Genomic DNA, 72089 nt, shown 5'->3' on the forward strand with positions numbered 1-72089 from the left:
CCTGGAATTTGTTTTTTCTGATCATATTTTAATTTTCTTCTTAGTTACTTGTTAACTAAGAAGTTAACAACTTAGAAACTAAGTTTCTACTTAGTTACTACTTACTGATAGTGTCTGACTTATGACAGTTGGAGTTGTAATTTTTGACTTTTCAGATCATGTGAATGTGATATGCATTCAAGTAGAAACAGAACTAGTATTCATACAACTATTTTCTCTTTCAGTACAGTATTCGACAAATTACATGAGGTATTCAACACTTTATTGTAAGATAAGCTTTGTGTAAAATAACGTTGACCAACAAAAAGCTAATGTAAGTGTTCTGTGCACATTTAGGATGGGATAGGCTGAGCTGTAATATTCAGTGGATTAAATGTATTAAATGTATTTTCATGCATGATATTGAAAAATCTGTATCTCACATGGTGTTTGACCACAGATATCTCTGTTTCTTTTTATTCTTAATATCAATCTTTAGTTTGAATTTATAGGAACTGCACATGTGTCTGCACAGCGTAGTGGTCACCAATGATTTGAGACGTTTTGCTCAAATATCTGGAGTTATAAATCTATTTTCTGTCAACCCATCTGTGTGTGGTTTAAAAAGCAAACTACATGCAAAATGCAGCTAGTTCTTACCTCCCTCTGGTTTTACTTTGAACTGGAAACTCCTGGTTCTCATCACTCATTTCTATAGCTTCTAGGTCACTAGGAATGTGTGCAGAGATTGTTTCAGCAATATGTGTCTATCTTATCCAGGAATCTGCTATTTACCGTCAGCAGATGTACTACTTGCCCCAAACAGGGCATCATCTTGGACTAGCAAAGCTATGGGCTTTTTCTGTTCATTTCCTATGGAGTTCTACATGTTTAACTGGAAACACTGAAGAATTTTTTTCCACTCTTTGGCTTTACTCAAGTCCACCCCCTTTGGCAGCAAGCTGCCAGTTTCATTTGCTATCCTCACATTGGTAAAACTCCAGTTCTGTAATTCACATTGACTGAGCTGGGAATAGAAGGGTGCTGTCACAGGCAAAAGGCTACAGATTTTTTCTGTCCTTACTCAAAGCACTAGTACTTTTGTTTTCTAAAAAGAATATGCATCCTTAATTATTTTATGCTTCACCAATTTTCAGAGTGCTAAAATAGTTTTGATATTTCAGCTTTAAAAGTGTGTTTGTTGTTTATTTTTGCACAGAAGATTTATTAAACTCTTTGTGATGCCATAAACAGAGATGCCTCCTAAAATGCGTTTAAATGAACATAATAGCCAGGCTGAAATGGTATGATGCAATGGACTAACATAAGTAATTTTGGACTTGAGAACTTGAACTCCAAAATGTCCAAATAGACCAGAGATGCTAAAACTGAGTGGCCACCCCACTAGCTGTCTGTAAAGGAAGCAGCTGGTGTAATCTAATAAACACTGATGGTCTTGTCAAGGTTTTTGTTTCATGTTGAATCACTGTGGGAGGCCAGTCATTGTACTTCTGACAGTAATAAACTCCAACATCTTCAGGATCCAGACTGCTGATGGTGAGAGTGAACTCTGTCCCAGACCCACTGCCACTGAACCTGTCTGGGATGCCAGTGGCCCTGCTGGATGCATAATAGATGAGGAGCCTGGGAGCCTGCCCAGGTTTCTGCTGGTACCAGGCTAAGGTGCTGCCAACACTCTGACTGGCCCTGCAGGAGAGGGTGGCTCTTTCTCCTGGAGACAAAGACAGGGTGGCTGGAGACTGCATCATCACAGTTTCTCCGGTGGTATCTGAGATTGGAAAGAAAACAGAAATGCACTCATATAATCAAGATCAAACCCACTGTCTTTGAGTAGAGCCAAAATTGTTGATCTACATTGAATTTTAATATATTTCTATAGGTGTCAGGAGATTTCACTAATGTGCAAAATCACCCGATATTCCCCTCACCTGGGAGCCAGAGCAGCAGGAGGAAGAGAAGCTGCGCTTGGACTTCCATGGTTCCCTCTGGGTCCTAACTGAGCAGTTCCTCCCCAGAGCTCTGACCCAGGCATTGATATGGGCTCTGGAAGGTAGGGCAGCTGGGAGGGACATGCAAAGCAGCTGGGTGGGAGCTGGGCTTCCAGCTGCAGGGACCACCTGCTTCTTCCTCTCTGCATTGAACATCCCGCGCCTCCCTGGTTGTCAGAGATCAGAAAAGTCTGTTGGTTCAGTCTGAGTGTAGAACTTCCCCCTTGTGCTCACAGAATTTAACTCCTGTGTCTTTCTTCTCCTCAATCACCTAAATCCACCCAGATGATGTTTGGCCACAAGGCTGTTAAGAACAATATAAGAGGCTCTTTTTTCATTTCTCTCTTCCTATCCTCAATATGCCCAGTCATCTCCCTAAGGGCATTATTGGATCTATTGAAATGAAGAGTCTGTTAAAACTTAATCTTCCAGATACACTTTTCATTTGCTTGTTAGTAATGATTTGTGAGGGTCTTGAAGCTTTCCATTAACCCAGACACATCCGTCTTGGGTTAAAAGTCAAAAACTTCTGTTCACAGTCCCATGTCCTGGCAGGCCCTGACATAGATGCTCCATGGCTTGCTGATTGCTTGAAATTGATCAAGTAACTTAACTTCCCTCTGTCTCAGTTTCCATATCTGTGTGACTGTGACAATAGTGGTACCTACCTTACAGTGCTGTAGACAGTTTATAGAAATAAGATAAAACCTTTACAATAGTATTCAGGGACATTATGTATGTGACAATTAATTTTGTTTTTATTGATTAAATATTCAGCACTACAGTCATCATCATTATCATAAATATACTTACTTAGCACTGAAAAGAGTCTTCAGTCTAACTCAAGAATGTTTTATCCACAGCCAGATTTAATTCTAAGGCTTTTCCTTCACTAACTCTACACAACTGTTTAAATCCTAATCATTTGGTCTTAATCTGTGCTAAAGTACTCAGACCTTCAATCATTCTCACCCATCCCTGTCTAACTCATTACTTCTCATCATCCATTACCAAAATGTTACCCTATAAAAGGTTACCATGTACTGTTGCTGCCCTTCTTTCTTATGTAATCTTTATTCTACGTTGTTATCTTTTGTCTTATTCTTGCCTCAGGACAATAAGGATAAGCTGCCATCATTACTTGTGGACTTGCTCCAATATAATTTTGTCAGGTTTGTTATCTTGAAAATGAAGACTATGTCTTGCAAAAGAAACATATTCATTGGGTCATTGTGTTATCAAGTAAAATATTTTATCTACTTATGATCCAATAATTAATTTAGATTGATGTGAACAGATTTTTTTTAAATGACAAATAGGAGAAGATAATATAAGAGGAAAATACAATAACAACAGAAAACACAAGCTATTGTAACTCTTGCTTCATGGATTGCTACATATATATTAGATATATGCTGGGTATATGTGTGCAATGGTGATCCAAAAACTGAATGGTAACTGGCTTAAGGAATGCCTGTATTACACTGGGTCTTGTCTGCTTTTCCAATTATGAACAGAAAGCTACAGTGCTATTTGTAAGAGTATGAAACCTAGCTACCTGAGATAGATGTAGAAGAGATTTACTGAGACAAAAGCCTTGGAAGTAGTAAACGTTTGTCCTATGATGTTACAGGTGTTGCTGTGGTTGTTGTTAGGAAATACAGTGGGACTGAAAGTAAGTAGAAGATTTACAAGCTTTGGTCTTCCTCATACTCATAACCCCCTCTACAGATGGACAGATATTGGTACAGGAATCTCTGACACCTCTAAGGAAGTCTTTCTTGCTCTTTCCAGAATCTTTCCTGACAAGTATTGTTTTGAGCCACAGATTAGGTGGAACTGGGTGTAGAAGAAAGGACTAGAGCAAGGGAAGAAGTTTTTCAATCCCAGGTAGTAGTTGTAGGCACAGGGAAATGGAATTTTTCATAGATTTATGCCACACTTGTATCACGTTGGAGAGAGAGGCATCAAACCAGGCTCATTCTTGAAAGAAACATTGCATTATTTTAAAGAGAAGGAACTATGAATTTCTCATTAAATAGATGTTTAAAATTCCAAGCTTCAAAGCTACATTTTTTTTTTTTTTTTTAAATGACAGTATCTTGCCCTGTTGCCCAGGCCGTAGTGCAGTGGTACGATCTTAGTTCACTGTAACTTCCATCTCCCTGGTTCAAGCAATTCTTCGGCCTCAGCTTCCCTGCTTGAGAATCCCAAGCTACTTGCTGGGATAACAGGCATGTGCCACCAAACTGGAGAATAACAGGAGGCAGTAAAGGGCCACAAAAGAATGTACACAAGAGACAACTTTTCTTCTCTTTTACAGAGTAAGTCAAAATGTAAAATAGTATTATAATGTATGGAATCATGTTTAAGACAACTCTCTTGGTTTTCTAATTTGTGCTGAACTCAAGCAGTGTTGTGATAGAAAATGAGTTTCTTTTTCTTTAAGCTGAATTTGAATTTGCTCCAATAACTTAATAGACACCCTAATGGCAAGTCCTCTGTGATGCTTGCCATTGTCCCTATTTCTAACAAGGATTTCTACTGGACACAGAACTTTTTCTAAGTCCAACAAGAGGAAAAGTGACTGGGCCATCATTGTTCTCATCTCAGATTTCCACTTCCTGCATAGAAGGTGTACATATAGGTAGCAAGACGTTCTAAAAGTGGAGTGTAAGCATTTGTTAGTGAACAAAATATGACTAAAGCAGTATTTTTACTTTTTATTTTTAAATTGTTATTTATTATTATCATTATTTGAGATAGACTGTCACTCTGTCACCGAGGCTGGAGTGCCATGGTGCAGTCTTGGCTCACTGCAATCTTCGCCTCCTGGGTTCCAGTGATTCTCGTGCCTCAGCCACCCAAGTAGCTGGGATTACAGGCATGTGCCACTACGTCCAGCTCATTTGTTTGTATTTTTAGTAGAGACAGGGTTTCACCCTATTGGCCAGGCCGGTCTTCCTGACCTCAAGTGATCCGTCCACCTTGGCCTCCAAAAGTGCTGGGATTACAGGCATGAGCCACCGCACTGGGCTTTAAGCAATATTTTTATTAAGTAAAATGTAGAAGAAAAAGTGTAAATAAAGTGACAATAAAAAAACAATTATGGAAAATGATAACTTTAGGGCAGAAAGTAAGAAAAGGCAAACCAAACCAAGATTCCTGTAGGGTGAGCCTCCAATGCACAATCCAAGGAGGAATGTCAAGGCTGAAAACTCTGGAGCATCCAGATATAGGTCTAAAATACCAAATTCTGAAAACACAGAGTACCCCAGTATCAGCCTAAGAGTGTCCCCACACCAAATGCCAGGAAATTCTGGAGTATCCAGGGACTGAACAATGCAGAAAATCCTGGAGCCTCAGTGGGGTGGCCAACAGTGAGCCCCGAAGGTCTGGTTGGGGCCGTAGAACAATGTGACTCTGGCTTCTTAGAGTCAACAGAACAGGAGAATTCTTACATCCAAGTGTCCTGCCTTAAACAATTGCACAAACCTAATTAGCAGTGAGCCAAAGCCAAAACTGCAAACCAAACATATATATCAGAAAGAAAATAGGATAAATGGCTGATGGTTAAATAAAATGGCATTGGGGGAGAAATGACTAAAAGAAAGAGCAATGAGGATGTAGTCAGGTGTGCTATGGGGGACTTCAAATGGACTATCTAGCCAAAGGCCTGATTCCCTGGATCATCCGATATAGGGCGGGTGTGCAGAGGGGACCCTTACAGGTGTGGAGGAGCTGAAATGGTGCCAAGTAGTCTCTAACGTGGGGCCTGTGTGAAGATCTCTCCAGGCTCCCCAGCTTGGGTGGGTTGGGCTCCTGTGGGGGAACTGGAGCACGGAGCAGCTGGCCTGCATGAAGCAGTGGCTCTGTGGCCACTTACCCATCCCCAGGGCTCCACTGCCTGTCAGGAAAGATGATGGCTCTTAAAACAGCCTTTGGCCATTGTTAACAGCTCTGCAATGTTAGCAACTTTGTAGCTTTGATGGCTGTAGCGCTGATCACTGTCTCGCCCTCTCTCACTGGTCTCTGTCTTGCCACATCTCCAATAGCTGTCTTGCCCATTGCTGATCGCTGTGTCCTTCTTCTTATAAAGTGCCATCTCATGCTGTGTCTTGCTGTCTTCCTTCTGCGCTGTTTCTGCTGTCTCACTGCCACATCAAAGGCTGCCTCTCACCATCTCTAGTGGTGAGTGGCTGGCTCAATACTGATGCAAGGCCAGTTCTCAGCTTTGTTCAGGAAGGAATATAAGAGTAAGCTGGTGATAGAAGAAAATAACTTTATTAGGCGGCAGTGGTGTTACACTCTGTGACTACTCCTGCAGAGCAGGGGTATTTCATAGTCAGAGGGCCGAGAGGAGCAGCCAGGGGCAGTTTTACAGTCACATCTATACCTACTTTTAATAATGTGATAATCAAGGGGTGGGTTGTTCAGAAATAGCTAGAAAGTGGATGGTGTGCCCCAGCTTCCAGGTGTTGCCATGGCAGGGGCAGGAATTTCCAGGTGTTGCTATAGCAAGGGGCTGCAACTTCTGGATGTTGCTATGGCAGTGGTAAACTGTCCTGGCATTAGTGAGCATGCCTTACGAAAAGGTCCTTTCAGAACCCTGTTCCTGTTTTGACCAGCGTCACATCTGGTCCAGAGTAAAGTCCTGCCTATGTCTTGCCTCAAAAGTAACAAGAAATCTGTAATAAAAAGTTACCCAGAAAGAAAACTCCAATTTTATATTTGGTGTTTAGTGACAAGCTGCTTATCAAAGTTACACAAAGATTCATGTGAACCAAAAAAATACTCTCAGAATTATTACAGGAGGTCATAGTGTCCTGTAATCCAAAAATTAATATGGATATAACAAAACAAAGAAATTAAAGACTGGTATCTGTTATGAATATTAAAAAAAACTTAAGAAAAAAGAAAAATGGAATCCATCTGTATATCTAAACATTTAGTGAACACACCTGGTAAAAAGTATTACAGATTTTATAAGAACTCTTGATAGTCAATTTTAATTTATGAAAAATGTATATGATAAGATACATTGGGTCTCTTTTCCTAACTTAAAAAATATTTCCTTGCATTTAAATTCTTTGCTAATTTTTAATCACTTTTTATTGCTTAGAATTTTAGCTGATATAAATAAGAAATGTGTATTAAAAGCCTACCATTTTGATTTAACCTGTGAAATACATTTAAATTCTTGGAAAAATCCAAAAATACCTAGAAAAAGGAGCTATTGCCAGAAGATACACAGTTCTTTAGTGTCAGCCTGCGATTATCTCCCAGAAATAACTTTTGGCTCATGTAGCTTCCAGTACACTGCAAGAATAAAAGATGTGAAGACAATGTTACTTAATTGGATTTGCAATTACTCACTATTCACTGTTAACCAATTTTATTGAAAAAAAATGATTCCAATCAAATACACTGATTTTAGGTATACTGTTAAATACGGTTTTATAAATAAATACATTCTTGTAAGCAAAATCAATACAAACAACCTTTCTATAACTCCACAAAGTTTTGTCCTGCTCTTCAGGAAGCAACTTGTTTTCCACCTCACAGAACAGAAAATCCTTGGTTGGCTTATTGTTAGTATAGATTCCACTTTCTTTTTAAGAATTTCACATAAATGGAATATAGCATATGCTCTTTCGTGGCTGGTGACTTTCGTACAGCATAATTGTCTCCCAGTCTCACTCATGTCGCCCTCACTCACTCATTGTCTCCTAGTCTCACTCATGTTATGACAGCTGACCAGGAGGCTGTCTCTGCTGTTTGCGCCTCCATATCCCACTATGCGTTTCATCTTCCCTTTGCCTCATTGGAGATCCAAGTGCAGGGAATGCCTCACATGACTGTGATCCCTAGAACTTCATCCTGATGACTGTTGAAATCTTCTCTGAGTTTTACCAGTGGAAATGGCAATAAATAGAAACATTCTGGAAGGTCCCCTAGGGGCCACATTTTCTGTACTTCCTCTCTAAAATGTGTAACATCATTTCTATTTGCTCTTGCTTTATATGGGCTAGATCTATGACTTCAGCACACACCCTAATGCCCTGTGTTGACAACTTATCCAGTATTGTATTAAGTATAAATGGTCACATGCTTATCATATTGTTTCTTCCAATTTAATGAAACAATTGTTATGTCAACTCTTTGGATTCAGAACCATCAACCAGAAAACCACAGTCCTGAGAAAACAGAAATCAAGTGTTTCAAGCTGTTCAGTTGGTATAGCAATGATGAGTCTACAGCTCATTTTCCAGATGTAAATATTCTGTTTGTGGGAGTAAAAGCACCAATCACAGTTAGTGTTTCAGAGCCTCCACCACATCTGACAGCACAGCAATTCAATAGCACAAGGGTTTGTGTGCCAGCTTTGCTTGACGGATAATGTTTTTTTCCCTGTCTATAGGGAAAGCTGCACCTGTGCACATGACAAGAGCATGAGCTATAGTTTGCTTCACCTTTTTTTAGTTAAATAAGTAGCTTGATCCAAAGCCATATTGTGGAAGAACTTCCTGACTCTGATGAAAACACTTTGAAAATCCTCAAATACTATTTTATGCAGAAACATAACCAAAAAGGAAGGCAAATTCACATATAGTAAAATAACCACCGCTCTCCTCATGTTACAAGAGGTCCACTGGAATCACCTGATACCAGCTGTTAGTTTGAGCCCTGATGTGTGGTACAATGTTAAGGGTTCTGGAGGGATCCGTTTTCTCAGTAAATTAGGTGTTCAGAAAACCCAGTAGCCCTGTACATCTCAGTTAGTTGAAACTCATATTATTGAGTCCCCACGGGGAACTCCGTAACATTGGTTCGTGAGACTCTCTGGGAAAGCTGGGAAAGGTGACTGACTGAAGTCCATGTGTTGAATCATCCTCATTGTTAAAAGCCTCTGCTCGTTAATGGCTTTTCAATTAATACTCACTTGGAAAGCTTTTTTTTTTTGCTCGATTATGGCTCATTTTTGAAATTTCTAGTCATAGTTCTTGCAGAATGACTTTGTCTGAAATCATCCTGTTGCCTTTCTTTTAAGGCCTGATAATCTGTCAAAACCAACAGCCAATATTATTGAATAGCTGTTCTCTTGGCAATGTGATCATCAGATGTAATCCTTGCAGTTTACCCACTGTTAAAGTTTTTGCATTTCCAGGGCTTCCTTGACAATGGCACTGATGTGACTCCATCCGCATCCATTGCTGTGAGAACTCTATTTGGCATATCATCATTGTGGGCATGAACATAATGGAGACTTTCACAGGATGCAATGGTTAATATTTAACATTAGTCAAAATTTTCTCTAGTCCTACCCTTGGAGCTCTACTGGATTGGAAAAATATTTTAGGTAAGGACAACCATTCGGTAAAGTTTTAAAAATAAAGGCTACAATGAAATTTTCTGTAGCAGAGTATGAATTATATGTCATCCAGAATACCATTTTTTTTTGTGGAATATAACGACAATTATTTAAATGTATATAATTCAGATAATATTTTATAAATACGTATATATTACATATATAATAGAATGAATGTACTTAAATATGAATATTCTACATATTTGTAGCCAACATTTTATCAAATAAATATACATTCACTTCTATATATCTTAAATATATACACACATTTTTCCATAAATAAGGTAAACTTTATTTTTTATCGAAATACTAATTAGATTTAATTTTGTCTTTTTCTCTTAATAACGTCATAATTTGATTGTTAAATATTCACATTCATACCACCAATTTAAGAAAAAATACATATGTTTATATAGGTAGAGGTGTAAATACTGTATCAGGAAGCATTTATGCATTAATTATCGGTAACTGGGTAAATACACAACTCAGTGTCTGATAACAGTAAACATTTGTTTTCATGTTCATGGATGCTCATGTTCACAGTCATCTGACTGATCAAGGAAGGGCTCTGCTGAGTGGTTCCTCTGCAGGGCACTGAGCTTGTATTCAGCCTGTAGATAACAATCGTTTAAGGACATCGCTGAACAGCAGTGACTAAACATGACACAAGATTCTTGTGACAGGTCACAGGAGAGATCACCCTCCCAAACCAAACCACACAGTTGAATTTAAGTCCAATAATTTCTAACACAGCTTCACGCATTTTAAATATATTCCTTTATTTCAATGAGTACAAATTTTCAAGAAAATGTTATTCCACTTAATTATAGAGGTGTTTGATCATTCCATAGACAAATAGTTATGTTTTCAAGCTTTAAAATCCTGAAAATATTTGGAAATGTAAGTTTGCATTAATAAGAAAACAAAACTGGATGTTTTCAACATGTGGCTTGAAATATAATGTTTTTCAATGGCCTTTTTTGGGGAAAATAATTTTAACTTAAATAAATATCCCTCTTGTGTCCTATAGAGTTGCCCAATAAGAGGTCCCCCCATGAGATTTGGAAGTCAGAAAAGGAAGACTCAATATTATCCATTGGTACCTAAGACAGGCACAGAGACAAAGGTGAGGGCTGGAGAAACACCTGGAAAGATATTCTAGGAAGCTGAGAACTTCAGCAACCCCAGACTTAAGCTTCCAGACAGGCCTGAGGACCACACGGTTAAATAGCCCATACTTCAGGGGCAGACGCATTCTGTTTTCTGAGGGAGCACCAGAAGAATCCTGTTTCTAATATCAACTTTCCTGAATACTATATCCCTGGCTTTGAAAGGTTGTAATGTGAACATTAATCATAGGAATTGGGTCATTCTGTCATACCCAACAAAGACAAGAAATCAGAGGAGAAAGACACTCAGGGTGAAAAATATTGTTTCTAGAATGCAATTGAAATAGGCTCTATTATCCCACAGAACTAATGTTTATGGTTTTTTGAATAAACATAGAAACTGACTCCCCCTGTCTTAAAACTCAAGATAGTTACATCTGTCTTACCTGAGTTCTTTTTTCAGTAAACCAACCATGAGCTCACCCAGATACTATCAAGGAGCTGAAATTTATGTATCACTGAATTCGGACAGTGAGACATCAGAACCTTCACCCATTGTGATTGCCTAACTGACCTCCTGCTTCCTGTTGACCAAATTCTCTTTCTTACCCCTCCATAATTCCTGTTTTCCCACATTTCTTCCCTGCTATGTAAACCCCTAATTTTAGTAGTTCAGGGAGATACATTTGTGAATAGTGTCCCATCTCCTCGTCTGCAGCACCTGATTAACGCCTGTTCCTTGGCAATGGTGTTGTCTTTGTGATTGGCTTTCTGTGTGCTGAGCAGCAGGATCTTCACTGAATCCCTGGTATTTCAGTAACAAAATTCTCTGCAAGCTTCACTGCTTTGGCTTCTTGTAACCTGAAATCAAATTGATCCACAACTTCTGAGATAACTTGACATAATTCTAGGATTCACTTTGTCCACCACTGCTTAGCAGTCTGAGCTTGCCAGCTCCCAACCCTTCCTAGTGCCAATGAACTTTCTCAAAGAGTCATAGGTAACATTTTCCTTTTTTCATAAAATGCTAAATTTCTCTTTGTTCATCCAACATATTGAAGACCACTGAGTTTTCCTGTATACCCCATTTGGGAAACATTTATATGCAAATAAAACATTAAATTTAGAGATTCATCTCTACATTTTATTTAGACTTCTGTAGTTTACTTTAATTCTCTGTATTAAGACAATTCATGCTGAGAATATCTACAGTGGCTTCTTCTGTGTTGTATAAAGTCCAACTGAAGCCATAAACTAGACTCCTCAGTTGTCATGATCTCTGTCTTCAGTAAATCAGGAGAGGCATTGCTATGTCTGTGTAGTTGGGGCTGAGAAAGAGAAAAGAATTAGGGTGCAGAATTTAATTCATGTCCCCCTCTACCTACACCATCAGAGTGTGGCTGCATCTGAGGAACACTCTCAGCCCATGGAGGCATCAGGAGGAGCAGCTGGGGCAGCCCAGCCTCACACATCTGCTTCCCTGGGGGTTTATGTTCGGGTGTGTAACACTGTGGGAGGGGTACTATAACCCTGTAGACAGTAATAAGCTGCAAAATCTTCAGGCTGCAGGCTGCTGATGGTGAGAGTGAATTCTGTCCCAGATCCACTGCCACTGAACCTTGATGGGACCCCACTTTCCAAACTGGATGCAGCATAGATCAGGCGCTTAGGAGCTTTTCCTGGTTTCTGCTGATACCAACTTAAATAATTGCTAATGCCCTGACTTGCCCTGCAAGTGATGGTGACTCTGTCTCCTACCGATGCAGACAGGGAAGATGGAGACTGGGTCATCTGGATGTCACATCTGGCACCTGAGATTGGAAACATAAAAACAAATGTCCACACAATTAATCATGTTGTTAGACAATTTCCCTGAATAGTGAAGCAGTACTCAGAACCCTTGGCTGTGTAAACTGCTAGTGTTCTCCTTCCTTACCTGGGAGCCAGAGCAGAAGGAGCCCCAGGAGCTGAGCGGGGACCCTCATGTCCATGCTGTGTCCTGAGTGGTTCTGACTCCTACATGAAGTGTGACCAGCCTATTAATAAGTCTTCTGGGCAGGACGATGTGCTCTGGGAACATGCAAATGAGCAGGGGATGGGGCAGGCTGGGCACAGCTGCAGGGCTGGCTCATGTCAGTAACTCAGCAGCGACTCAGTGTCCCCAGGTGTCCCAGGTAAGATCAGGGTAGCAGAAATTTGTCTGCAGAGAATGTGTTTCTACTGGGGACTATTTTGTTATGAGAGACATTGTTTAGATTTTTTTTTGACAATTTGAAATATTCCTCAAAAGTCGATGGAGTAACACATTTCATTGGTGTATGGGGAGTATTTAGGAGGATATTCTTTTTTATAGGAAGCACATAGTAAAATTTTAGATGATACAATTCTAAGGTCTTTAAAGACTCTTCTTTGATTCTGGTTAGGGAAGGGGATATTTGTCATACACTTGTATTTTTTCTGTAAATTTATCATTGTTCCTTTCAAAAAAAAATTGAAAATAAAATGTATTGTCGTGATGCTACATATATTTGTAAGTATTAGGTATTGGTGTTATTCCATTGTTCTTAGCAGTATAAGTTCAAACAATTTACTACAAATACACAAAGATGACACTGAATTTTCTCAGTGCATGCAGCACTCACAGATTCACCATTATCAAGAGTGACAGGTCTCTTTAATACCCAGAGACTAAATGGGCTGCACCTTATTCTTGTTTTGGGCACCTTCATAGTCTACCTTCTTTTCTGCCATTGAGTATTATTTCCCAATGTTCATCTCTCTTAATGAGGGTGGCCACTGAACGGAGTATGTCCCTGCCATGCACCATCAATGACACTTTCCTCTTTTACATTTTATCAGTGACTGGGGACATCATCTTGACCCAGACACCAGCCTCCCTGTTAACATCTTTAGGAAAGAGACAACCTTTTATCATGCAACTGCATGTACATGGAGAAATCAGTTGGATCCAGATGAAACTGGACAGGGATTCACACTCATTATATCTAATATCTCTAATGTGCCCAAAAATGTCCCAGCCAGGCTCAGTAGCAGAGGAAGTGGATCCAACAATGTCAGCATCAGTGGGCTGCAGCCTAGGGTTCTACAAAATTTTACTGATGCCTGACTAGTGGAGCCAAATAACAGTGCTGTAGCCTGTGCACAAACCTTCCTGCTGCTCTGTAAGCAGCCCAAATTTTAAGAGAACTTGGTTATATTGGGAGAAAGGAAGAAAGCCCCATTTGTCCTTTAAATGTTTGCTGAAAATAAACTGACAAAAGGAAGATTAATAAGAGAAAAGGCAAACAAAATTCACTTAAAGTGCAGCAGGATATCATCGCAGGGAGGTGACCTGATAAGTCAATGAAATCCAGGTGTTTCTATTTCTTTTCTAGGGAAGAGGGAATTGGGAAGTGTAGGCAACCTGGAGAGAATAGATGAGAATAGAGGTGCATCCTCAAGAGAACAGGTAATCAGCTGCCTGGTTAAAGTATCAACTTCCAGTCTTTTCTATTTTTGATTCCTGTTTTGTGTTAATCTTCACTGATAAAAATTCTTAGGAAGAATTTTCTTGACAATTGGTATCCTTCTGAAGAATTTGCTTTTAGGCAAATAAGGGATATTTAGGAAAAGTCTTTTTGTGCATTTGCTCCTTTCTAAATGCCTTTGGTTTTTCATAATCATCATACGAATGCAGCATAGTTTGAGATGTTATTTTCCGTATTCCTTTACTTGCAACCCACCTGCCAAGATGCTGTTCCAGAGAGATGCAGCTACAGACTGAAAGGGCAGTTGATCCCTGAACAACGTGGAGGTTGGGGCACTGAGCACTGGTGCAGATGAAAACCTGTGTAAACTTTTGCATGCCTAACTTAAGTACTAATAGATTACTTTTGACTGGAAACCTTAGTGATAAAATAGTTGATTAATTGCTTTTTTAGTTATACTTATTGTATACTCTATTTTTCCAATAAAGTATGCTAAAGAAAAAAAAATGTTAAGACAACCATAAAAATCAGAAAATATATTTACTACTTATAAAGTACTTGCTCACAGGTGACACACACAGAAGAAAATATACGTGAATCTGCAAATTTAAAACCCAAGTTATTCTAGGGTTAACTGTACCATGATGAATGTAGCAGTCCCCATCTGTAATCTAGGGCTTTCCCCTTTGCTGTACCTGTGCTCACTTCTAGTGGCCGTATATATGTCTTAGGTTCTTTATGATCTTGGGCAGAGAGATCTGCCTGCCTGCCTTGCTGGCCGGATGCCTCGAATGTGTATCTCTTAGAAAAGTGCTATGGTTTGTCTATGTCCTCCAGTAACCATCCGTTGTAAAGCTAAATCTCAGTGTAATGGTATTGCCAGGTCGGGTCTATTGGGATGTGTTTAGATCATGAGGGTGGAACCCTCTAGAGAAATACACTAATAACACAATAAACAGAGCTTATTGGGCTGGAATATTTTTCTCTCTTCTGTTCATCTGTAACGTTAAGACAAGGCCTTTCTTTCTTTGAAGGAGTCAATGCTCCAGGCATCATCTTGAAAACAGAGAAAGCAGACCTTTACCTGCCCATGCCTTGATCTTAAATTTCCCATTCCTCAGAAGTGTGAGAAAATCCATTTCTGTTCTTTATGAATTACACGGTGACAAGGAATCTGTTATAGCAGCTTGAAATGAAACAAGAGGGACAGCTCACAATCAGTGAGGACAGGATGAGGTGTATACATACCCCAGCTTCCTCATCTCTCCGGTGGAACAGCCCAGAGGAATTTAGTCCATGTTTCCACATGTGGGTGATCTTCATTTCTCCTGAATCAGGTGAGTTGTTGATTTGTCTTTTACTATTCATCTTCTGTTCCCTTCCTCACTTTCCTCCTTCCTCCCAGTGTAAATTTGCTGCCTAAATAGGAATCGTCATTGCTGGTGGACACGAACTAAGATAGTAACAAAAATTGTTTATCTTTTCTATGAGAAGTATTTCCCATCTTTATTCTTATCACTACTCTCTCTTTGACATGTAGGAATATTCAGGAAGCATTTAATTTTTTTTTAACCAATCTATTTTAGATTGAATTTATGCAGGGATTCTTTTTGTTGCTCTGTTTGTTAAAACAAAAAAATAAGTTGTAAGCCACCAACCAGCTGAACAATCTCCTCTTGTGGCAGAGATAGCTTCAAAGTAAACAGAAAAACTAGGTTAGGCCATGACTGGTAGGTGGGTTTAGATGTGCCTCATTATACTCTCTTCCGTTTGGAGTTCAGACACAACTGACCAGCATTATCATTACAATAGATCTTTAGACTGACAAAACAGATGCTTTGTAGCAATAAGGTAGCATACTCCAACATTACAGAGAATAGGCCCTGAAGAAAATCTAAATATTTTACCCCAAAAATATTTCTTCATCATATTCTGAAGTGGCCCTGCAAAGTTGCCTGTAGTCAGGGAAATTTTCATTCTTGAGAGAATCTCCTCCCCTTACTAAGTCTTTTCCAGAGAGTCTAACATTTTTTTTTTTTTTTTTAAACATCGGATAGGCACCGTTCACCATCTACTTTGTCTGTTACCCACAGGATTCTTCCACATAACAAGAAACATGGCTTCCATGCTCCCTTATCTAAACTCAAGTATTTCTTTATGATAAATTCAGGTCTTTAGGCAGAGCTTAACTCTTTCAACCCATGGCCAGTCAGGAAACCTTTGAATCTATATATGACCTGGAAGCCCCTTCTTCAAGACATCCCACCTTTCCAGGACAAACTAATATATATCTCATATGTACTAATTTATGTCTTTCCTCTTAATCTCTGTCTCTCCAAAGTGTTTAAACCCAACATGTAATCCTATCACCTTGGGCACATATTTGCAGGACATCCTAAGGCTGTGTCACAGGCCATAAGCTTTATCTTTGGAAAAATAAACCTGTAAATTGATTGAGACCTGTCTCTGATACTGTTTTGCTTACACTGGGTCACAAACTTAAAAATCCTCTAAAACTGTCTACACATCAATAAATCTACATTAGAGACAGTGGAGTGATCATACTTTAACAGTTAAAGCTCACAATTTAAAGGAACCTGAATCTCAGATTTGGTCCAGCTCTCTTTTTTCATAAAAATACTTTGCGATTTTTTAAAATTTTACTTTCCAAAAGGACAATTTTGGGGAATACGTTATACTTCTGTATTTCTTTATACTATGTATCTGTTTATGAAAAAACATGTGATATATGTTTATATATAAAGAGAACTCTGATTGCTAGTATAAGGTATAGTTTTAAACATTAATAAATTGAACGTGAACATTGAAAATGAACACCAGGTGCAACACCTGAAGGCTCCTTTCTTACCACAGTCCCTGAGAGTGATAAAGCTCAGGACCCTCTTCCATGTTCCCCTGGGCTGAGAGCAGAGAGCTGCCCATTGCTGAGGATGATGAGTGACCTGATGTAGGGTGTGTGGAATCACAGAGCAGCAGATGCCCAGGAGATGGATAGTGAGTCTGGGCTGTGAATGGAGGGAGGTTTTTTCACCAGAGCTCAGCATAGACAACTCTTCTTCCGGTCATTTCCATGAAAGAAAGCAGCACATATGGTTCAGAGGCTGCATGGTCATGGATGAAGACCCTCCAAGGCTCATTTCCAACTTCCCCTCTGGCTGGGGTGATGTGGGATCTCTCTGCCCAGCTTTCATGGCTCACCAGCTGCTGGGACTCTGTTGACAATGGTCTATGTCTACTCCATGCACAAGCTTCTCAATATTTGACATTTTACTTTCTGGTCTCCAGTAACCATGACCTGCCAACCATGATCCTTCCACAGAGATTCATGGAGTAGGGCCAGAACCATGAGTTCAGCAATGTGCTGGGCCAGGTACACAAGAGAAACAAGACGTGGCCAGCCGAGGTATGAAGTGAGGATGAATTTGCATCATGAATTCAGAGTAGGAGGTGGGAGAAAACATCCTGACATGCTCCAGGCAGTGAGGCCCACAAGATACACTAGAGGTGTCCATAAAGGAGGTGGGAAGAGGATGTGAGGCAAAGAGGGGATGTGAATTCAGAGGTGTCCCCCAGCCTGTTTCCCTCAGAAGATTTCAGACCCTTAGCAGCTCCTGTGCAGAGCCATTGCTAGGGAAGATTTGTGCATGACAGGGGACAGGAGGAGGGAGCACCTACCTCTGAAGGCATCTTGGTTGCTGATGGCCAGAGTGACATCTGTTCAAGCCCACTGCCCTTGACCCAGGAAGGGATCATGTCCAGCGGGGCAGCAGAAGCCTGCAGGAGCTCAGAGCCAGGCCTGATTTTTGCTGGTGCCAGACTAGGATGCTGTTAATACTCCAGCCAGCCCTGCAGGTGACAGTGACCCTCTCACTTGGGACACAGGGTGGGGGATGGAGATGGCATCCACACAATGTGCTGACTATTATCCAAGTGGGGAACAAAGACGCAGATCCCCAGATATTAACACGAAGCAAGCAGTTCATTCAATTTGATGCAATTCTGATCAGAAAACGAAAGAGCAGGCTAACTACTTCATCATCAAAGAAATGTTCATGTTTAACACAAACTGTCTGAGGATGAAGCCTCAGTTCCCCTTCATCACCAGGCACTCAGAACAGAAGGCAGAAGAGAAGAAAAGATGGGTCCCAGAGTCCACAAGGTGCCTCCTGAGGCTGATCCTGCTCAGAGAAGGTGGGGGCAGTAGATTGTCTGCTGGGACTGCCACAGCAATATTCCCTGGGCTGCATGGCTTCAAGGAAGGACATTTACTTCTAACAGTTTGGAAGGCTGGGAAGTCCAAGATAAAGATCCAGAAAGATCTGCTTTCTGCTAAGGACCCTCCCTCTGATTTTCAGATGCCACCTTCGGTCCATGTCCTCACATGGCCTTTCCTCACTGCATGCATGGAGGTTGGGGGTGGAGGAGAGCTCAATGGGGTCTCCTTTTTATAAAGATACTAATCTTATTGAATCAGGGCCCTACCCTTATCATCTCCTTTAACCCTAATTACCGCCTTATATGCTTTATCTTCAAATGCAGCTATACTGGAGGTTAGAGATTCAAGACAAGAATTTCCGAAGCACAATTCGGTCCATAGCAGGTGGGCTTTGGGGACACAGCCAAGGCAGGCATGAAGGCAAGGCTGGGCTTCTAGTCTCAGAGCACAGAGCACAGAGGTGGTTCCCATAACTCAGGACACTGGCAACTCCTCCCAGGTACTCTAGGTAACACAGAGACCACATTCCAGCCTTAGGGGCTATTGATAATGAAACATTATCACTCCTAAGCTCTCCCAGTATTTCTATGATCAGGCTTTTGTCTTAGGGTTATTAGGGGGTTTGTCTACCATCTAGTGTCAGGATTGTGGCTTAGCATCTTATATAGGATTACAGATGCTGAGTCCCAGTGAGTCTTGACTGTGAGTCTTTTCATGGATATTAATGAAGGGGATCCTAGGCCAGATTCATCCATCACTAGGCCACATTCATAAAATAATTTCTCTTGTCAGTAAACTAGTTACATAGTTGAGGACAAATGATATTCAGAAAAGTTATTTGTCAGAAAAATATTATGAGCTAGATTCTATGACTCATGTGAGATGCCAAAGGTTTTGGAAAAGAGATGATGGGCCAGGAGGAATCCTGCAGGACATAAGGGCAGGGGTGGGAATGGGAAGCACAGGGTGCTGTTCTGGAACTGTCATCCCAGTCTCCTTCCTCCCATGCAAGAAACCCTTTCAGGGCAGCTCTGAGGACCACTGCAGCTAAAGAGGTGAAAGGGGGATCTTTCAGACGCCCCATTGTCCGCAGCCATTGAGCCTGCATCAGGATCACCTCTACTTGTATTTCTAGGATACCTGAGGTGTTTATCCAGGTACAGCAGACAGTGTTGGGTGTTGGTAATTACATGGAATATCCATTATGTTTCATGAGAACGTGCCCATTGTCGTGTTGATTATGTAGTGAGGTTGTTTCTTGATCAAAGTGAAGTCTCATGGAATATCCAAAAACGTGACATGAATTCCTCTCGAAGGTGGCCATGATAGCCCCAGCATCTAATTGTGTGACATATATTTAAGTGTCCAAGGAGCAAGCTATTGCCATAGTCCTTTTCCCTGCACAGGGGATCCTTTAATAGTTCAGTCACTCGGTTGCTATTTTCCTGACCAAGTGACTGGGTTGTTGACAATGGCCCATGATTTAGTGGAAATGAGTAAAATATAGTGTAGGGGCAGCCTGTGTGGCTACTGTCATTGCATGTAGTGTGGCCCATTGGGTAGAATGGCCATGTTCAGTGTCAGTCAAAAGACGCCATCCCCTGGCTGGATGGTGGCCACACCCAGGGGACCCACTGGTTTCTGTTTCGTACAATCATCAGTTCCCCATGCCATACCGACACAGGCATGTCTCTGAATCTTTGGCTCATTGTGGCCAAAGGAGAAGCTAAATTGTCCCCTATGGGTCATTTGTTTCCTTCTAGGAAGCTTGTCATTTGTTTATGGCATTCATTCATTTGCACATGGATCCTGTGGGGACTGGGTTAGGGCAAATTCTGACGGCATCATTTCCATTTAATAATTTGGAGCTGTTGGGCCTGTCCAACTTTATTGATTGTGTTTGTAGGCAACAAAGTGAGAATGGGTAGTTAAGTTAGCAGGGTCACGCCTGATGCTCTAGCTCTTAGACACTCAGACCCTATCAGTTTCCTACAGCAAGCAAGGAGTGGCCTTTCAAAAGAGGCACAACTGGTGTCTGCTGTTGACACAGGCTTCAGTCAGCATGTATAGTAATAGTGAACACCTGGATTTCCATCAAGGAAGCAGGCTCTAAAGGTTTTAAAGAAGTGCCTCAGTCATGCCTTGTTGAACAGATTCCAAGGGTACCGTTGCAAAGGGCCTCGTTCAAGGATGGCAATTTTCTTCGTGATTTTGACTAACGTGACCAAAAGAACACGCAGGTAAGTTTTCTACCATTCCCAGTACCCAAAAATACCTACTAACTTGTGGGTCTCCTTCTTATTAGTGGATGCCAGCAGGACCAACAACAATTAATTATACCTGGAATATCTCCTCATAACTATACCTTGGATACCTCCTCAGTTTCCTGTTCAGGTGGCCTTGACATTCATCCTTCAACAGTCCGTCGTTGGTCTGCCAAAGTGGGTCGTTCCATTGTGATACCAGGCTTTGTGACATTTCCATCTTATTGTACCAACTATTAAATTAACTAGGTAGTGTTCCAATCTCTGTTGAATAGGCAGTCTTGCTTTTGCTGAAAATTCTGGGGTTTGGAAAGCTTAGGAGGCAGGCAGGAGTGAATATGCCCCACTGTCATGCCTTGAATACTTAGCTATGAGCAGCAGTGATGTTCTGTGGCACAGCAGCAAAATGTCAGTACCTCTGTTGCACTCTGCAGTGAGAACCATGGTCACCAGCATCCAACATGGCCCAAAGGGAATGGTCCACATGCAGATCAGGACATGAGCACATACTCATCACGGGGTCCTCATTTGTCTGGACACCTTCTGATGTCATCAGTTTAATTTTTTCTGACGGGACCTGGAAATATTTTCAGGTGGATTACAGCATATAAAAATCCCAGAGAAGTCTGAATTCCTTTTTTTCACCTTTCACCTTGAGAGGAAAATAGGGCCAGTAGCCTCTGGTGGAGACCTTGGCCCTATTCCTAACTGTGCCGTTCAGAAAAGACATTTGGTCTGTAATGTGGCTTAACCAAACAATTACACCAACTGGGATGCACAAAACTTTCCTGGCCTTTTTCCATGTCTCTTTTATAGAGAGTGAGCCTCCTTTTCTGTGAAGGCCCTTTTTGTTGATTTTGGTTCCTTCTCAGATGCTTCAGGGACCACTGAGAGTATCTTTCTTGTTTAATTTTGAGTGACTCAGGGTCCATCTGATTACTCATATCCTGTGCTCTCTGGCCCTAGGAATGAGCAGTCATACAACTGTCTAACAACTAGGGAACTGTGTACCCCATTCCTATTTCCACATTCTTTTCTCTCTGTCTCAATTCATAAGCCAGCTGATCCTTATTAATGGGAGGAGGACAAATGTCCCATTTATCCTCTCTCTTCATTAAACATCCATCTGCATGTCCAGCCCTTGCATCCCCAGGCTGATGTCTCTGTCCTGGGCCAGATACAGGAGAGTATTTTTCCTCCAACTTTACCAATAAGCCACAGTTCTCTCAGATCAAAACTACTCACTGCACCAATTTTGCCAAGAAAGTTTGCTGTGCACAGGTCACCAACTTACCCAAATCTAGTGAGACAGAACACTGATGCACAACCAGTTACATAAAATGAATTATTACTTACAGAGAGTCAGCATGAGAGAGCACAAAGCTCCCTGGGCCTGATTGACTCTAGGCCATGCATACCCACAAGGACTGCAGCTGAGGGGCCCTGGAATGCAGCCCACCCTGGGTTTTATGTCTTGGAATCACATGACACACTGAGCTAGTGTTGAAGGAATTACTGTTTCCTGTAGGGACAGAAACAGAGCCCAGGCTATATTGGCCAATCTTGCCCTATCTCAGAATATTACATTTCCAGAACATTCTACAGTTATTCCTGAAAATTACAAACAAGAAAGGGAAGGAGACTGGGTTGATTCGTGACTAAATGGAAACTGTTCTGCAAATACCAAAGTGAAATCATAACTCAGTATTTTTGTGACTGAGTTATTTCACTTAGCATAATGTCCTCTAGTTTCATGCATGTTGTAGCATGTGTCAGAATTTCCCTCAATAATATTCTATTGTATGTATATACCACATTTGGATTACCAGTTCTCTCCTTTGTGAAGATGTGAGTTGCTTCTACCTTTTGGATATTATGGATAATTCGGTTCTGAATAAGGGTAGACTAATATCTTCTCAAGTTAATGTCTTCAATTAATTGGGTATATGTCCAAAAGTGTAATGGCTGAGTTATATAGTATTTCTATTTTTAATTCTTTGAGGAATCACCACATGGTTTCCCATAGAAGGTGGGCCATTTACATCACCATGACAGTGTCCACAGCAGTTCCAAATACCTATATTCTTATCAAGGCTGGTCAGTCTCTGTTGGGAAAAAAAAAATCTCCTAATAAGTGTCAAGTGGGGTTTCTTTTTATTTTTCTATGGATTAATAATATTGAGCATCTTTTTCTATGCTAGTTATCTAATTATCTCTAAATAGTCTTCTTTAGGGAAATATCTATTCATGTACTTTTCTCATTTTTAATCACGTATTTTATTTTTATTGTTGACATGTAGGACCTATGTTTGTACAGTAGATATTATTAACCCCCATCGGATATATGATTTACAAATATTTTCTTCTATTCCATATGTTGCAATTTCACTGGGTTGATTATGTATTTTGATGCACATTTTAAATTTTTATGTAGTCCAATTTATTTTTTTTTTCTTTTGCCTGTATATTGGTGTTAAAAGTGTCAGTGTTTAAATGTCTATAAATACTGACTTACTACACTGAGGAGGTCACACTAGGCCATCTCTCTGATGGTGGAGCTAAGAATTTTACACTCTCCCATTTTGTACCAGGGGACAGTGCATATACGTGAGAACCCAGTGGTTTTGCCGAGCTTATTTGTCTTGCATTTGTGGTGACATGGATTGTTGTTCACGTTGGCTTCCTCTGGCAGGTCCACCTGGAAAGCATTATATTTAGCAAGAAAAAAGGAGGGAGTGAATGATGGCCCTATGGACTGTGTATATTCCCTGTTAGAAATGTCAAATCCATGACGCATAAAGGGATTTACTAGAGATATTAAATTCCCTACAAATTGTTGAAAGGCCGTAAGGAACAGGCTCCAGGCAAAGACACTAGAACAATTCCAAGAACGGCACTTGGAGCGCAGGCTGGGGAGGAGCTCCTGCTGCCTGAAACTCCACATTCAAGCTGTCTCCTGCAGAAAAGAGAGCAGCTCTTCTCACCACTGTCCCCAGAAGGACAGCAGCTCTACTATCAACTGCTGGAGACCTGACCCCTTTCTCTGCAGCCCTGCCTGTATTGATTACATCTTCATTTCAGTCTCATGCAGATTCATCTGTTTTCATGTGTACAGGGATTATTTCTGCCCAAGTGCATCCTGTGGCTTTCTATCATAAATACACATCTTTCTACACTTCAATGTCCAGGTATTACTAGCACCAACTTCAGCATGCTACAATCTAACATAAAGGTTTTCTTTACAAAGAACATCATGGTACCCACATAACATTGTCCTCCCCAAAATGTGGGGAAACTCCAATCTGTTCAGCCCAATGCCATCTAGGAAAAAATGTTCTTGTCTCATGAACCATTAATTTGTTTACTTATTATTTAATTTGTGGTCTAAATTGTAAAGGTGGCTGAAAATAGCACTTTGATTTTTTTTTTTAAAGAAAGGGTGTATAGAAAAGATTAAATTATTTAACACACATATATGAATGACTCATTTCGTTATTGTCAACAGCTTCTTTCATATTTATTTTATTCTCTAGTTTCTGGCAATACTTTTTCTATGGTAGCATCTGGAAAGGCTACTCCTCATGTCCTTGGCTTCCTAAGACCCAGATGTGGTGAAGAATGCCCATTAGCTGTGTTACTACACAGTGGTTTATGATTGAAATGAGGGAGAGAAAGTGCCTGATCTCACTCAAATGTGCTCATTTTCCTGAACTGGGTCACAGCCAGGCAGCACAGTCCTGTGGGCACTTGCCACATTTCTATCACAATATCTTCACTTGCCACATTTCTATCAACATGAGTGTGTCTTCCTTCACTGTGGAAAACACAGGGTGGGTAGGGTCAAGGAATAGCAAAAGGAGTACTTGGAGTTGCCTGAGCTTCCACACTGGTTTCTCCAAATGTTTTCAATCCATTTAATTTATGATAATAAACACCTTTCTGCCTAACCAGACATAACTGCTTTTCTCAGATCCAACTGATTCAGTGATAAAGCTATAGAGAAAAATAAATACATTTTTCGACATTTAAGCTGACCAGGAGGCTATCCCTGGTGTTTACCCCTCCATATTCCACTATGCGTTTCATCTTCCCTTTGCCTCACTGGGGATCCAAGTGCAGATAATGCTTCATATGCCTGTGATCCCTAGAACTTCATCCTGATGACTGTTGAAATCATCTCTGAGTTTTACCAGTGGAAATTACTATAAATACAAATATTCCAGAAGGTCCCCTAGGGTCCATATTTTCTGTACTTCCTCTCTAAAATATGTAAAATCAATTATGTTTGCTCTTGCTTTATATGGACTCAATCTATGGCCCAAGCACACAGTCTAAAACCCTTTGTTGACAATTTGTCCAGTATTGTATTAAGTCTAAATGGTCACATGTTTATTATCTCATTTCTTCCAATATAATGGAATAATTGTTATGTCAACTCTTTGGATTAAGAACCATTAACCAGGCCAGCGCTGTGGCTCACATGTGTAATCTCAGCTCTTTGGGAGGCAGAGGTGGGCGGATCATGAGGTCAAGAGATCGAGACCATCCTGGTCCATATGGGAAAACCATGTCTCTACTAAAAATACAAAAATTAGCTGGGTGTGATGGCATACACCTGTAGTGACAGCTACTTGGTAGGCTAAGGCAGGAGAAAAGCTTGAACCCGGGAGGCAAAGATTGAAATGAGCCGAGATGGTGCTAATGCTCTCCAGGCTGGCAGCAGAGCAAGACTCCATCTAAAAAAAAAAAAGAACCGTCAACCAGAAAACCACAGCCCTGAGAAAATAGAAATCGAGTGTTTCAAGGTGTTCAGTTGGCATAACAATGATGAGTCTACAGCTCATTTTCAAGATAAAAATATTCAGTTTATGGGAGTAAAAGCACCAATCCCCCTGAGTGTTTCAGAGCCTCCACCACTTCTGAAAGCATAGCAATTCAACAGCACAAGGGTTTGTGTGCCAACTTCGCTTGACTAATAAAGAGTTTTTCCCTGTCTATAGAGAAAGCTGCACCTGTGCACATGACAAGAGCATGAGCTACACTTCGCTTCACTTATTTTTTGAGGTAAACAGCTTGCTTGATCCAAATCCATATTATAGATGAATTTCCTAACACTGATAAAAGCACTTGGAAAATCCTCAAGTAATATTTTATACAGAAACATAACCGAAAAGAAAGGCAAATTCATATGTAGGAAAATAACCACTGCCCTCCTCATGTTACATGAGGTCCACTAGAATCACCTGATACCAGCTATTAGTCTGAGCCCTAATGTGTCATACAATGTTAAGGGTTCTTCTTGGCAAATTAGGTATTTATAAGAGCCAGTAGCCCTGTAAGTCTCAGTTAGTTGCAACTCATATTATTGAGTCCCCACTGGAACCTCCACAACATTGGTTCATGATACTCCCTGAGAAAGCTGGGAGAGGTGACTGACTGAAGTCCAAGTGTTGAATCTTCCTCATTATTAAAAGTCCCTGCTCACTAATGGCATTTCAATTAATATTCAGTTGGAAAGCATTTTCTTTGATTATGCCTCATTTTTGAAACATCTAGTCATAGCTCATCCAGAATGGCTTTGTCTGCAATCATCGTGTTGCATTTGTTTTGAGGCCTGATGATCTGTGAAAACCAACAGCCAATATGATTAAGTTGCTGTTCTCTTGGCAATGTGATCATCAGATGTAATCCTTGCAGTTTACCCGCTGTTATGGTTTTTACATTTCCAGGGCTTCCCTGACAATGGCACTGATGTGACTCCATCTAGCATCCATTGTTGTGAGAACTCTATTTGGCATATCATCGTTGTGGGCATGAACATAATGGAGACTTTCATAGGATGCCATGGTTAATATTCAATATTAGTCAAAATTTTTTCTAGTCCTAACCTGGGAACTCTACTTAGTTGGAAAAATACTATAGGTAAGGACAAGCATTTGGTAGAGTTTTAAAATAAAGAATACAAAGAAATTTTCTTAGCAAGAGCATCAACTATATGTGGTGCACAATGCCATTTTTGTATGGAATGTAACAAAGATTATTTAAATGTATATGAATACTATATATACTTGTAGCCAATATTTTATAAAATAAATGTATTTTCACTTCTATGTATATTATATACATATATGCACATTTTTCCATAAAGTAAATTTTAATTTTTTATACTGAAATACTAATTAGTTTTAATTTTGACTTTTATTTTCCCTTAATAACTTCATAATTTCATTACTAAATGTTCACATTTATACCACCAATTTAAGAAAAATATATTTGTGTATATCTAGGTAAAGGTGTAAATACTGTATTAAGAAGCTTTCATGCATTAGTGATTGGTAACTGGTTAAATATACAGCTCAGTGGGTGATAACAGGAAACATTTGTTTTCATGTTCATGGGTGCTCATGTTCACAATCATCTGGCTGATCAAGGAAGGGCTCAGCTGAGTGGTTTCTCTGAAGGGCACTGAGCTTGCCTTCAGTCTATAGATATCAATTTTCTGAGGACAAGGCTAAACAGCAGTGAGTACACATGACACAAGATTCTTGTGGCAGGTCTGAGGAGTCAACAACATCCCAAACCAAACTGCACAGTTGAATTTAAGCCCAATAATTTCTAACATAGTTTCACACATTTTAAATATATTCCTCTACTTCAGTGAGTACAAATTTTCAAGAAAATGTTAACTCCATTTAATTAAAAAGGTGTTTGATCATTCCATGGACAAATAATTGTGCTTTCAACCTTTACAACCTTGAAAATATTTGAAAACGTAAATTTGCATGAAGAGGAAAATAAAGCTGGATGTGTTTTCAACATGTGGCTTTAAATATATTTTTTTAATGGCCTCATTGGGGAAGAAATCATTTTAACTTATGTAAATGTTCCTTTTTGTCTCTCTTTTGTCCTGTAGAGTTGCCCAATAAGAGGTCCTCCCATGAGATGTGGAAGTCAGAAAAGAATGACTCAATATTCTCCATTGGTACTTAAGACAGACACAGGGACAGAGGTGAGGACTGGAGAAACATCTGGAAGGATGCTGTAGGAAGCTGTCAGCATCATAACACCCACCCTTACACTTCCACACAGGATTGAGGACCACATGGTTAGAAAGCCCATAATTAGGGGCACATGCATTCTCTTTTCTGAGGGAGCACCAGAGAATCCTGCTTCTAATATCTTCTTCATGACTACTATATCCTTGGCTTTGAAAGGTCGTAGTGGGAAAGTTAATCATAGGAATTGGATAATTCTTGTCATAGCCAACAGAGCCAAGAAACCAGGAGGAAAGGCACTCAGGGTGCAAAATATTGTTTCTAGAATGCAATTGAAATAGGCCCTATTATCCCATGGAACCAATTTTATGGATTTTTGAATAAACATAGATATTGACCCCTCCCCCAGTCTTAAAACTCCAGATAGTTACATTTGTCTTATCTGAGTTCTTTTTTCAAGAAGCCAACCATCAGGCCTCCAGATACCATAAAGGAGCTGAAACTTACATATCACTGAAACAGGACAGTGAGATCCTTCGCCCATTATGATTGCCTAACTGACCTCCTGCTTCCTATTGACCAAATTATCTTCCTTATCCCTCCCTATTTCCTGTTTTCCCACATTTCTTCCCTGCTCTATAAACCTCTAACTTTAGTTTCTCCCGGACATACATTTGTGAATGGTGTCCCATCTCCTTGGCTGCAGCACCTGATTAAAGCCTGTTCTTGGCAATACTTGTTGTCTTAGTGATTGGCTTTCTGTGTGCTGAGCAGCAGGATCTTCACTAAATCCCTGGCATTTCAATAACAAAGTTTTCTGCAAGCTTCACTGCTCTGGCTTATTGTAACCTGAAATCAAATTTACCCACAACTTCTGAGATAACTTGATATTATTCTAGGATTCGCTTTGTCCACCACTGCTTATTAGCCTGAGCTTGCCAGCTGCCAACCCTTCTTCGTGCCAATGAACTTTCTCAAAGAGCAATAGGTAATATTTTGCCTTTTTCATAAAATGCTAAGATTCTCTTGTTCTTCGAACATACTGAAGACCATTGAGTTTTCCTGTATGTCCCATATAGCAAATATTTCTTTGCAAGCAAAACATTAAATTTAGAGATTCATCTCTCCATTTTATTTAGACTTCAGTAGTTTAGACTCTAATTCTCTGTATTAAGACAATTCCTGCTTAGAATATCTATAGTGGCTTCTTCTGTGTTATTTGAATTCCAAACGAAGCCATAAACTAGACTCCTCAGGTGTCATGATCTCTGTCTCTATTAACTCAGGAGAGGCATTGCTATATCTGTGCAGCTGGGGCTGAGAAAGAGAAAAGAATTTGGGTACAGAGGTGACTTCATGTCTCCCTCTACCGACACCATCAGAGTGTGGCTGCATCTGAGGAACACTCTCAGCCCATGGAGGCATCAGGAGGAGCAGCTGGGGCAGCCCAGCCTCACATATCTGCTTCCCTGGGGGTTTATGATCGGGTGTGTAACACTGTGGGAGGGGCACTGTTATACTGTTGACAGTAATAAGTTGCAAAATCTTCAGGCTGCAGGCTGCTGATGGTGAGAGTGAATTCTGTCCCAGATCCACTGCCGCTGAACCTTGATGGGACCCCACTTTCCAAATTGGATGCGTAATAGATCAGGGGCTTCGGGGCTTTCCCTGGTTTCTGCTGATACCACGCTAAATAACTGCTAATGCCCTGACTTGCCCGACAAGTGATGGTGACTCTGTCTCCTACAGATGCAGACAGGGAGGATGGAGACTGGGTCATCTGGATGTCACATTTGGCACCTGAGGTTGGAAACATAAAAACAAATGTCCAAATAATTAATCATGTAGTAAGAGAACTTCCCTAAAAAGGCAGGCAGTACTGAGCTCACTGGCTTAGGTAAACTTCTAATGTTCCCTTCCTTACCTGGGAGACAGAGCAGCAGGAGTCCTAGGAGCTGAGCGGGGACCCTCATGTCCATGCTGTGTCCTGACCGGGTCTGACTCCTGCATGAAGCGTGCCTAGCCTATTAATAAGTCTTCAGGGCAGGAGGATGTGTTCTGGGAACATGCAAATGAGCAGGGGACAGGGCAGGCTGGGCACAGCTGCAGGGCTGGCTCATCTCAGTAACTCAGCACCAGCTCAGAGTCCCCAGGTGTCCCAGGTAAGACAATGGTAGCACAAATTTGTCTGAAGAGATATGTTTCTACTGGGGACTATTTTGTTATGAGAAACTTTTTTTCAGGTTTTTTTTTTTAATATTTGAAATATTCCTCAGGAGCCGATGGAGTAATATATTTCATTAGTGTGTGGGGATTATTTAGGAAAATATTCTCGTTTTTAGGAAACACATAGTACAACGTTAGATGGTAGGATTCTTAGGTCTTCAAAAGACTCTTGTATGATTCCAGTTAGTGAAGGGGATAAGTGAGCTATACTTGCAAAATTTCTGTGAGTTTAACATTGTTGTTTTCTAAAAACGTTAAAAATAAAATTTATTGACACGATGATACATATATGTATTTGTAAGTATTAGGTTAGTGTTATGCCATTATTCTTACCAGTATAAGATCAAGCAATTTACTTCAGATATACTAAGTTGATACCGTGTTTCCTCAATGCATGCAGTGCTCACAGATCCACCATTTCAAGAGCTACAGGTCTCTATAATACCCGGAGACTAAATGGAGTGCACCTTATTCTTGTTTTGGGCTCCTCCATAGTCTACCCTCTTCTCTGCCATTGAGTATTATTTCTCAAAGTTCTCCTCTTTTAGTGAGGGTGACCACTGCACGGAGGATGTCCCTGCCATGCACCATCAATGCCACTTTCCTCTTTTACATTTTATCTGTGACTGGCGATATCATCCTGATGCAGACACAAGCCTCCCTGTTAACATCTTTAGGAAAGAGACACTCAGTCTTGTATCAAGCAATTGCCTTTTGTGCATGGAGAAATCAGCTGGATCCAGATGAAACCATACACGGGTTTACACTTGTTATATTTCATCTCTCTAATGTACCCAAAAATGTCCCAGCCTGGCTCAATAGCAGGGGAAGTGGATCCAACTACATCAGCTTTAGTGGGCTGTGGCCTAGGGCTGTACAAAATTTTACTGATGCCTGAATAGGGAAGCCAAATCACAGTGCTGTAGCCTGTGCACAAACCTTCCTGCTGCATTGTAAGCTGCCCGAATTTTAAGGGAATTTGCTGATATTGGGAGAAAGGAAAAAAGTTCCATTTGTCCTCTAAATGTTTGCTGAAAATAAATTGACAAAATGAAGAATAATAAGAGAAAAGGCAAACAAAATTCATTTGAAGTGCAGCAGGATATCATAGCAGGGTGATTACCCAGATAATTCAGTGAGATCCAGTTGATTTTATTTTCTTTCTAGGGAAGAGGGAATTGGGAAGTGCAGGCAACCTAGAGAGAATAGATGAGAATAGAAGTGCATCTTCAAAAGAACAGGTAACAGCCTGCCTGGATAAAGTATCAATTCCCAGTCTCTTCTATTTTTGATTCCTGTTTTGTGTTAATCTTCCCTGATATAAAAATTCTCAGGAAGAATTTTCTTGAAAATTGGTTTCCTTCTGGAGAATCTGCTTTTAGGCAGATAAGGGATATTTAGGAAAAGCCTTTTTGTGCATTTGCTGCTTTCTAAATACTGTGGGTTTTACATATCATCATACAAATGCAGCATAGTTTGAGATGTTATTTCCCGGATTCCTTTACTTACAACCCACCTGCCAAGATGCTGTTCCAGAGAGATGCAGCTACAGACTGAAAGAGCTGTTGACCCCTGAACAATGTGGAGGTTGGGGCACTGAGCACTGGTGCAGTTGAAAACCTGTGTAGAACTTTTGCATTTCTAACTTAAGTACTAATAGCTTACTTTTGACTGCCAGCTTTAGTGATAAAATAAATAGTTGATTAACACTGCGTTTAAGTTATTTATATGATATACTCTATTATTCCAATAAAGCATGCTAAAGAAAAAAATGTTACTAACAAAACTATAAAAATGAGAAAATATATTTGCAACTTATTAATTGCTTGCTCACAGGTGACACACACAGAAGAAAATATAAGTGGATCTGCAAATTTCAAACCCAATTTATTCAAGGGTTAACTGGGCCAGGATGAATGTAGCAGTCCCCATCTGTAGTCTAGGGCTTTCCACTTTGCTGTACCTCTGCTCACTTAGAATGGCAGTATACATGTCTTATGTTCTTTACGGTCTTGGGCAGAGAACTCTGCCTGCATGCATTGCTGGCCAAACGGCCTGGAATGTATATCCCTTAGAAAGTGCTATGATTTGACACTGTCCTCCAGAATCCATCTGTTGTAAAGTTAATTCTCAGTATAATGGTATTGCCATGCGGGGCCTATTGGGATGTGTTTAGGTCGTCAGGGTGGAGCCCTCTAGTGGAATACATTAATGCCACTATACACAGGGATTAAAAGGCTGGGATGTCTCTCTCTCTCTCTCTCTCTCTCTCTCTCTCTCTTTCTTCTGTTCCTCTGTCATGATAAACTATGGCCTTCCTTCCTTTGAAGGACCCAAAACTCCTGGACTCATCTTGAAAATGGAGAAAGCAGACCTTAACCTGCCCATGCCTTGATCTTAAATTTCTCATTCTCCAGAAGTGTGAGAAAATAAATTTCTGTTCTTTATGAATTGCACAGTGACAAGGAATCTGTCATAGCAGCTTGAAATAGAACAAGAGAGACACCTGACAATCAGTGAGGACAGGATGAGGGTATACATACCCCAGCTTCCTAGTCTCCCAGGTGGAACAGCCCAGAGGAATTTAGTCCATGTTTCCACATGTGGTTGATCTTCAGTTCTCCTGAGTCAGGTGGGTTGTTGATGTGTCTTTTACCATTCATCTTCTGTTCCCTTCCTCACTTTCCTCCTTTCCTTCCAGTGTAAATTTGCTGCTTAAATGGGAATCATCATTGCTGGTGGACTGAAACTAAGATAGTAAAAAAAAAAAAAAAAAAAAAAAAAATTGTTATTCTTTTGTGAGGGGTATTAATCATCTCAAGTCTTATCATTTCTTTATCTTTGACATGTAAGAATATTCAGGAAACAATTTGTCTTTACCAATCTATTCTAGATTGAATTTATGCAATGATTTTTTTTTTCTGGGTATTAAAACCAAAAGTTAAGTTGTAAGCCACCAACCAGCTGAATGGACTCCTCTCTTGGCAGAGAGAACTTCAAAGAAATCTGAAAAACTCGGTTAGGCCATGACTGGCAGTTGGATTTAGATGTGCCTCATTATGCTCTCCTCCCTTTGGGGTTCAGACAAAACTGACCAGCATTATCACTACAGCTGAGATCTTTGGACTGATAAAACAGATACTTTGTAGCAATAAGATACCATACTCCAATATGACAGATAATAGGCCCTGAAGAAAATCTAAATATTTTACCCCAAAAGTATTTCTTTGACCTATTCGGAAGTGGCCCTGCAAAGCTGCCTGTTGTGGGGAAAATTTGCATTCTATAGAGAATCTCCTCCTGTTACTAAGTCTTTTTTAAAGAGTCTGACATTTTTTAAAGGTCTGATAAGCAACATTCACCATCTACTTTATTTGCTACCCATAGGATTCATCTATGTGACAAGAACCTTTGCTTCCACACCCCATTTTCTAGACTCAAGCATTTCTTTATGATGAATTCAACTCTTGAGACAGAGCTTAACTCTTTCAACCAGTAGCCAGTCAGGAAAGCTTTGAATCCACCTATGACCTGGAAGCCCCTGCTTGAAGCTTTCCGACCTTTCCAGGACAAACTAATGTATATCTGATATGTATTGATTTATGTCTTTGCCTGTAATTTCTGTGTCTCCCTAAAGTGCATAAAACCAATGTGCACTTGGGCACATATTTACAGGACTTCCTAAGTCCTGTAAATCCAACCACCTTGGGCACATATTTACAGGACTTCCTAAGGCTGTGTCACAGGACATAAGTCATATTTTTGGCAAAATAACTCTGTAAATTGATTGAGACCTGGCTCAGATACTGTTTTGTTTATACTGGGTCACAAACTTTGAAAATCCTCTAAAACTACCTACGCATCGATATATTAATCTACATTAGTGACATTGGAGTGAGTGAGCACACTCCAACAGATAAAAATCACAAGTTAGAGGAACCCGAGTCTGAGATTTTGTCCAGCTCTCTTGATTCATAAAAATACTTCATGATTTTTTAAATTTTACTTTAGAGAAGGACAACCCTGGGGAATATGTTTCTTCTTGGTGGAATCAATAATGTCCCACTCCAAAAGATGTCCATGTCCTTGTCTCTGGAACCCAAGTGTTATAGGAGCTATTAAGAAATTATTTTAGGCAACGAGAGAGGAAAGGGGGTCCTTGGGAAGGTTTTGTTTCTTTTAGAGCAGCTCTAGAAAAGCTTCTTGTCTAGCAGGAAAGCCCTGGCTCTTAGAGCCAGGCTTGAAAGCTTTCCCATGCAAATGCCAGCCATTAGAAACTGAATTCACCCAAACATGGCAATTCCCACCATCTTCTTCCTTGTCAACACTTGTGCTTGGAGAAAAACCTAGAAAGATGCTGTAGGAAGTGGAGAGCAGCAGCACCCCACCGTTAAGCTTTCAGACAGGACTGAGAACCACATGGTTAGATAGTCCATACTTCAGGGACAGATGAATTCTATTTTCCGAGGGAGTACTAGAGAATCCTGCTTCTACTATCAACTTTCCTGACTACTATATCCTTGGCTTTGAAAGGTTGTAGTGTAAAAGTTAATCATAGGAATTCAGTAATTCTTGTCATGCCCAACAGAACCAAGAAACCAGGAGGGAAAGGCACTCAGGGTGCAAAATACTGTTGCTAGAACTCAGTTGAAATAGGCCCTATTATCCCATGGATCTAATGTTTATGTTTTTTTGAATAAACATAGAAACTGACTCCCCCAGTCTTAAAACTCAAAATAGTTACATTTGTTAATCTGAGTTCTTTTTTCAGGAAACCAACCATCAGGCCTCTAGATACTATCAAGGACCTGAAAGTTACATATCACTGAATTGGAAGAGTGAGACATCAGACCCTTTGCCCACTATGATTGCCTAACTGACCTCCTGCTTCCTGTTGATCAAATTATTTTCCTTACCCCCTCATTCCTGTTTTCCCACGTTTCTTCCCTGCTATAAAAACCCCTAATTTTAGTAGTTCAGGGAGATACATTTGCAAATGGTGCCCCATCTCCTTGGCTGCAGCACCTGATTAACACCTGTTCCTTGCCAATGCTTGTTGTCTTAGTGATCGGCTTTCTGTGTGGTGAGCAGCAGGATCTTCACTGAATCCCTGGTATTTCAGTAACAAAATTCTCTGCAAGCTTCACTGCTTTGGCTCATTGTAACCTGAAATCAAATTGATCCACAACTTCTGAGATAACTTGACATAATTCTAGGATTCACTTTGTCCACCACTGCTGACCAGCCTGAGCTTGCCAGCTCCCAACCCTTGCTAGTGCCAATGAACTTTCTCAAAGAGTCATAGGTAACATTTTCCCTTTTCCATAAAATGCTTACTTCTCTTTGTTCTTCCAACATATTGAAGACCATTGAGTTTTCCTGTATGTCTCATTTGGCAAATACTTCTTTGCAAGTAAACATTAAATTTAGAGATTCATCTCTCTATTTTATTTTATTTTTTTATTTTATTTATTTTTTGTTGAGACAGAGTCTTGCTTTGTCGCTCATCTCTCTATTTTATTTAGACTTCAGTAGTTTAGACTCTAATTCTCTGTATTAAGACATTTCATGCTTAGAATATCTATAGTGGCTTCTTCTCTGTTATATGAGTTCCAACTGAAGCCATAAACTAGACTCCTCAGGTGTCATGATCTCTGTATTTATCAAATCAGCAGAGGCATTGCTATGTCTGTGCAGCTGGGGCTGAGAAAAGAAAAAGAAATTGGGATGCAGAGGTGACTTCATGTCCCCCTCTACCGACACCATCAGAGTGTGGCTGCATCTGAGGAACCCTCTCAGCCCATGGAGGCATCAGGAGGAGCAGCTGGGGCAGCCCAGCCTCACACATCTGCTTCCCTGGGGGTTTATGTTCGGGTGTGTGACACTGTGGGAGGGTAACTATTACGCTGTTGACAGTAATAAACTGCAAAATCTTCAGGTTGCAGGCTGCTGATGGTGAGAGTGAATTCTGTCCCAGATCCACTGCCGCTGAACCTTGATGGGATCCCACTTTGCAAATTGGATGCATCATAGATCAGGAGCTTAGGGGCTTTCCCTGGTTTCTGCTGATACCAGGCTAAATAACTGCTAATGCCCTGACTTGCCCGACAAGTGATGGTGACTCTGTCTCCTACAGATGCAGACAGGGAGGATGGAGACTGGGTCAACTGAATGTCACATCTGGCACCTGAGATTGGAAACAGAAAAACAAATATCCACACAATTGTAAGAGAAGTTCCCTGAAGAGCCAGGCTGTACTGAGCACACTGGGCCAAGTAAATTCCTAATGTTCCCCTTCCTTACCTGGGAGCCAGAGCAGCAGGAGCCCGAGAAGCTGAGCGAGGACCCTGATGTCCATGCTGCGTCCAGACTGGGTCTAACTCCTGCACGAAGTGTAACCAGCCTATTAAGAAGTCTTCAGGGCAGGAGGATGTGCCCTGCGAACATGCAAATGAGCAGGGAATGGGGCAGATGGGGCACAGCTGCAGGGCTGGCTCATCAGAGTAACTCAGTACCAGCTCAGTGTCCCCAGGTGTTCCAGGTAAGAACAGGGTAGCACAAATTTGTTGGCAGAGAATGTGTTTCTACTGGGGACTATTTTGTTATGAGAGACAATTTTTAGGTTTTTTTTTTTTTGACAGTTTGAAATATTCCTCAGGAGTCGATGGAGTAATGTATTTCATTGGTGTATGGGGATTACTTAGGAGAACATTCTTGTTTGTAGGAAATACATAATAAAATGTTAAACGGTATGATTCTCAGGTCTTCAAAAGACTCTCAAATGATTTTTGTTAGGGAAGGGTGTACTTTGTCCTATACTTGCAACATTTCTGTGAGTTTAACATTGTTCCTTTATAAAAAAATTAAAAATAAAATTTATTGACATGATGCTATGTATATTTGTAAGTATTAGGTAATGGTGTTATGCCATTGTTCTTACCACTATAAGATCAAGCAGTTTACTACAGAAGCACAGAGATGATACCATGTTTTCTCAATGCATGCAGCACTCACAGATCCACCATTATCAAGAGCTGCAGGTCTCTGTAATACCCAGAGACTAAATGGGCTGCAGCTTATTCTTGTTTTGGGCACCTTCATAGTCTACCTTCTTTTCTGCCACTGAGTGTTATTTCCCAAATTTCATCTCTCTTAGTGAGGGTGGTCACTGCACGGAGCATGTCTCTGCCATGCACCATCAATGCCACTTTCTTCTTTTACTTTTTATCAGTGATTGGGACATCACCATGACCCAGACACCAGCAACCCTGTTAACATTTTTAGGAAAGAGACACTGAATCTCTTATCAAGCAATTGCCTATGTACATGGAGAAAGCAGTTTGATCCAAATGAAACTGGAAATGATTTGCAATCATTATATCGCACATCTCTAATATACCCAAAAATGTCCCAACCTGGCTCAGTAGCAGGGGAAGTGGATCTAACTATATGAACATCAGTGGGCTGCAGCCTAGGGCTGTGCAAAATTTTACTGATGCCTGACTTCGTGAGCCAAATCACAGTGCTTCCTCCCTTCCTGCAAATCCCATGCACAAAACTTCCTGCTGCTTTCTAAGCCACCAGAATTTTAAGGGACTTGGTTATATTGCAAGAAAGGAAGGAAGTTTCATTTGTCCTCTAAATAAACTGACAAAAGGAAGAATAATAAGAGAAAAGGCAAACAAAATTAATCTGAAATGCAGCAGGATGTCATAGCAGGGTGATTCCCAGATAATTCCGTGAGATCCAGTTGTTCATATTTCCTTTCTAGGGAAGAGGGAATTGGGAAGTGTTGGCAACCTGGAGAGAATAGATGAGAATAGAATGCATCTTCAAAAGGACAGGTAACAGCCTGCCTGTATAATGTATCAATTCCCAGTCTCTTCTATTTTTGATTCCTGTTTTGTGTTAAACATAAACATATCCTGATACAAAAATTCTCAGGAAGAATTTTCTTGAAAATTGGTTTCCTTCTGAAGAATTTGGTTTTAGGCAGATAAGGGATATTTAGGAAAAGCCTTTTTGTGCATTTGCTGCTTTCTAAATGACGTGGGTTTTACATAATCATCATACCAATGCAGCATAGTTTGAGATGTTATTTTCTGGATTCCTTTACTTGCAACCCACCTGCCAAGATGCTGTTCCAGAGAGATGCAGCTACAGACTGAAAGGGCCGTTGACCCCTGAACAACGTGGAGGTTGGGGCACTGACCACTGGTGCATCAGATGAAAACCTGTGTAGAACTTTTGCATTTCTAACATACGTTAGAAAGGCTAGACTGCTAGGCTTAGTGATAAAATAAATAGTTGATTAAGACTTTTTAAGAGTTATTTATATCATATACTCTATTATTCCAATAAAGCATGCTAAAGAAAAAATGTTATTAAGAAAACTATAAAAATGAGAAAACATATTTACTACTTATTAAGTGCTTGCTCACGGGTGGCTCACATGTGAGAAAATATAAGTGGATCTGCAAATTTCAGACCCAAGTTATTCAAGGGTTAACTGTACCAGGATGAATGTAGGAGTCCCCCTCTGTAGTCTACGGCTTTCCCTTTGCTGTACCTCTGCTCATTTCCAATGGCAATATACATGTCTTATGTTCTTTACAGTCTTGGGCAGAGAATTCTGCCTGCATACATTGCTAACCAAATGGCCTGGAATGGGTATCTCTTAGGCAAGTTCTGTGGTTTCAGAGTGTCCTCCAGAATCCATGTGTTGAAAAATTAATTCTCAGTGTAGAGGTAACGCCAAATGGGGCCTATTGGGATGTGCTTAGGTTGTCAGGGTGGAGCCCTCTAGTGGAATACACTAATGTCACTATAAACAGGCATTGTAGTGCTGGGATCCCTCTCTCTCTGTCTCTGTCTCTCTCTCTCTCTCTCTCTCTCTCTCTCTCTCTCTCTCTCTCTCTCTCTCTCTCTGTCTCTCTCTCTCTCTCCTGCTCGTCTGTCATGTTAAGACATGGCCTTCCTTCCTTTGAAGGACCCAAAACTCCAGGCATCATCTTGAAAGCAAAGAAAACAGACCTTAACCTGCCCATGCCTTGATCTTAAATTTCCCGTTTTCCAGTAGTGTGAGAAAACAAATTTGTGTTCTTTATGAATTACACAGTGACAAGGAACCTGTTATATCAGCTTGAAAGAGAACAAGAGAGACAGCTCACAATCAGTGAGGACATGATGAGGTGCACACATACCCCAGCTTCGTCATCTCTCAGGTGGAACAGCCCAAAGGAATTTAGTCCATGTTTCCACATGTGGTCGATCTTCAGTTATCCTGAGTCAGGTGGGTTGTTGATGTATCTTTTACCATTCATCTTCTGTTCCCTTTCTCACTTTCTTCCTTTCCTCCTAGTGTAAATTTGCTGCCTAAACAGGAATCCTCATTGCTGGTGGACCCAAACTAAGCTAGTAAAAAAAAAAAAATCATTAATCTTTTTTATGAGGGGCATTTCTCATCTGAATTCTAATAATTTCTTTTTCTTTGACATGTAGGAATATTTAGGAAGCACTTAATTTTTCTTTACCAATCTATTTCAGATTGAATTTTTGCAGTGATTTTTTTTTTTTTTCTGTGTGTTAAAATCAAAAATTAAGTTGTAGGCCACAAACCAGCTGAATGGACTCCACTTTTGGCAGAGAGTACCTCAAAGAAATTTGAAAAACTAAGTTAGGCCATGATGACAGATGGGTATAGATGTGCCTCATTGTACTCTCCTGACCAAACAGATGCTTTGTAGCAGTAAGATACCATACTCCAACATGACAGAGAAAAATCTGAATATTTTACCCTAAAAATATTTCTTCATCGTATTCTGAAGTGGCCCTGCAAAGTTGCCTGTAGTAAGGGAAATTTTCATTCTTGAGAGAATCTCCTCCCCTTACTAAGTCTTTTCCTGAGAGTCTGACTTTTTTTTTTTTTTTAATGTCTGATAGGCACCATTCACCATCTACTTTGTCTGCTACCCACAGGATTCTTCCACATGACAAGAACCATGGCTTCCACACCCCCTTATCTAAACTCAAGTATTTCTTTATGATGAATTCAACTCTTTAGGCAGACCTTAACTCTTTCAACCAGTGGCCAGTCAGAAAACCTTTGAATCCGTGTATGATCTGGAGCCCCTGCTTCAAGATATCCTACCTTTCTAGGACAAACTAACCAGCATTGTCATTACAACAGAGATCTTTGGACTGACAAAACAGATACTTTTTAGCAACAAGATACCATACTCCAACATGACAGATAATAGGCCCTGGAGAAAATAAAAATATTTTACCCTAAAAATATTTATTTGACATATTCTGAAATGGCCCTGCAAAGCTGCCTGTTGTGGGGAAAATTTGCATTCTATAGAGAATCTCCTCCGCTTACGAAGTCTTTTCTGAAGAGTCTGACATTTTTTAAAGGTCTGATAAGCAACATTCACCGTCTACTTTATTTGCCACCCATAGGATTCATCTACATGACAAGAACGCCCCGTTTTCTAGACTCAAGCATTTCTTTATGGTGAATTCAACTCTTTAGGCAGAGTTTAACTTTTTCAACCAGGAGCCAGTCAGGAAAGCTTTGACTGCACCTATGACCTGGAAGCCCCTTCTTCATGATATCCTACCTTTCCAGGAAAAACTAATGTATATTTTATGTGTATTGATTTATGTCTTTGCCTGTAATTTCTGTGTCTCCTAAAGTGCATAAAATCAATGTGTAATCCAACCACCCTGTGCACATGTTTGCAGGACCTCCTAAGGCTGTGTCACAGGCCATAAGCCATATATTTGACAAAATAAACCTGCAAATTGATTGAGACCTGTCTCAGATAGTGTTTTGCTTACATTGGGTCACAAAATTTAAAAATGCCTAAACTGCAGCAGCCCGGCATTCGTCCAGGGCCTCCTCCCCCAGGATCTTGCTTCAAGTACTGGAAATCTGGCCACTGGGCCGAGGAATGCCCACAGCCTGGGATTCCTGCTAAGCTGTGTCCCATCTGTGTGGGACCCCACTGGAAATTGGACTGTCCAACTCACCTGGCAGCCACTCCCAGAGCTCCTGGAACTCTGGCCCAAGGCTCTCTGACTCCTTCCCAGATCTTCTCAGCTTAGCAGCTAAAGACTGATGCTGCCTAATCGCCTTGGAAGCCTCCTGGACCATCGCAGACACTCTGGGTAACTCTTACAGTGGAGGGTAAGTCCGTCCCCTTCTTAATCAATGTGGAGGCTACCCACTCCACATTACCTTCTTTTCAAGGACCTATTTCCCTTGCCCCCATAAGTGTTGTGGGTACTGATGGCCAGGCTTCTACACCTCTTAAAACTCCCCAACTCTCGTGTGAACTCAGACAACATTCTTTTATGCACTCCTTTTTAGTTATCCTCACCTGCCCAGTTTCCTTATTAGGTCTAGACATTTTAACAAAACTATCTGCTTCCCTGACTATTCCTGGGCTAGAGCCACACCTTATTGCCACCCTTTTCCTCACTTCTAAGCCACCTTCCCATCTTCCCCTTGTGTCTCCCTGACTTAATCCACAAATATAGGATACCTCTATCCCTCCCTGGTGACTGATCATGCACCCCTTACCATCCCGTTAAAACCTAATCACTGTTACCACTAGAGCCTGTTATCACCCACCTGTGACAACATGGCCTCTTAAAGCCTACAAATTCTCCTTACAACTCCCCTATCCTACCCATCCAGGAACCGGACAAATCTTACAGGTTGGTTCAGGATATTTGCCTTATTAATCAAATCGTCTTTCCCATCCACCCTATAGTGCCAAACACCTATACCCTCCTATCTTCAATACCCCCTTCCACAACTCACTATTCTGTTATTGACCTCAAAGACACCTTCTTTACTATCCCCTTGCATCCCTTCTCTCAGCCTCTTTTTGCCTTTACTTGGACTGACCCTGACACCCACCAATCCCAACAACTCACCCGGACTGTTTTGCCCCAATGCTTCAGGGACAGCCCACACTACTTTGGCCAGGCCCTTTCTCATGGTCTGCTTTCTTTTCACTCATCTGCCTCCCACCTTTTCAATAGTTTGATGTTCTTCTTTGCAGCCCCTCTTACCAATCTTCCCAGCAGGACACTATCCTGCTTCTTCAACATCTCTATTCAAAGCGGTACTGAGTATCCCCCTCCAAGGCCCAAATTTCTTCCCCTGGTGTTACCTATCTCGGTTTAATCCTCCATCAACATACACACACCCTTCTTGCAGACCGTGCTCGGTTAATCTCCCAGACCCCAATCCCCACCACCGAACAAGAACTCCTTTCCTTCTTATGCATTGTTGGATATTTCTGACTCTGGACACCTGGCTTTGCTATCCTAACCAAACCACTTTACAAGCTCACAAAAGGTAACTTAACTCATCCCTTAGGCCCTAAGTCTTTGCCCCATTCTTCTTTTTGCTCTCTCCAAAAGGCCCTGTAGCGAGCTCCCACACTAGCACTCCCCGACTCGTCCCTTCCTTTTTCCTTACACACAGCTGAAATACAAGGCCGTGCTGCTGGAGTCCTCACACAGGAGCCAGGCCCATGGCCTGTTGCCTTTCTATCAAAACAACTTGGCTGAGCGCGGTGGCTCACGCCTGGAATCCCAGCACTTTGGGAGGCCGAGGCGGGTGGATCACGAGGTCAGAAGATTGAGACCATCCTGGCTAACATGGTGAAACCCTGTCTCTACTAAAAATACAAAAAATTAGCCAGGCGTGCTGGCAGGCACCTATAGTCCCAGCTACTCGGGAGGCTGAGGCAGGAGAATGTCGTGAACCCGGGAGGCAGAGCTTGCAGTGAGCAGAGATCGCGCCACTGCACTCCAGGCTGGGCAACAGAGCGAGACTCTGTCTCAAAAAAAAAACAAAACAAACAAACAAAAAAAAACAACTTGACCTCACAACTCTGGTGTGGCCCTGATATTTTCGTGCAGTGGCAGCTGCTGCTGTAATACTTCTGGAAGCCCTCAAACTCACAAGCTATGCTCCACCTACCCTCTACCGTTCTCATAACCTTCAAGCATTAATATCCTCCTTACACCTTTCACACTTAACTATCTGCTCCTCGACTCCACCAGTTCTATTCATTCTTTATTGAAACCCCAACAGTAACTATTGGCCATGGGCATGATTTCAACCCAGCTTCTCACTTAGTACCCAACACAAGTCCTCAACCACATTACTGTATTTCCCTGATACACATAGCATCTTCCTCCTTTCCTCATATTTATATTCTTCCAATTCAAAATTCAGACTACCCAATCAATTGTCACCAGCTAATGTTGGATGTACTGATGTGTCCCACAACTCTATTATCAAAACTGCTGCACTTCCTCCCTCCACCACTTCCCAACAAGTCAAACTGATTGCTATAACTCGTGTGCTCTCTCTCGCTAAGGGAATGCACATTAACATTTATACTGACTCCAAATATGCTTTGCACATCCTCCATAACCATGCTGCCATCTGGGCTGAAAGAGGCATCCTTACCACACAAACCTCTTCCATTACCAATGCCTCCCTAATAAAGGTCCTCCTTAAGGCTGCTCTCCTGCTAGCCAAGCCTTTAGTCATTCATTGTAAAGGACACCAGAAACCTACTTATCTTATTGCAAAAGGAAATGCCTATGCCGACAGGACAGCAAAAGAAATAGCCAATGACTCCACACCCGTTAATATTCCACCTCCCACTCCAGAGGGCCAGCATGTTTCTTCGTCATCTATCAATCCCACATAATCTTCTGAAAACCTGCCTTTCCAGTCTTTTGCAACTCAGGGCAAGTGGTTCTTAAATCATGGAAAATTCATTCTTCCTGCCTCACAAGCTCAGTCCATGCTTTTTTCCCTTCGTGACCACTTCCATGTGGGATACAAGCCTCTGACTCGCCTCCTGCAGCCCCTCATCTCCTTCTCTTCATGGAAATCCATCCTTAAGACCATCACCTCTCAATGCTGTGTCTACTATGCCACCAGCCCCCAAGGCTTTCTTGGGTCTCCTCCTTTTCCTACACATCAGGCTCGTGGATTTACTCCAACACAAGATTGGCAGATTGACTTCACTCCTATGCCCCATTTCTGTAAATTTAAGTATCTCCTGATTTGGATCGACACATTCACCAGATGGGTCGAAGCCTTTCCCACTATCTCTGAAAAGGCTACTGCAGTCATTTCTTCCCTTCTAACAGATATACTTCCTTGATTTGGCCTCCCTACTTCTATTCAATCTGATAATGGTTCGGCTTTTATTAGTCAAATCATCCAAGCTGTCTCTTAGACTCTTGATATTCAGTGGAAACTTCATAACCCCTTGTGTCCTCAATCTTTAAGAAAGGTAGAAAGAACTAATGATCTTTTAAAAACAAACCTCACCAAGCTCAGCTTCCAACTTAAAAAGGACTTGACAGTACTTCTTTCCACTTGCCCTTCTCAGAATTAAGGCCTGCCCTCAAGATGCTACAGGGTACAGTCCATTTGAAATTTTATATGGACTCAATTTCTTGCTTGGCCCCAGCCTTGCTCCAGACACTGGCCCTCTGGGCAACTATCTTGCAGTCCTCCAGCAAGCTAGACAGGAAATTCTCCAGGCTGCTAATCTTCTCTTGCCTCCTCCAGATTTCCAGCCATGTGAAGCCACCCTAGCTGAACGATCAGTTCTTGTTAAGAGTCTGACCCCTCAGGCCGGGCACGGTGGCTCAAGCCTGTAATCCCAGCACTTTGAGAGGCCGAGACGGGCAGATCACGAGGTCAGGAGATCGAGACCATCCTGGCTAACCCGGTGAAACCCCATCTCTACTAAAAAATACAAAAAACCAGCGGGGCGAGGTGGCGGGCGCCTGTAGTCCCAGCTACTCGGGAGGCTGAGGCAGGAGAATGGCCTGAACCCGGGAGGCGGAGCTTGCAGTGAGCTGAGATCCGGCCACTGCACTCCAGCCTAGGCGACAGAGGGAGACTCCGTCTCGAAAAAAAAAAAAAAGAGTCTGACCCCTCAAACTCTATAGCCTCAATGGACTGGACCCTACCTAGTGATCTATAGCACCCCAACTGCTGTCCGTCTGCAGGACCCTCTCCACTGGGTTCACCATTCCAGAATAAAGCTGTGTCTATCAGACAGCAAGCCTGATCTTTCCTTTTTCTCCTGGAAGTCACAAGTACTCTCCCCTACTTCCTTTAAACTCACTCACATTTCTGAAAACATGAATAACTCTTATAAGCCTAATATGTCCCTTCATTCTATTAGGTCTATTCATCCTCACCCTACTTTTTGCAACAGGGCTTTACGCAGTCACTCCCACTACTTGGACTGTGCTCCAAAAACTTGTCATCCCTACTATCTTCTGTCTAGTCATACTTCTAGTCACCATTCTCAACTACTCATAAATGCCCTGCTCTTGTTTACACTGCTGGTTTACACTGTTTCTCCAAACCATCACAGCTGATATCTCCTGCTCCTATCACCAAACTGCCACTCTTGACTCCCTCTTAGAGTGGATAGATGATCTTTGCTGGCAGGGCACACTCCAATACTTTCACCCTGATGAAGTCCTATTCTTTACTTTTATACTCACTGTTATTCTCATTCCCATGCTTATGCCACCCTCTCCCTCTCCCCAGCTATCTCCACCACACTATCAGTCTCACTCACCTTCTCCCAGCCATCTCTAATCCCTCCTTTGCGAACAATTGCTGGCTTTGCATTTCCCTTTCTTCCTGCACTTACACAGCTGTCCCCCCCTTACATACCTACTGGGCAACATCTCCTGCCTCCCAACATCTCCCAACTTCTTTCAACAGCCTTAACCTTTACTCTCCTGAAGAATTTCTTTACTTTCTAGACAGGTTCAGCAAGACCTCCCCAGACATTTCATATCAGCAAGCTGCCACCCTTCTTTACACTTCCTTAAAAAGCCTTTCTCCTTATATCAAGTCTACTCCCCCAATGTTTGGACCCCTCACAACACAAGCTACTATTCCTGTGGCTGCTCCTTTATGCATCTCTCGGCAAATACCCACTGGAATTCCCCTCGGTAACCTGTCATCTTCTCGATGTTCCTTCACTCTTGATCTCCAAAGCCCAGCTACACACATTACTGAAACAATTGGGGCTTTCCAGCTCCATATTACAGATAAGCCTTCTATCAATACTGACAAACTTAAAAACATTAGCAGTTATTATTGCTTAGGAAGACATTTACCCTATATTTCGCTCCATCCTTGACTGGTCTTCCCCTTGGTCTTCAGACTCTCCTCCCAGACCTTCTTCTTGTTTGCTTATACCCAGCTCCGTAAATAACAGTGAAAGGTTGCTCATAGACCCTCAACACTTTCTCTTACACCATGCAAATCGAACCTTCCCCTCTATGCAGTTACCCCATGAGTCCCCATTACAACCTCTGACGGCTGCTGCGCTAGCTGGATCCCTAGGAGTCTGGGTACAAGACACCTCTTTTAGTATTCCTTCTCATCTTTTCACTTTGCAGTTCCAGTATTGCCTTGCACAAGGTCACTTCTTCCTCTGTGGATTCTCTAGTTACATGTGTCTATCTGCTAATTGGACAGGCACATGCACACTAGATTTCCTTAGTCCCAAAATTCAATTTGCAAATGGGAACAAACAACTTCCTGTTCCCCTCATGAAACCGACAAGACAAAAAAGGGTTATTCCAGTAATTCCCTTGCTTGTCGGTTTAGGGCTTTCTGCCTCCACTATTGCTCTTGGAACTGGAATAGTGGGCATTTCACCCTCTGTCACAACCTTCCGTAGCCTCTCTAATGACTTCTCTGCTAGCATCGCAGATAAATCACAAACTTTATCAGTCCTTCAGGCCCAGGTTGACTCTTTAGCTGTGGTTGTCCTCCAAAACTGCCAGGGCCTCAACTTACAGCTGAAAAAGGAGGACTCTGTGTATTTTTAAATGAAGAGTGTTGTTTTTACCTAAATCAATCTGGCCTAGTATATGACAACATAAAAACACTCAGGATAGAGCCCAAAAACTCGCCAACCAAGCAAATAATTATGCTGATCCCCCTTGGGCACTCTCTAATTGGATGTCCTGGGTCCTCCCAATTCTTAGTCCTTTAATACCTGTTTTTCTCCTTCTCTTATTCAGACCTTGTGTCTTCCGTTTAGTTTCTTAATTCATTCAAAACCACATCCAGGCCATCACCAGTCATTCTATATGACAAATGCTCCTACTAACAACCCCACAATATCACTTTTTACCCCAAAATCTTTCTTCAGTTTAATATCTCCCACTCTAAGTTCCCTTGCCACCCCTAATTCCCCTCAAAGCAGTGCTAAGAAACAACGCCCATTATCTCTCCATACCACACCCCCACATTTTTGCCACCCCAACACTTCACCACTTTTTTTTTTGTTTTTCTTATTAATTTAAGAAGACAGGAATGTCAGGTCTCTGAGCCCAAGCTAAGCCATCATATCCCCTGTGACCTGCATGTATATATCCAGATGGCCTGAAGCAACTGAAGAACCACAAAAGAAGTGAAAATAGCCAGTTCCTGCCTTAACTGATGATATTCCACCATCGTGATTTGTTCCTGCCCCACCCTAACTGATCAATTAACCTTGTGATATTCCTTGTCCTGGACAATGAATCTCAGAAGCTACCCCACTGAGCACCTTGTGACCCCAACCCTGCCCACAAGAGAACAACCCCCTTTAACTGTAATTTTCCACTACCCTACCCAAATCTTATAAAACTGCCCCACCCCTATCTCCCTTTGCTGACTCCTTTTTTGTACTCAGTCTGCCTGCACCCAGGTGATTAAAAAGCTTTATTGCTCACACAAAGCCTGTTTGGTGGTCTCTTCACACACATGCATGTGACAGATTACAGCCCTACTGACACCTTACCATTGGCCCAGTGAGACTTCTGACACAGGATACTATATTCATGTTGTGTGAAGTCAATAAGACTGTGGTGATTTAAACATTGGAAACTAATGCAAGGGGAAGAGATGTCTTTCACCTCACTGAGAACATGGTTGTCCTCTGTTCTTGGAAATATTTCCACCTTGTTATCTGGTGTCAAGTATGACATATTTTCTAATATTTAAAGAAAAGATCTGCTACCATAAAATTCTATGTCCAGTAAAAGTATTATTTAGAAATGAAGGACAAATTGAGAAGTCTTCAGTTGTAGAAAAACTAAGACTATTTGCTGCTAGTGGATCCACTTTAAATATATATAAAATGAGCCCTAAGAAGGCAAAACCAAGGATAAAGAGGGGATATTAAATAATGTTAGGGACAAAAGCCTACAAAAATGAGAAGATAGATGGATATAATGCATTGCTACATCATGTGTGATGGTTGTATCAAAATTGTAATACTGTATTGTTCCTAATATATGCAGAGAAATTACTTTTAAAAAACAATTTATTTACAATGGGGGAGGAAAAGTGACATAAAAAAAGTAAAATTCTATATTTATTTTAAATGCTAATATATGGCTCACATAACCTCTCAACATATTTGCAATAATTAAAATCACAGTGAATGTGTTCTCTGACCACGGAGGGATCAAACTAGAAATCAATATTGAAAGTTTAAACCCCCAAATTTTCAAGTATATGGGAACTATACAACATTGTTCTTTCAAAGAACCAACCTTTGGTTTGACTGGTGTTCAGTGTCGTTTTTTCTGTTTGCCATTTTATTGATTTCTGCTCTAATATTTATTATTTATTTTGCTCATGTTCTACTCCAGATTTAAATTGCTCCTTTTTATGTAGTTTCATAAGGTGGAAGCTGAGATTATTGATTTTATGCCTTTTATTTTTTGAAAAACACTCATATGCATATGTTCATATACGTGCATACACATGCACAAATATGTGCCAATGCATATGCATACATGCGGTTTTAATACCATAAATTACCCTGTAAGCACTGCTGAATGCCTATGCGTTTTTTCTTTCCTCTGAGCTCAAATTCCACTCACTCGCAAACCTGGCCACTTAATCTGCATGTTCATTGTTGTCTCAATCTAGAATTGAGCAAAAATAACAAACTACTTTCATTTTATCTCAATTTTCTTGACCGTTGATATATTTAACATCAGTACCTCAGAATCTATCTAATAGATTAAGGCCAAAGCTGCCAGGACACTCCTAATATGACTCTTCTCACACCAAGGAGTATAATTGACATTGATTTAAAAATATGGTATCATCTGCTTATGTCTCCAGTACTCTTCACTGCTGCAAGACTAGTTTATGCCAGGATTCACTTAGCCCAGAGAAGCATCTCTTCTGCTTCTCACATCCCAACTAGAGTCATTACTCTGCTAAAAAAATAAATGTGACCATGGGGATACTTTGCTTAAAAAAATTCCCAGAATTTCCTGCTGTACTTAGAAAGCATTTGCTCCCCAAACAGAAAATGAAGGCCTTCTTAATTTCACACCAGGCATATGTGGTGATCTTTAAGACACTGAGAGAAAATGACTCTGACCTGTCCCTTCACAGACTTTCTCTTTTTCCTCTTGGTTAAGTCACTCTCCTCATAGTGCTTTTCTCTGTCATTCACACATTCATGCTGTGTTCCTTCTAAGAGCCTTGATTGTCATGAACCTCAATGTCCTTCAGAAACTTCTCTTCAGGTCAGTTGTTCTCCTCATCCAGGTCAGTCACCTCCTCAGAAAAAGTAGCCTCTGCCTCCCCGACTAACTGACTCCATTTTCTCATGAATCACTTCCTCTTCCCTTGCCATTTTTTTCCTTTAGGACCCTTAACTTTTTCTAGAATTTTTTTTGTTGATTTATGTTTAATTAAACATGGCCTTGTTTTCAACAGAAAAGATATAGGTAAATGAGAATCAGACAGTGACTTTTTCAGGGATGCAGCCTAGATATATTCCTGGTCCGGCATAGTTGTTCAACTAACACTTTATTGAATGAAAGAATGAATGAAAAGTGAATGACCAAGAAACTCTCCAAGATATAATCAACACTCATGACCTATACACATTGAAAACAACCCACTGAATGTAAAACATGGATTATATTCTGAGTAAGGAGAAGTTTGAACAGCAGTGTGCTGCTCTTCATAGTCAGAAAGAATGAGAGGAAATAGAGGGAAGAAATTGTTTTCCCAGCTGCATTTTGCATTTGCCGGGGAGATAAGGAAGACATCCAAAGTCCATGATAATCAGGTATGAGTATTCTTATCTTTTTTTAAGAAAAAAAAAAAAACAAGCAAATAGGCTTTGCAACCACAAAAAAAATTGCAATAAATGGGACTACACTATCACTTAACTCTATTGCCTCCTGTTCACAAAAACAGGTTGTGTTAGTTGGTTCTTCTTGGAAAACAAACCAGCTCCAAAGAAAATACCATAAAATGAGCATGTACAGTCCTCCCTCAGTATCCATGGGAAATAGTTTCCAGGACACCCTTCAGATATTCCAATTTTTGGAGACTCAAAACCTTTATGCAAAATGCACAATATTTGCATATAACCTACACATATCCTCCTGTACATTTCACACCATCTCTAGCCTCCTTGTAATACCTAATATGATGTCTACACATGATTTGTGTGGATTCATCCAAGTGTTACTCAGCACATGGAAAAGTCAAGTTTTGCTTTTTGGAATTTGGTTAATTATTTTTCTAAATATTTTTGATCCAGGATTAGTTGAATCCATGGGTACAGGTCGCATGGATAGAGGGCTGACTGTACAGCTGCTTATAAGTCTGAAGGTCAGCTCTGTGGTTCTTCCATTCTGGGCTGGCTGCACTGATCTCTGTTGAGTTCACTCATGTGTCTGCAGTTACCCTGTGGTTCAGTTGTGACTGGATGGTCTGATGTGACTGCTTTAACCTATCTGGAAGCTGGTTTGATGTGCAGGTTGGACAACATTTGGTATCACTTTACATGGGTCAGGGAGATGGGTCCTATTCCCCAACCTCTGTTAGATGGGTTCCCAGATCAACTCTGGGGTTCAAGTCTATTCATTGTGGGTTGTTTGGGAGAAATTGTACACAGACCATTGTTAGTGAAGAAGGTGAACTGCTGTTATTTATTGCTGTTAGCAGTTATTGTTATCCTCTGAAATGCCTCTTATATAACCAAGGTCTCCCCAGGGTGGCCCAATAGTGCAGCTCAGCTCAGCCCATCCAGTCACTTCCTTGGATGCCTGCAGGTGTGAGAAAGGCAATGCTCTCAGTCACAAGAAAGGCAGGGGCCTACCCTGGTGCTGAAAACTGCAGACACAGCTTTTGCACTGTTTCGTTGCAAAATACAAAGACTTCATTTTTTTTGTATTTAAGATAGTTATACATTTTTTTCTATAATGTCTGCATGCTTTTTAACTAATTTTAATTTTCACAACTGGATGTATTTATTATTTATGTGCTATGTGCTCTTAGTCACTTATGGCAAGAGTGAGTTAATAGGGACAAGATATAGATTAGTCATGGAACAATAGAGAAGTGTGTGGATTCAGATAGGATAAAGATCAAAGGGGTGACAAATACATTCTTTTGAGAAGTGGATTCTCATAGATCACCACTAGTCAAGGTTCACATTCAAGGTGCAATGGCGTGTCAGCCTCATTGTGCAAATGGTCAGCTCTGCACACTAAACTTGGCTAGCACATTATAGGATCAAAATTACGTATAAAGATATGGGGAAAATAAAACATCATGCAAACAATAATTTGAAGGATTTTTCAATTATTTATACTTGGATATAAAGCAGAACGCTACAATGAATGAAGCTACAACCTAAAAACTTTAAGCCTTTTATAAAGGTTTCTTTTTCTCAGGGTATTTCTCAGCAAATAATGATAAAAAATTTATGGATAAACTACTTGCACAATTCACTGCAATAAATCCCTTCCCTGAACTCATACTTTGGTCAGCCTCATTCTAAACAGATGCAGGTGTTTTGCCCATGTGTCTTGCTCAGGCCAATAGGATAATAGCAGATATGACACAATTGGAATATTGGAAAGGGCTTGCCCATCAAAGTTTTCCTCTCTCTCGCAGTGCTTGGAAACCCTAAGGTCACAATGAGAATAAGCCTGTGCCCATCTAAAGTCAATGTCAGTGGCATGGCTGCTCTTAGGTCTACTATTTGTTCTTAAAATGTGTGTTAAGTTTGTTATGGCCATGTAACAAATTACCACAAATTTATCAGCTTAAGACTATACCCATTTATCATCTCTCAATTTCTGAGTCAGCAGTTTGGATATGGCTTTGTTGGGTCCTGCCCATTGGGTTTCACAAGACTGTGCCGCAGTGTAGACTGGGCTTCATTCTCCCCTGAGACTCCCTGAGAACACATATGCTTCAGAGCTCTTTCAGGTAGTTACAGAGCTCATTCCTTAGCACTTCCATGACTCAGCGTTGCAATTTCTAACTGACTCTTGGCTCAAGGCTGCTCTCAGGTTCCAGAGGCTGTGGACAATTCCCTGCCATGTGATGCTCACAGGCACAGGCAATGCCCACGTGGCTGTTTGCTTGTTCAAGGCCAGCAGGAGGTTTCAGAGAGTGTCTCTTTCCAGTCTGCTATGACAAAGGCTTATAGAATACAATAAAGTAATTGGAAAGACATCTCATAATCTATGACATACCATATGGATTGGAAGCAAGTCTAGGTTCTGCTTGTTTTCTGTGGAGGTAGATTATACAATTGTATGATTCACTGGGGAGAGGGTTCTGCTAGGGTGTTCTGGCATCTTTAGTTTCCTCAAATATCAGGTACTTGTACTGAGTGTGAAATCTGTCCTGCATTTACTGGCATTGACTAGTCCTGTGACTCCTGGGAACATCTTGGGAAGCATACTTTATAAGAGATGTTTTAAGATAACTTAGCTCCTGTTGGTGAAGTATAACATTTGCAAAATATCGTAATCTTTGTGATTTCTAACATGTCTTCAAGGTTCCTTAATTGCAATTTTCATAAGCCAGTTATCTCTAAATATCTTCGAAATTTATATTTCATAGTGGAAAAATGAATTATTAAGGAGTCTACTAAACAAGACTCAAGGAAATGATGTCAATACCCAATTGCTGCTGCCCACTGCTAGACAATGGAAGACAATTTTCATGAACAATAAAACAGATACTGCATGCTAGACACTGCTGTGGGCACCGCTGGCTTTCTGCCTCTAGAAATGTGTGCAGAATGAGGGCAATTGCTATGAGTCTCAAACTATAAATTTTTTCATTATACTTTAAGTTTCAGGGTACACGTGCACAGCATGCAAGTTTGATACATAGGGATTCATGTGCCATGTTGGTTTGCTGCATCCATCAACTCATCATTTACATTAGGTATTTCTCCTAATGATATCCCTCCCACAATTACCCACCCACCGACAGGCCCTGGTGTGTGATGTTGCCCACCCTGTGTCCAAGTGTTGTCATTATTCAATTCCCACCTACGTGTGAGAACATGTGGTGTTTGGTTTTCTGTTCTTGTGAGAGTTTACTGAGAATGATGGTTTCCAGCTTAATCCAAGTCCATGAAAAAGACATGAACTCATGAACTCATGCTTTTTTATGGCTGCATAGTATTCCTTGGTGTATATGTGCCACATTTTCTGAATCCAGTCCATCATTGATGGACATTTGGGTTGGTTCCAAGTCTTGCTATTGGGAATAGTGCCACCATAAACACACGTGTGCAGGTGTCTTGATAGTAGTATGATTTATAATTCTTTGGGTATATACCCAGTAATGGGATTGCTGGGTCAAATGGTATTTCTAGATCTAGATCCTTGAGGAAACACCACACTGTCTTCCACAATGCTTGAACTAATTTACATTCCCACCAAAGTGTAAAAGCGTTCCTATTTTTCCACATCCTCTCCAGCATCTGTTGTTTCCTGACTTTTGAATGATTGCCATTCTAACCGGCATGAGATGGTGTCTTAGTGTGGTTTTGTTTTGCATTTCTGTGACAACCAGTGATGATGAGCAATTTTTCATGTGTCTGTTGGCTGCATAAATGTCATCTTTTGAGAAGTGTCTGTTCACATCCTTTATCCACTTTTTGATGGGCTTGTTTTTTTCTTGTAAATTTAAGTTCTTTGTAGATTCTGGATATTAGCCCTTTGTCAGATGGGTAATTTGCAAAAATTTTCTCCCATTCTTTAGATTGCCTGTTCAATCTGATGGTAGTTTCTTTTGCCATGCAGAAGCTCTTTAGTTTAATTAGATCCCATTTGTCTATGTTGGCTTTTGTTACCATTACTTTGGTGTTTTAGGCATGAAGTTGTTGATCATGCCTATGGCCTGAATGGTATTGCCTAGGTTTTCTTCTAGGGTTTTTATCATTTTAGGTTTAACATTTAAGTCTTTAATCCATCTTGAATTAATTTTTGCATTAAGGTGTAAGGAAGGGATCCAGTTTTGGCTTTCTACATATGGCTAGCCAGTTTTCCCAGCACAATTTATTAAATAGGGAATCCTTTCCCCGTTTCTTGTTTTTGTCAGGTTTGTCAATGGTTGTAGACATGTGGTGTTAATTCTGAGGCCTCTGTTCTGTTCCATTGGTCTATATATCTGTTTTGGTACCAGTACCATGCTGTTTTGGTTACTGTAGCCTTGCAGTATAGTTTGAAGTCATGATATCTCCAGCATTGTTCTTTTTGCTTAGGATTGTCTTGACAATGCAGGCTCTATTATGGTTCCATATGAATTTTAAAGTAGTGTTTTCTAATTCTGTGAAGAAAGTAATTGGTAGCTTGATGGAAATGGCATTGAATTATGAAGTACCTTGAGCAGTATGGCCATTTTCACTATATTGATTCTTCATTTCCATGAGTATGGAATGTTCTTCCATTTGTTTTTTGTCCTCTCTTATTTTGTTGAGCAGTGGTTTGTAGTTCTTCTTGAAGAGGTCCTTCACATTCCTTATAAGTTGGATTCCTAGGTATTTTATTCATTTTGATTTAATCTATGATGTGTATTTAAATTCTCATTCTATAGAAGAAAAATCCAAAGTACCTGAAAAAGAGAAATCTTGCCATGAGATACAGAGTTCTTCAGTTTCAAAGTAGAGATTATCTCTTAGATATTCTGGCTCATACAATTTTCAGTACACTGCAAGACAGAAGATGTGAAAACAACACTACCCAGTTGGCCTTGCACTTGCTTTGCTCACTGTTAACTAAGTTCATTGCAAAAAAAATGATTACAATAACAGAAAAGATTACAACAAAACACATTGTCAATGAACTGTCACAAATGAATACATCTTTAGAATGACCTCCAAAATCCAGACATTTCTATAACTGCAAAACATTTTGACCCACTCTTTTGGAATCAACTTACTTTCCACAACACAGATCAGTGAATTTTGATCTGCTTTTTGTCAGTACAGGTTCCATTTTCTTTGTAAGAGTTGCATGTAAATGAAATACAGGATGCGCTCTTTTGCATCTGGCGACTTTTATGCAGCACAACTGTTTCTCAGATTCATTCAGATGTCCTGTGTTCTAATTAATTGTGTTCCTCTTTATTTTTGAGTATTATTTAACTCTTCAGTAATTTAAAATGGATCCCTTCATCTATTGATTGCCGAGTGTATTGTTTCCACTTTGGGCTAATATGAATAAAGCTGCTATGAATGTTCTTGAACAAGACTTTGCGTGAACATATGTCTTCATTTATTTTGAGCTAATACTTAGGCATGTAGTTGCTGTGTCTTACAGTAAGTGTTTAATACTCTGTCCGACTTTTCCCAAAATGGCTATAATATTTTAAATGTCCACCAATAACATATTACAGCTCCATGCCTTCCAAAATCTGTTTCGATGTTTTTTAAGATTTAACCTAATCGTCATTTAACAGTACCCAGAATGGCAAGTGATTATTAAGCTATGTTTTCTTACAATTTTCTTGTCAATTTTGGGAATTGATGTGTTATAAGATATTGAGAACAGAATCAATACTGTCCTAGTTCCCTTTCAAACACTTTTATCGAGATATAATATTTAGGATGGTAACAAGATATATAAAGGGAGTGTTGGAGTAGTAATAAGTATTTTCAATATTTATTATTATTATACTCCATAAGGCAATATATCTTCAATGAAATGGCATTTAACTAGACTTAGGATAGAAAGATTCTCATCTCAAACCTAGTATTCAATATTAGCAACAGTTCGAGGGAAAAATATTCATATAAACCAGAGAGTGTTTTGCTGGTCAAGTAGCACTGCAACTCTGATGCTCTTCTAATAACAAGCCTTCACAATAATTTCCACTCAGAACATTTGGTTGCCTCCTTGCCTTGTTCTCCTTATGGGACTTCATGCTGAGGGCAGGTAGCATCACAGAGGGAGCAGTGCACTTGGGTGCAGAAATACAGCTTAGGAGATTGTTTGGCCTTAGAGGTGGCTGCAATGGAATACACATTTTCAAGGAAGTTCCCTATTAAATCTCCTGGTAAATTGTTAGTTAAGACCAGGTGCAGTGACTTATCCCTGTTATCCTAGATGTTTGCAAGGTCAAATAGGGAGGATAGCAGAAATCCAGGAGTTCAAGACCAGTCTGGAAAACATAGGGAACCCCCCCTCCCATTTCTAGAAAAAAAAACACTGTTTGCTAAGATGTAGTGTGAACAATGGCATTTCTAAGTGATTATTTATTAACATTTTCTCAGAAAATTAGAAAATAGAATGATGTCCGGTGATCCAATAATATCACAATAAAGATGTCAAGTTTTTTAACTATGTTAAATATAGAGAACATAAACTTGCCCATCTTAGCAGTTTTTAAGTGTACAGGGCAATGGCATTAAGTATAGTCACATTGTTGTGCTAACATCTATAATAGCCATCTCCAGAACTTTTTCCATCTCCTAGAACTGAAGCTCCATAGCCATTAAATGACAACCCCCTCCCCACTTCCCCTGCTTCCAGTCCCTGGGAAACTGCAATCAAATTCTGTCTCTATGACAGTGACTACTGTGAAGCAGGTTCACTGTGCTCTGGTTACCAACTTATCAGAGTCCAGAGAGACAGAACAATCACACACAACACGTTATAAGAATGTGTTTAGTTTTTACAGGTGGCCAGCAAGGGACTGCAGAAGCCTAGGATTTATTGTGGGTCTTTACCCTGAGGCACAGATATGTGGGGCTGATGGAATCTTGACTATGTGTACCCCATTTGGACCAGAGCTAAGGAACCCTGGAAAGAAGATGCTCTGGGTTTTAAACCCTGGTGTCACAAGACACATGGAGCTAAAGTACTGGAGGACTTAAATACAGGAAGACAGTACTAGAGGGAGTTGGAACAGAGGCCAGGCTGTTCTGATCAGTCCCTCCCTATTTCAGATTGTTACATTTCCAGCACATTCTACAATTATTCTTGAGAAGCGTAAGAAAGAGAGTGGGGAAAACCAAGTGAGTCCAGGACCACCGGAGGACCTTATTGAAGTCATCCCCCAACCCAGACAATCCCCTTAGAATGTTTATTCCATTTTATATACCTACCAACCACCCTGAACTGGAGGTGGAGGTGTGTCTTGCCAGACTGATGAAGCACCTTGACTAACACAATCTCAAAGCAACATCATTGAGCCAGAGCCATATGGTGTACACCATAGTGTACATCAAATGTTGAAATGTTGGTGTAATTTGCTCTTGGTAGAATGAAAGGGAACCTCTAGTTAATGACAGAATGAGGTCAAGAATGGGAGATTCACTATTTTGAAAGATTACCCTTAGTGACGTAAAATAAGCTAACAAAGACGTTATGCTTCCAGGCCTTTCCTGCCTCATCCTTGCCAAAATGCAGCCTGACAGGTTAGTGCATCATCTCTCACCCATCCCAGGGTCTCAGGTGTCCCCTACCAATCTACAAGGGTTGGGCCGTGTTGGTGTAGGAACCTGGTTTGGCTCTCCTTGCTCTGTGAACAATCCATTGCCTTTGTCACTTGACCCAGACATTTCAATTCTGATTGTCCACTACAGGAAAGGAGATTATGCCCTGTAAAAACTTGACATATTTCATGATATCACTAATACTAAAGGAAGGATAAGATGTCCCTGGCACCAGAAAAGGGTTCCTAGCTCCCTGATATTTCTTAGTCTTGATATCCATCATTTAGGGATCTTGTAGAATGGAAACACCCAGAGGAAACATAATCCTCATATTAGAGTTAGGGAGCCTGTCTGGGGTGTTGTAAGGGTCTGAATTGCAAACCACCCGAGGGCATATGTTCTAAAGGAAAAAAAGAAAAAGAATGGTTAGGAACACTGAAATGGCTTTCACAGGTTCAGACTAATAAAGTGTCTGCCTGGACTACCTTCACTTCCACCCAGCTCTATGTTTCTCAACATGTACTATTCCCTTTTATCTGGAATATGATCTTTAATGTCCATAATTCTCTAGTCAGATGGGGTACCACCCCATTAACAGACTTTCTAGATGCCCTTTCCAAATGTTGCTGGGTGAGTCCACTGATCTAGCATTCACCAGATTCATTGGCGTGTGGACGCAGGATGCATGGAAAGTTCATCGTGTTCCATGAGAGTGTGCCTACTGTCATGTTGCTTAGGCAGTGAAAGATGCTCCTTGGTCAGTGTGAAGTCTCATGGGGTATCCAAAAATATGATATAAGTTGCTCTCAAGGGTTACCTAGGTAGTCCCAGCATCCAATTGAGCATCATATCTCTTTTTCCTGCAGGTGGAAAACTATGGCCATAGTTCTTTCCTCCACATTGAGGAATCTTTAATAGTCCAGTCTCTCAGTTGCCATTTTCCTGAACAGATGGCGAGGCTGTCAGCATTGGCCCAGGATTTAGTAGAAATGTGGCATGGTATGTTGTTGGGACAGCCTGCATGGCCATTGCCACTGAATGTAGTTTGGCCCACTGGGTAGAAAGTCCATGTTAAGTTTCAGTTTAAAAAGTGGCCATCCACTAGCTGAATGGTGGCCACACCTAGTAGACCTGTCAGTTTGTGTTTTGCTCAGATTCCTGCCATAAGGAAATCTCTGAATCTTGGGCTCTACATGAGCAAATGAAGAGCCAAATTATCACCTACAAGTCATTTGGTCGCTTCTAGCAAGCTCCCCATTTGTTCATGGAGCCACAGATCCTGTGGGGTCCTGACTAAACTTGATCAAGGATGTACCATTTCTATGTGATAACATGATGGCTCTGTTCAGATTGTTCACTTTTACTAATGGTGTTTGTAAGTGTCCAAGTGAGAATGGACAGCTAAGGGAGCAGTGTCACAGTCACATATGGTGCTGAAACCTTAACATGTTCAGTCTCCATCAGTGCCTAAGAGCAAGCAAGGAGTTGCCATTCAATAGAAGCACATTTGGTGACTGCTTCAGGCAAATTATGGACCCTAAAATTGAGAGGCTAGTGCACTCAGTGGCAATTTTCTGTTGCCATACGCTCCACTGAGTATGCAGAGAGGTTGTGGATACCTGGACTTCCATCTGGTTAGCAGGCTCTAAAAATCTTAAAGAAGTGATTGGGCCAGGCCTTGTTGAACAGCTTCCAAGGCTACTGTTGCAAAATGCCTCTTTCAAAGTTGGCAACTTTGTTCATGATTTTGACTAAGGGAACCAAAAGAACACCCAGGTGAGGTTTACACCGTCTCCCATTCGCAAAGGGGCCTACCAGCCATTGAGCCTCCTTTTATTCAGTGGGTGCCACAGCGATCAATGTTTCCAGCTGCTCAGTTGGCATAATAATTAACTATGAGTGCACAGCTCACTTTCAAGATACATATATTCCTTGATGGAAGTAACAGCATCATACATGATTAGTGTGTCAGAACCTTCACCACATCTGATAGGATACCAATTCAATTACCTAGGGTTTGTGTGTCAGTTTTCCTTGATTAAGAATACGTTTTCTCCTTTCTATAGAGATCGCTGCACCTGTGCAGGTGATAAGAAAACTGCACATTTTGCCTTACTTTTTTGTTGTAAATAAGTTGCCTGATTCAATGTCTTATTATGGAAGAAATTCTTAAATGTGATGAAAGCACTTGGAAAATCCTCAAATAATATTTCTTGCAGAAATACAGCTGAGAAGAAAGACAAATGCATGTACAGGAAAACAACCACTGCTCTCCTCATGTTGGGTGAGGCCTGCTAAAAACACCTGACACCAGCTGTTAGTCTGATCCTTGATGTCTGGTACAATCTTGGATTATTCTTCTTGGAAAGGCAGATGTTCAGAAGTGCCAGTATCCCCGTGAGTCCCAGTTAACTGAAATTCATATTGTTGAACCCATGCACAGATAGTCGTGATGTCGGTTCATGAGACTCCCTGGGAAAGCTGGGAAAGGTAACTGATGGAAGTCCATGTTTTGAACTATTTTAATTATTTTGAGTACCTGTTGCTAATGGCCTTTAGATAAGTATTTACTTGGAAAGAATTTATTTTTTTCTAGTGATCCTTTTTCAGAAGGTTCAGTCATATCTCCTCCAGAATGACGTTGTGTCTAGTCCTTCAGATGTGTTTCTTCTAAGGCCTGATGATCTGTCAAAACCAGTAGTCAATACTCTGATATTGTTCGTAATATGCAGACGAGGGAGAGGACAATAGTACTCCCAATATCGCGGGAGGTGTACACCCCCCCCTTGTGAGAGTCTTCGAAATATCCGGGAGTTGGGGGACTATATTATTCCCAATATATATCGTGGGGGGTATACACCCCTCTTGTGGTATTATTTATAATATCCAGGGGGTGAGACGACGATATTACTCCCAATATCGTGAGGGGTGTATACCTCTTAGTTTGATATTGTTCATAATATCCAGGGGTGAAGAGGACGCCATTACCGCCAATATTGCCGGGAGTGTACAACACCCTCACAATATTGTTTGTAATATCCAGGGAGAGAGGATGATATTACTCTCAATATCGTGGGGACTGTACACCCTCCACTTGTGATATTGTTCATAATATCCAGGAGGGGAGAGGACGATATTCCTCCCAATATCACCGGGCTGTACACGCCCTCTTGTGATATTGTTCATTATAGCCATGGGGGAAGGGGAGATGATATTACTTCCAAACTCGTAAGCACGTTGTGTGTACACCCCCCTGTGATATTGTTCGTAATATTCAAGGGGGCGAGGATGATATTACTTTCAATATCGTAAGCACGTTGTGTGTACACCCCCTGTGATATTGTCCATAATATCCAGGGTGGGAGAGGACGATATTACTCTCAATATCGCAGTGGCTTTACACATCCCTGTAATATTGTTCGTAACATCCAGGGCTTAAGAGGATGATATTGCTCCCAGTATCGCGGGAGGCGTACACGCCTCTGTGATATTGTTGATAACATCTAGGGGGAGACAGGAGGAAATTGCTCCCAACATCATGGGGCGTGCACAGCCCCCTGTGACATTGTTCACAATGTCCAGCGGGAAATAGGATGACATTACTCCCAATGTCGCGCGGGATGTTCTCCTCACTGTAATAGTTTTCTTAATATTTAGAGGGGAGAGGATGAGATTAATCATAATACCGTGGGGGGTGTACACCCTTCTGTGATATTGTTCCTAGTATCCAGGATGGTTGGAGATGATATTAGTTTCAATATCGTAAACACCTTTTTGCATACACACCCTTGTGATGATGTTCGTAATATCCAGGGGGAAACGATGATATTACTCCCAACATCACGGGGAGTGTGCACGCCCCTGTGACATTTTTCATAATGTCTGGGTGGGGGGGAGCAGATTATATTACTCCCAATACCACAGAGATGTACACACCCCTGTGATATGGTTCCTAATATCCAGAGGAAGAGGGAATGATATTACTCTCAATATCTCGGGAGGTGTACACCTCCCTGTGATATTGTTCCTTATATCCATGGGGGGATTGGAGATGATATTACTTTCAATATCGTAAACATCCTGTTTGAATATCCCCCTATGATATGGTTCGTAATATCCAGGGGAGTAGAGGATGATATTACTCCCAGTATCGCGGGATATTTACACTCCCCTGTGATATTGTTAATAATATCCAGGGAAAGAGAGGATGATATCACTTCCAAATGGCGGAGTATTTACACCCCCCTGTGATATTGTTAGTAATATCCAGGGAAAGAGAGGATATTACTCCCAACATCGTGAGGTATTTACACCCCCCTGTGATATTGTTAGTAATATCCAGGGAAAGAGACGATGATATTACTCCCAATATCGCAGGGGATTTACACTCCCTTGTGATATTGTATGTAATATCCAGGGGTGAAAGGATGATATTACTTTCAGTATTGCGGCGGGGAATACAGCCCCTGTGATATTGTTTGTAATATTCAGAAGGGGAGAAAATGATATTACCCCTAATATCAAGGGGGAGGCGTGTTGTACACATCCCTGTGATATTGTTTGTAATATCTTGGGAGGGAGAGGATGATATTACTCCCAATATCGCTGGGGCTTTACACACCCCTGTGATTTTGTTCATAATATCCAGGGGTGAGAGGATGATATTATGCCCAATATCACAATCCCGTGTGTACACTCCCTTGTGATACTGTTCGTAATATCTGGAGGGGGGGGAGAAGATGATATTACTCCCAATATCATTCCATGTGTACACCGCTCTGTGATATTTTTTGTAATATCCAGGGACGTAGGGGATGACATTACTCTCAATATTGCAGGTGCTGTAAATCCCCCTGTGATATGGTTCGTAATATCCAGGGGGGTAGAGGATGATATTACTCCCAGTATCATGGGGTATTTACACCTCCCCGTGATATTGTTAGTAATATTCAGGGAAAGAGAGGATGATGTTACTCCCAACATCGTGGGGGATTTACAACCCCCTGTGATATTGTATGTAATATCCAGGGGTGAGAGGATGATATTACTTTCAGTATTGCGGCGGGGGATACACCCCCTGTAATTATGTTTGTAATATTCAGAAGGGGAGAAAATGATATTACCCCTAATACGACGGAGGAGGGTGTGGTACACTCCCCTGTGATATTGTTTGTAATATCCTGGGAGGGAGAGGAGGCTATTACTTCCAATATTGCTGGGGCTTTACACACCCCTGTGATTTTGTTCATAATATCCAGGGGTGAGAGGATGATATTATGCCCAATATCACACGGGAGTATACACTCCCATGTGATATTGTTCGTAATATCCGGGGGAGGGGGGCGGGAAAAGTATGATGTTACTTTCAATATCCCAGTATCGTTCCATGTGTACACTGCCCTGTGATAGTTTTTGTAATATCCAGAGTTGTAGAGGATGACATTACTCTTAATATTGCAGGTGCTGTAAATCCCCCTGTGATATTGTTCATAATATCCAGGAGGGAGAGGATGATATTACTTCCAATATCGCTGTTGGTGTACACTCCCCCTGATATTGTTTGTAAACTCCAGGGACAGAGAGGTTGATATTACTCCCAATATCGCAAGGGGTGTACAGCTTTCTGTGATACAATTTCTAATACCTAGGGGTGATTGGAGATGATATTACTTTCAACATCATAAACTTTTTGTGTATACACGTCCCTGTCCTATTGTTTGTAATGTCCAGCAGGGTAGAGTATGATATTACTCCCAATATTGTGGGGGGTGTACAACCTCTTGTGATCCTTTTTGTAATATCTGGGAGGGAGAGAATAATCTTACTTAATCTTACTTAATCTTACTCCTAGTATCTCAGGCAGTGTACTCCCCACCATGTTATTGTTCATAATACACAGGGCTGTCAGGATGATATTACTCCCAATATCTCGGCATTGTACCCTGCCCCAGCATGATATTGCTTGTAATACCCAGGCAGGGAGAGGATGATGTAAATCCCAATATCACGTGCAGTGTATCCCCTCTGTGATATTATTTGTAACACTCCGTGGTGGAGAGGATGATAATATTCTCTATATCATGGATAATTTACTCCTCTTTTGTGATATTGTTCGTAGTACCCTGTGGTAGACAGGATGATATTACTCCCAATATCACCACCCATGTGACATTGTTCATAAAACTCAGGGCAAGTCTTTCCCTTGTTTGTCTCATGATAGGGAATGACTATCTTGAGGTCTGATGGTTTTATGAAGAGGAGTTGCCTTCTGCCATCCACGTAAGTTGTATCTTGCTACTTTTTGCCTTCTGCCATGGCTGTGAGGCCTCCCCAGCCATGTGGAAGTGTAACTTAATTAAACATCTTCTTTGTAAATTGTCCAGTCTTGGATATGTCTTTATTAGCAGCATGAAAATGGACTAATACAGACAATTGGTACCAGGAGAGTGGGGTACTATTGAAAAGATACCCAAACATGTGGAAATGACTTTAGAGCTGGGTAACAGGCAGAGGTTGGAACAGTTTGGAAGGCTCAGAAGAAGACAGGAAAATGTGGGAAAGCTTGAAACTCCCTAAGACTTGTTGAATGGCTTTGATCAAAATGCTCATAATGATATGGACAATGAAATCCAGGCTGAGGTGGTCTCAGATGAAGATATTGTTGGAAGCTGGAGCAAAGGTTATTCTTGTTATGTTTTAGCAAAGAGATTGGTGGCATTTGCCCTGCCCTAGAGATTTGTGGAACTTTGAATTTGAGAAAGATGATTTAGGGTATCTGGTGGGAGAAAGTTTTAAGCAGCAAAGCATTCAAGAAATGACTCAAGTGCTTTTAAATGCATTCAGCTACATAAGGGAAGCAGAACATAAGTCCAGAAAATTTGCAGCCTGACAACGTGACAGAAAAAAAAATCCCATTTTCTGAGGAGAAATTCAAGCCAGCAGCAGAAATTTAAATGACTAATGAGGAGCCTAGTGTTATTAACCCCCAAGACAATGGGGAAAATGTCCCCAGGGCATGTCAGAGGTCTTCATGGCTGCCCCTCCCATCACAGGCCCAGAGGTCTAGGAGGAAAAATAGATTTTGTGGGCCAGGCCCAGTGCCCTCATGCTGTGTGCAGCCTAAGGACTTGTTGGTCTGCATCCCACCTCTTCCAGCCATGGCTGAAAGGGGCCAACATAGAGCTCAGGCTGTGGCTTCAGAGGCCCCAAGCCTTGGCAGCTTCCACATGGTATTGAGCCTGCAAGCACACGGAAGTCAATAATTGGGGTTGGGAAACCTTCACCTAGATTTCAGAGGTTGTGTGGAAACACCTGGATGCCCAGGCAAGAAGTTTGCTGCAGGGGAGGGGTGCTCACGGAGACCATCTGCTAGGCCAGTGCAGATGGGAAATGTGGGGTTTGGGCCCCCACACCGAGCCCCTACTGGGGCACTGCTTAGTGGAGCTATGAGAAGAGGGGCACTGTCCTCCAGATCCCAGAATGGTAGATCCACTGGCAGCTCACACTGTTCACCTGGAAAAGGCACAGAGACTCAATGCCAGCCCTAGCAAGCAGTCAGGAGAGGGGCTATACTCTGCAAAGCCACAGGGACAGAGTTAGTCAAGACCATGGAAACCAACCTCCCGCATCAGTGTGACCTGAATATGAGACATGGAGTCAAAAGGAGATCATTTTGGAACTTCAGATTTAACTGCCTTCCTGGATATCAGACTTGCCTGGGGTCTGTAACCCCTTTGTTTTGGCCAATTTCTCCCATTTGGAATGGCTGTATTTACCCAATGCCTGCACCCCCAGTAGGGCCTAGGAAGTAACTATCATGATTTTGGTTTTACAGGCTCATAGGTGGAAGGGACTTCCCTTTTCTCAGATAAGACTTTGGACTGTGGACTTTTGAGTTAATGTTGAGATGAGTTGAGACTGTGGGGGACTGCTGGAAAGGCGTGATTTGTTTTGAAATATGAGGACATGATATTTGTGAGGGGCCAGCAGTGGAATGATATGGTTTGGCTGTGTCCCCACCCAAATCTCATCTTGAATTCTCACAGGTTGTTGGAGGTACTGGGTGGTTGGTAATTGAATCATGGGGGCGGGTCTTCTCCATGCTGTTCTCATGATAGTGAATAAGTCTCATGAGATCTGATGGTTTTTTAAAGAGGAGTTCGCCTACACAAGCTCGCTGTCTTTGCTTGTCACCATCCACGTAAGATGTGACTTGCTCTTTCTTCTACCAAGGCTGTGAAGCTCCCCAACTATATGAAGTATAAGTCCATTAAACCTCTTTTTTCATAAATTTCCCAGTCTCAGATATGTCTTTATCAGCAGGGTGAAAACGGACTAATACAGGATGCAGACAGATTTAGAATTTTAATGGCTTCTTGATTGATTTACCCATTTATAATTATAAAATGTCCATTTTTGTATCTTGCATTTAAGTCACGACCTATTTTCTTTTGTTCAGTTTTGCATGATATGTACTTTTCATTCTTTCATTTTCAAAGCCATTCTATATTCTTCCGATAGTGTGTATTTAATAATTAACATACATCTTTGATTTTAATCCTGTCTGATAATTTTATGATTTACTTGGAAAAATTCGTTTATTTACGATGCAATTATTATAAAGTTAGGGTTAAACTTAGCATCTTGTTCCCTCCGATTTTCTTGTTTCATGCTTTCATTTGAATTAGTCAGTTTCATTATAGCTTTTTTCTTATATGAGCTTGCTAAATATGCAAGATTATTATACACCACACGTCCTTAACTTATTACTCCCTAATACACATATAGTGTATTATAATTTCTCTCTCAAATTATTTCTCGGTAAATCATGGAAGCAGAATCAACCTTTGGAAGCTCATCTATGTCCTGCTGGGTTGACCTGGAATGTGTGATACGACCTAAGGTAACTTTGAGTCACTAATGACCTAGAGATCTCTATGGTGCAGTACTTCCTCTGGAGCTTGCGGTGGCATCAGGGCCCAACTTTGAACACCACAGAGTGATCTCTCAACTCTGTGATTCTTTCTAGGAAATACATAAGAACTTCCATCTGAGTTCATATCTCAAACACAACCCACCAGTCTCACGTACTGCCTTCTGCTCCAAGTCTTCAGACGGTTATTTTTTCATGGGGTAAAAAGTTGGCTTATATATTATCTTGTAATGATCCAAATTCTGTTTAAGATGCCATACACATGTTCCTTTATTCTTGCAGACTTGGTCCTTATTGTTGAAACCCAGCTTTGGAGTTCAGAAAACTACTTTTTTACTTCAATATGCAGTTGTTGAGACTGTGCAAAGACTTTTGGCAGTCTTTTTTTTTGCATACATTTGCCACAACATGTCCAGTAATTTAAAAATCTAGACTGTGAAGAGTTTTATTTGGGTACTCCCTGAAAAAAGTAGAATAAAATATAGTGCCTGCTGCTGTCCTGGTCAGGGGTCTGCCTTACGAAAAGTGGTGGGGGGAGGTGGAGAAGGAGAGAGAAACTTTTAATATCACTAAACTTTATCAATATATATGTATTCTAGTAACTGCTAAACCAAATCAAAAGAATGTATTAGTTTTGTATTGACAGTAATCAGTCTCAATTAGGTGCCTATTATGCAGAATGAATTTACTTAATGAATGAATGTAGGGAAGGAAGAGAGGATTACAATGAGCTCTCATTGAGCTTTCTCTTCTCTCGTGTCTCATTGCTCAAAGGGCACAAGTACCTCTTCCATTTTATAGGCTTTGTCATGCAAAGGCTGCTGCAGCTGATGGGAACTTAAAATATGGTGACTGAGGTGTAAATAGAAATGTATGATCAAGAGCCCTCAACTGCACCAAGTCCTCTGAGTTCTCCAACATCTTCCTCTTTAGGCATCTAATAGAATCCACAGTACCTTCTCTCCCCAGAAACAACACATCCGGCCAGCTGGGCCACAGCAAGCAGAGAGGTTTGGGTTCAGGACTGTCCCATTGTGGGAGGATAATGTGTACTTTGCTGGCAGCAATAAACCTCAACGTCCTCAGCATCCATCCTCCTGATTTTAAACCTGAAAGTTGTCATTGACTCACTGTCCCTGAACCTTTTTGGGACTCCAGGGTTCCTGTTGGAAACCAAATAAATCGGGAGCCATGGAGGCTGGCCTGGATTCTGTAGGTCCCAATTCAAATAGGTGTATCCATTACTGTGAAGGGGGCTGTGACTAGGCCTGAAGGAGATGGAGCCCGGTTCTCCAGTGGTGATGGGCAGGGAGAGTGGAGGCTGGGTCATCACAGTATCTCCATTAGATCCTGAAATAATGAGAGAGAAGTGCAAGGTTATGTACAAATATTGTGAGTCATTTTAGTAATTTTCTGTCTGTTCTTTACGTTTTGCTCAATTATTTTTTGTGGGTGATTTTGGTTAATACTCCCAAAACATACAGGTTGAAAAAGAACTAAGATTTGCAAAGTACAAAGGGGCCCCTAGGAATCACATACCCCATCCTCCTCTTTCTGTGTCACAGCTTTCACTAAAGTACATGTCTTTGCTCCTTCTGAAATCTTCCTCATTCTCGCACATCTAGACATCACATGCCCCATCCTGGAAGACAAGACACATCTAACACGAGGACAGGACACACATGGGAGGCAGCAAGGCCCACAGAGCTCAAGCTCCGACCCCGTTGTCCTCCCTCATCTCCCTTCTGCACTTACTATGGACCCAGAGTATTAGCCCTGGGAGCTGAGCAGGGAACCTTATTGTGGGAAGGTGAACTGAGGAGTCCTGATCAGTGAAGGCAAGGTTAGATCTGAGCTTTTATCTCAGACTCACAAGGGAAGGTCCTCCCTAGGGGACAGTATGCAAATCCCCTGGTGGGTGCAGTGGGGTGGAAACAGCCAAGGAGAAGGTGGGGGGCCTCTCTTGTGAGCAAAATGACGTAAATATATTTTATGTTTTCAAGGAATTCAAGAGAGGTAAAATCTGTGTTTCCTCAGTGGCAGAAGGGACATATTTGGAGATTTCCTGCACTTTCCTGTACCAGATTTCTAGTTCTTTAGGACTTTCTCAGGCATGTTTTACATTTCTCTTTAATAAGGTTGAGGTTTCATAAATATTTGGTGATTCTTATTTTTGGTTCATGTTTATTTGAAAGAGCCTAGGTTTCTTTTATTTTATTTAAGGTAAAACACACAGTGCAAAGGGTTCAAATCTTAAGGGTACAAATGTGTGTCAAGATCCAAATGTGTGTCAAGATCCATTTCACGTCATGATCCAAATCAAAATTTGGAAAGTTTCCAATTGTCTCGCTGCCTTCTCTATGCAGCTTCTCAGTCAGCAAATACTGTTCAAAACAATCAGTGTAACTGATATTGTGACATCTGTTATAACTGTTTTATTTTTTCCTGGACTTAATCTTTACATTAGGTAAAGTAAACATTATTTGTAGTTTTCTTCTTATTTCTTTCATTTTAAGGGCTTGCTTCCTTCTTATCAGTTTGAATTGCTGTCTGCTGTCATTCCCCTGTTATTCTGAAGAATTTTCTCTTGAATTTTCCACAAGGCATATATACTATTAATGAATTAGTCTTTGTGTATGAAGGAACACATACACCTTGATTGTATGTTTAAATGATTGTATTGCTGGATATAGAATTTGTGGCTGACTTTTCTCCCCCAGCATTAAAATGTACAATTCCACTGTCTTCCCACCTCCATTACTAATGATGAAAATTTAGCCAATAGCTTTATTATTGCTTCCTAGTATAGAGTAAGTTGATATTTTAGTGACGTCTTCCAAATTCTCTGTGTCTTTGTCTTTCAACATTGGCACTATAATGTGTATAGTTATTAATTGCATTCTGCGTATCCTAAATGGGTTTCACTGATTTACTTTCAGGTATAGATTAATGTGTTTCATCACTGTGAAAATGTTTTTCATTATTTCTCCATTTTTTCTTTTTCAGTTTTTATTTTAGAATCAGAGCATACAAGTACAGATATGTTGCAAAGTTATTTTGCATGATGCTGAGGTTTGGGGTATGACTGAAATTATTAACCAGGTAGTGAACATTGTACCCATAGGTAGTTTTTCAGCCCCTGCCCTTTCTCCCATTATGTTCCCTCTAGTAGTCCCCTATGTCTATTGTGCCCACCAACCGTGGATTTGATAAAGAAACTGTGGTATATATGCACCATGGAATACTATGCAACCCTAAGTAAGAACAAAATTATGCCCTTGCAGAAACTTGGATGCAGCTGGAGGCCATTTTCCTAAGTGAGCAGAAGCAGAAACAAAAAACACAAAACCATAAGTTCTCATTTATAAGTGGGAGCTTAACATGGGGTACTCATGGGCATAAAGATGGGAACACATGTTTAGCCTCTTTCTATCTTCTCCTTTGTGATTCCTAATACAAATTTGTTAGTATTGTACACATGGACCTATAATGTCTGAGGTTTTATTCATTCTTCTTTATAATTTTTTCCTTCTTTATATGAGATCTTTTCTATTGACTAGTGTTTCAGTTCACTGATTCTCGTGTCATGTTAAATTGCTGTTGAGTCTATCTAATACATTTTTCAATTGAGTTGTTGTACTTTTCATTTCTAAATTTCCCAGTAAGTCTGTTTTCATAGTTTTGTCTCTGAGAGCCTCTATTTGTTGAATCATTGTCTTTACAAATTACTTTTTAAGTCTTTTATTATAGGTTAAAATAATTCTTTGAACATATATTTGGTAAGGATGGAGCACATAGACACCATGGAAATGGAACATAAAGCAGGGAGCTCAGAATTAGATTTGGCGAATTTGGAGTCTCTGATTATGATGCTCTTGTGTGTTTTAATTATTTCCCATGTTTTATGTTTCTCATATTAAAAATAGCTTTTATTTTTAAGATAGTAACTATTATAGAAATTCAGCTTATTAATTCCTGTAAATTTCTAACAGAAAAACTGATGAAAAGATGGGGTTTTTTTTGGCCCCCACAGCAACCTCTCCCTGGGACCTGACTTTGTCTCTGAGTCAGTGGAATCTGTGATGAGGTTTTGAGTTGGGCAGTGAAATCATAGCAGGGCAGGCTGTGCTCTGGGTGCTGTGGAGGACAGGGGGACACTCCTTCAGGGTCAGTGATGATAAGGGTTAGAGGGGAGACTCAGCGTGAAGCTGCCTGTGAGTTGCCCCAGCAATCCTGTTTGGACAGTGATCATCTCACAAGTCTACTTGGATGCCACTGGATGGCCCAAACATGGACTCAGGTTGGAGAAGGACAAAGCTACAGGGATGAATATATAAGGTTCATTTGATATTCTGAAATATCTGTACAACATAATGAATTACATGGGAAGAGAAAGGAGTCACAAGGTTGTGATTTTTTTATTTGATATTAAAATATATCCCCCTACTCATTTTTTCCATCCACGATGTACCTACTGATATACATGTAACCAAAGTCACTGTTTTTAATTGTCGTTTTAGTAACTGACAGCCTGTGTGCACAGTTCCTATATAACTCTGAAGCCAGACTATCATTCCTATGGGTGAAGCCGGGAAGTGACTGTGGATGTTAACAAATGTGAGTTTCAAGTACACATCTCCAAAGCCACAAGGCACTGATCTGGGGGGAACCTGCAGTCATTTCACTTTCCTATGCCCAGATGAGAGGACACCCTGATCTGTGTTCATCTGACGAACTCTAAAATCTGGAACACATTCTGAAGGTGTAGTTCACACTTCTTTTCTGTGCTAGAGGGACTCTCTTCCTGACCCGTATTGTGTCCTCTGCATAGGACAGTCTGTGATACATAGAACTTGTTTTCTGCTAAATAGCCATCAGTCATGTCATTTATGAGTCTTCCATAGGTGTTACCTGGCCTATCACTATGGGGTGTTCCAAAAGAATGGGCCAGAGGTAGAGCTGTCAAACTATAGCTGGATAAAAAGTGTAAATGTTGAGAAAGGGTAATGAAGTGGTGATAATAATAGTAATATTCCAAATTAGTCTAGGCTCTTGGTTGTGATTACTACTAAGTGTGAAAGAGTCTAGGTTTTTTTTATTAGTTTTTTTCAATTGATAAAATAGCCAGAGTAAAGTGTGCAAATCTTGAATATGCAACTGAATAAAGTTTATATGTAATTCATTGTCCAGGTGGAATGATAGAGTATTTCACATTCCCTTGTGCTTCCCTCATGGACAATCTTTGTTGGTTTTCACCCCTCCCACCCAGCAAAAGTAACTGTCTTTCTGACATCTACACAATCATTTAGGTTTTCCTGTCTTGAACTTTATATAAATGGCATTAAGTGTATTTTTATCTTTTTAGACTTGTTATTGTTCCTTACAACTCCGAGGTCATCCTTTCTTCCAGAGGAGTCAAGATCCCATCTCATGTCATTTGCTGTGATTCTGAAGGATTTTCTCTCAAATGTCTTATAAGACATAGCTGCTATGAATGAATGTATTTTGTTTATCAAATAATATTTTTTTTTTGCTTTTTCTTTAGATTTGAAGGGTATTTTCACTGGATATAGATTTCCTGGTTGCCTTCTTTTTTTTTCCTTTTCAGCATTTTAATATGACATTTCCCTCCTTCTACCCTCTGTTGGTCCTGATGAAAACTCAGC

General features: G+C 40.8%; 1 long non-coding RNA gene and 3 gene segments (V, D, J or C); 1 reads left to right on the forward strand and 3 right to left on the reverse strand.

Moving 5' to 3' along the window:
• Positions 1–11957: 11957 nt before the first annotated feature.
• Positions 11958–12493, reverse strand: LOC105471731 (immunoglobulin kappa variable 1-39-like). The segment is given in 2 exon segments: positions 11958–12280; positions 12406–12493. Coding segments are annotated over 2 exon segments (378 nt in total).
• A 16076-nt stretch (positions 12494–28569) lies between these two features.
• On the reverse strand, positions 28570–29462 carry LOC105471752 (immunoglobulin kappa variable 1-16-like). The segment is given in 2 exon segments: positions 28570–29253; positions 29378–29462. Coding segments are annotated over 2 exon segments (378 nt in total).
• Positions 29463–35528: 6066 nt separating this feature from the next.
• On the reverse strand, positions 35529–36066 carry LOC105471751 (immunoglobulin kappa variable 1-9-like). The segment is given in 2 exon segments: positions 35529–35866; positions 35983–36066. Coding segments are annotated over 2 exon segments (378 nt in total).
• On the forward strand, positions 36058–40477 carry LOC105471750 (uncharacterized). Its single transcript, XR_981329.2, has 3 exons — positions 36058–36220; positions 38798–38971; positions 39658–40477. It is a non-coding gene; the product is annotated as an uncharacterized lncRNA (long non-coding RNA).
• The last annotated feature ends 31612 nt before the right edge of the window (positions 40478–72089 follow it).

This window comes from Macaca nemestrina, chromosome 13 (assembly GCF_043159975.1).
Source record: "Macaca nemestrina isolate mMacNem1 chromosome 13, mMacNem.hap1, whole genome shotgun sequence".
Lineage (NCBI taxonomy): Eukaryota > Metazoa > Chordata > Mammalia > Primates > Cercopithecidae > Macaca > Macaca nemestrina.